Below are 72089 nucleotides of genomic sequence, written 5' to 3' on the forward strand. Positions count from 1 at the left end.
CCTCTCGGCTCGCTTGTTATCTAGTCGTTGGCACACCCTTCTGACCTTCGACTAGTCCTCCGTAAGCCCATTCGCTTCGTCGTCGTCTTCGAGCTCAATCCCGATGGCTTCCCGTTCCGCTCGGTCGATCGACCTGATGAACAATAGGACTTTGCCCGCCCCCACCAAACCTTGTTCTCGCTCCGGGAGCTGAGCAAGCCGTCGCTCGAACTCTCGGAACGCCTTGGTCGCGCCCCGGTGGGTCTTTGCCGATGCTACCCACTGGTCGAAGTCGTGTCGTCCCCGGCTCTTCCGTCGTCCTCCGTATGCCTTCAGGAGCGCCTCTTCGAAGGCCTCCAACGAACTATGAGCCTCACGGAGCTCCTTTACTTCTGCATGCATCCGGACAGCTACGACCCGACAAAAGAACTCCAGCCTCAACGCCTCGTCTACGCCACGCTCCTCCATATCCACGTTGTAGGCTCCCAAGTAAGATGGGACTTTGTCCCCGTTGAAACGGTCGACTCTTTCGACCACTCGCTCAACCGCTTGTTGCGCTGCTTCTCACCTCATCACCACTTGTGCCGACTCCAACACCACTTCGGCCACCATCACCGCGAGGTCGTCGTCTTCTGACTCCATCCTCCCTTGCCGCCTTTCACGTCGGGTTCACCAAAGATGTCACGTTGTTACGCGCGTGCGTGGAGAAAGGCGGGACCACGGGGGTCTTGGACTAGGGAGTGATGGAGCGTAGGAAGTCGTACTTCACCGTTTCCGGGGCATCCCAGAAGCACACCGGAAGCAACCGAAGGGAGAGAGAGAAAGAGAGGTAGCGTGCGCTTGACACCGACTCACGCACACACACACACACACACAGGCCGACCCGACTCACGCCCTTATGTACAAGAAACGCAGGAAGGGGGGAGCACCCGACACCAACAGAGACACGAATATACACAGACAGACGCAAATGTAAGTATTACAAGGGAAAGAATACAACCCCGGCTTCGAGCCGAACCAAGCTAGGGTACGTTACAACAGTAGTCTGCAGCCAAGCCGCTGTTCGAGGAGCTCTCGGGCTCGTCACGCGGAGCGGGGTCTTGCACAGGAGACCGAGCAGCAACAACCCTCAACAGTCCACCCACACCGCGAAGAAGAGGAAGAAGAAGTAGAAGAACTAACCCTAAATCTAACGGTATACCCTCTAACACAAAATGGGCAACCGTTCATAAGTGACCCCTCCCTTCCTTTTATAGCCCAAGGAGGGAGGGACCTTACAATGTGGGACAAAATTTCCCCTCTTATTTCTATACCCCCTTTCCTAGTACACGTGAGCACATGTTACACACCACCGACTTGCCCTTTCCACCCTGGTTTCCGCCTATGGACGAAAATCTTCACAACAATGCGTAAATACGCGACAATGTCTCACAGGTCGTAGGGCTTATAGTAGGACCTAGTTTATGAGGATAGTCACGATGAAATGTGGTGACCATGTTCGCGACATTGGAAAGATTTGTTGCAGGTTCCCAAGTTCGATTGTTGGGGGTATAGCCTACCCAATCAACCAAGTAATACAACTTGTTGCACATAATTTTAGAATCGAGAATGGTAGAAACCTCAAATCTGGGTCGTTCCAAGAACTCAACATGTGGTGGGGGAGTTATAAGACGACCCGGAATTGAACTTGGGGCGTAAGGTTCCAAAAGGGATACATGAAACACCGGATGAAGACGTATGTGCAGAGGGAGCCCAAGACGAAATGCAACATCACATATCTTACTGGTGATCATGTATGGGGCAAAACGTTGGTAAACCAATTTATCGCAAGGCCGAGTAGTGTTGATGTTGTGTTGGAGAAGTCATACACGATCCCCAACACGGAATTTTTTGGAGGAATCTAGGCGATGACGAGTGTAACTTGAGCATCATGCAAATTGTGAAGAATGGTAGCGTGAATTTCTTGGAGGCGACTAAGACGATTCTCAGTAGTAGGCTTGGTAGGCACTTCTAGATACGCATTCATTGTCCATCGAGGATGACGGCCCATATTTGCAAAAAGTGGGGAATATCCCGTAGAAGAATGGACCGAGTTGTTGTAAGTGAATTCAGCCAAGTGCAAAAAATCAACCCAATCATCTTGTTGGTAGTTGATGAAACAACGAAGATATTGCTCCAATGTTTGGCTGGTACGCTCCGTTTGGCCATTAGTCTCAGGATGATAGCCCGAAGAAAGCTTAGATAAAATTTGGAGAAGTTTGAGTATGTGCTTCCAAAACTTTGAGATAAATTGTGGACCCCGATCACTAATAACATCATCTGGAAGATCATGGTGCTTAAATACCTCCCGCATAATTAGATCGACTGCCTCTTGACTAGTAATAGACTTCGTACATGGCAAGAAATGTGCCATTTTGGTAAGACGATAAACCACTGTGAGAATTGCATCATAACCTTTTGAAACTGGGAGATCGGTAATGAAATCCAAGGATATAGACTTCCAAGGATTTTCTGGAATGGGAAGTGGTTGTAGTAAGCCATAGGATTGGTGTCAAGGACTTTTTGATCGACAACATGTATCACAACTGCGAACATACTCCTCAACAAAATGACGAAGGCGAGGCCACCAATATTGTCGAGAAATTAATTCTAGAGTTTTGCGTACTCCAAAATGTCCAGCCATTGGTGAGTCATGGCAGTGTTGTAAAACTTGTAGTCGTGGGGGACCATTAGGAACATACAATAGGTTTTGTCGAAATAGAAAACTACCATGCCAATAGAACTGACGATAATCATTATGAGGGTTTTTCGACTGCGAGCAAGAAGCACGATCTAGGACAATATGATCCAAAACATCCTTGGCGAATTCATCAGTGGCCATATGATCTCGAATGGAATCAAGAATAGTGGAATCTTCAAGTGTTTTTATGGCATTAACTACCATTAATCATAGGCGATTAGGACCTAAAAGGATTTGTTTTTGATGCTCAAACGTAGGTTCCCCTCGACGAAGTTCCATATAAGAGCATCGAGAAAACGCATTTGCTTTGCCTTGATGCATCCCAAGGCGATATATGATTACAAAGTCAAAGTGGGTCAAAAATTGCGCCCACCGTGCTTGTCACCGACTCAAGATGCGAGCATTTTGAAAATATGGTAGGTTCTTATGATCATTGTAGACAATGATCTGTTGAGAAGATCCTTCTAGAAAATGTTGCCATTGTTGAAAAGAATCCACGATTGCAAGAAGTTCTTTGTCATGGATCTCAAAGTTTATCTTTGCAACTTCAAACTTTTGGGAATGAAAGGCGACAAGGTGTAGCTCTCCGTCATCTCCAGTCTGCGATAGGACACTTCCTAGTGCAAAATTGGATGCATCAACTTCAAGGATGAAGCCGCGTTTTGTTGGGTCGACATGTGCTAAAATAGGTGTCGTTGTAAACGCCCGTTTTAAACTTTCAAATGCCTTGGCTGCATCTAAACTCCATATGAATGGTTGATTTTTGTGTGTGAGTTGAGTGAGCTGAAGCACAACCTTAGAATAATTTTTAATAAATTTTCGATAAAAGTTTGCAAACCTGAGAAAACATTGTATATCGCACACTCAAACGGGCATCCACCACTCTAAAATTGCTCGAACCTTCATGGGGTCTATAGAAATACCATCTGATGATACAACGTACCCCAAAAATTCCACTTGATTCTGGTCGAAACTACACTTTTCTAATTTTGTGTAGAGACCATATTCTCGTAGTCGACGTAGTACCTGACAAACATGTTCTCTCTTTCTCTCTCTTTCTCTTGATAGTTTAAACCAATTTGGTTTTTGGAGGATTGATAGATCCCTATTTAGAAATCCCTATAGAGTAATATAGATTACTCTAGAATAATTTAGGACATTCTAGAATATAGAGTAACCTAGTAGTCTAGAAGGTTTATAGAGTATTCTAGAAGGTTCTAGCATATAGAACACTCTAGAATATTCTAGGACATTCTAGAATATAAAGTAATATATAATATTCTTAAGATATTGGATTATATATTCTAAAAACCATACACATAAATATGTTACTATAATGGTTAAGGATTTGACATGTGTATAACAAGTTTGTGGCCTCAAATCCTTTTGAGGCATGATGTGAGTGTCATCATGACAGAAGGGGCATGTTGAGAGTCAAACTCAACTTCTCGAGTGTGGGAACACACTCTAGGATACTCAAGTGTGTGACCACCCCACCTCTTTGTATAGTAACTAGTGTGTCATAGAAGTTAATATCCTATGATACATATTCTTTAAAGAAGTTAAAACTCGACCTCTTTCCCAAGAGGTGCCTCTAGTGAGAGAACCTAGAGAGAAGGTGACTACATAAGCAACTTCTCCTTTTCTTTTGTAACTATTGGTCATTCTTGTTGTACAGTTTTCTGTTTTTCTGTAACCTCTCTCTCTCTCTCTTTTGTGAAAACTCACAATTATATTAATAAATGTGTGTAAAAAACACTACTTACAATGGGTGTGACCATGAAGTATGGACACCCACTAACCACACTACACTACATGGGTAGTGGAACATGTTGAATTGCTAATAGGCAAGACGAATATTCCACCAAGGAAAGGATTTCCACTTGCTCCAATAAAGAAAATTGACACATTAGTACTCCCTTCAACTTTCGTAGATATGCTTTCACTCCATGTCTACCATCGAATATAAAAGCGTTGCGCGTATTCCAATTATAACGCAATCCCCAATATCTCAAAAATAGAAAAACAATCTCCATCTCTGACTTTGGGTCCACCTATGTAATTTGTGCAAACACCCACTGTCTAGGTGTCAAATAACACTGTGATAAAACTTGCCAAATTTGAGAAATGTAACTCCAAATCTGAGAAGCAATCGGGCATTGTATAAATCGATGAGTACTATCTTCCATTTGAACAATTAGATGGCTGCATACAATGCATACATAATTAGATAGCTTGACATTTTCAGTTGAGTATGCATGTTAGAATTCGTAAAATTGTCGTAAGTGCTAAAGAAATGGTTATCACATTGATGAAGTTCTTGATAGCCTCGCTAAAACAATTTGATAGATTTTGTCTACGAGCACGACTTCTCAACAAATCAAGTGCTACTTTTTGAACCTTTGATACACTGGGCAATTTTGCCGAGAAAAACACGTGTATTAATAAATGCATATGCACACACAATCCATTGGATAAGTATAGTCTTGAGGTAATTAATATTTCAAGAGCAACATTTGGTGGTGACAACATGGATGAAAGCAGTAGAAAACAAAAGAAGAAGTCATTGTTTCACTTGAAGTTAATGTCTTTGGGAAAATGCCAAGTGGCCAACAAGAATAGGGCATCATAGTTAGTTTTCAAGCGAAGACCAGTCTAGCTACGATATTACCTACATTGGATAGTTGGTTGAAAAACAAAGTGTTCATCGAACGAAACACGATAAGAAGCAAAAGTGACACCCGGAGGTATAATCAAATACACATAGGAGTAGGCTTTACTTGTTGACATTTAAAGAGAAAGTATGTATGTCGATGTATGTATATATCCATATGTGTATATACTATATACACATACATATGTGTATGTTGTGTATGTGTATATGTATAATGTATGTATATATTCAAAGGCTAGAACATGAGAATATGGTAGAGTGGCATTTCTGGAAATTGAGGAAACATGGGGGTCATTTTGTTTTGAATATTATGATATTCTCCGCCACGTGGCATGACGCTGGCACGATCGCAGCGGCTGACGCCTGCCACGTCCGCAGCCCGCTTTCCACGTAAGCACGCGCTGACCTGTTCCCCTACCACGTGGATTGCCAGCTAGGACCGTTCTCCCTGAGCTGTAACTACAAAAGCTCAGTGACGCAGACGGCGATGGCAGTCTCTCTCTCTCTCTCTCTCTCTCTCTCTCTCTTCTTCCTGTTCCTCTCCTTCTCGACGCTGTTGTTGCTGGATTAGGTTTCCATTTCTTTCACTGCTTTAATCTCTGCGACAATTTCTGTGAAAACCCTAACTACCTTGTTGACCAGATTCTTTACTGTTTCTCAGCTAGGAACTCATTGCAGATATGGAGGTCAGTCTATCCTCAGATTATCATCAGAAAGCACATGAGAAGAAGAAGGAGCTCCATAAAGCTTCAGACATATTTGTCCGAGCTCTCGAAAACGAGAACATCAAGTAAGTCATCGAGAGAGAGATCACAGAGAGGATTCCTGAAGAAGACGAATTATAACCAGTTATTAGAGATCGTCACTATTGTAATCTATAAGCATTGTGATCAAAATATAATCTTTCATCTCATCAATCTTCAAGCTAATTCCATTCCATGGATCGTCTGCCCTTAGGCTAAGTGTGATGGTTGAATTCTCTCGGAACAGGTTTAAGCATGTTAGTATAGATATTTATACTGAAGATTTAAGGCGAATACATATTCAATATGTATAGAAGTTTAATTAATTACCGAAAACAATCCCTATTATCACGTGTTCCAAATTCCCGAACCTAATTTTTAATACGCCGATCAAGAATGATTAATTCAGAATGAATTTCATTAATATTGTTTGATCTGTTCGAACTGAATAACGAGTGAAGTAAATGATTCACGTGAATTGCCATTCCATCCATCCATTGAATTCAAGTCTTTCCATAGTGAATAATGATATGATTAATCCATGGAATTACTCTCCAGACACCGGATCTCCTATTATAATAGCTAAATGTTTTCATGGTAACGATTTTTATGTATAATGAACAATATATTTTGGTCATTATTGTTGCGTCTTAAATTTCTGTGATCTTTAAGATGAAAAAGTTAATGATTTGTCTGCTTTAATTTTGTTTAGATCTACTCAAATGTGATTGCAAATCAGTGAAAGTTGATTTGTGCCCAGTTCTGATCCTCATGATCAAGGATTTGATCAGAACGATTGATCTGCATAAAACAAAGACAGAAATTAGTACTTAATGTTTGTTTAGAAGAAGAAGAAGACGAAGAAGAAGATGTTCTATTAGCTCCATGGAAGAATTAGAGAATATAATGGTTTAGATAGAGATACACGCTAATGTCGATCAAAAAGATTAATTCGTCTACAGTAGTCATGGCACACGCTACATCTAATTTTCTTCTTCCGTGCATAACATGTCCTTAATTCTATATTTTCATAAATATTTTCCTGCAAACACATGTAATAAGCATCAGTGAAACATTTCAATATGACCTTCTGACTTAGTGAACTATGTTCATGGATGGCCGTTCTCATTTATATTAGATTGAAGAATCCAAAGCTCTCCATTTCGCAAAAAACCTTAGAGAAGAGATAAACTGAGCGTTAATTATTATTGGCAATTTAGGTGCGCATTGAGCATATCCATCATGTTAGCTTGGTAACTTGGAATTGACACATAAAGTCCATTCATTTTCGGCATTCTGACTTTCAAACCGCATTAAAATGTTTGGGTTCACCATTCAATGATTTTACTTTTCTGACACTCCGAATTGCAATAAATAGAAATAACACAAATATCATCATAATTAAGTATGAGAAATTAGAATTGTGCTAAGTAATTTTCTTCTCGCATAATATATAACAAACATTTCAGGAGATTGTTTCTTAGTTCTCTCAATGAGAGATCTATAATGATTGACCCCGCAAGTTTTTGCTATATCTAGTTGAAACGCCCGTGGTTACTCCAATAAAGGGACAGAGAGGAGAAGGAATTTAAAAACATAATTGCTCAAACAGCACATACAACTGTCAAGCAAAAGCTTGGATGATTTTATACATATAATTGCTCAAATTGCACAAATAGTTGGGGAAAACAATGAAAAACTCAAGGGCGGGCATTTGAGGAGCTAAAGAAAAGATTTGGGGGAAACGGGGGGCATTGGGAGTCTTTCCCAGAGTCTAATTGTGTAGAGGGGTGACAATATAATGTGTATATCTGCGCAGATACATCTTTGGAATACCAGGCGAGGAGAATCTGGATCTACTGGAATCTCTCAGAGATTCAAGTATAAAGTTAATATTGACAAGGCATGAGCAAGCAGCTGGATTCATGGCAGCAACAGTGGGAAGGCTAACTGGGAAAGTGGGTGTCTGTCTCTCAACTCTAGGTCCAGGAGCAACTAATTTTACAACTGCTGCAGCTTATGCACAATTAGCAGGATTCCCTATGGTGAGTAACCATTCCTTAATAATATGCAATTACTATTTGGTTTATTATATGAATTTATTCCATTCTAGCCACATCTAATGCATCGCTAAAATGCACGGATCTGTTTCATTGATTGGAATAAATGTAGTCTATTTATCAAAGTTTTTTGTAAGACTTGTTTTTCCTTTTATTCAATCGAACCTTTCTTGGATATTTTTATCAGAAATTAAATTGCGATGGAAATTTGGTTATTCCCCACCACGCTTGATTTATTCTGTTTTAGTCATTGTTGAATCCTATGGTAAACGTTATAAACTTCTGACTTTTACAACAGTTATTTGAGATTTTTCACTGGTTTTCATTAGTAGAATCCTGTAGCAAGCTCGCAGTTTGGGAAATTGATTGATTTTGATTACTAGAATATTGCGGTGAAGAATGTCGTCAATAAATGCATATATTTATAAAGTATCTACTGCATGTGTATGAATGTGTGTATATGTAACTACTTTTGTTTTTATACCTAAATTCACATAATAAAGGGAGACAAAGAAAGAGAAATAGAGAGGGGGGGGGGGAGATCATGATTGGGCTCTGTTCATCTACAACAGAGGAGAAGATGCCTACCTTAAAAAATATGAAACGGGAAGTTTGAATTCCTTTATATGTATGTATGTGCGTGTTTGTTTATTAATTCAACGTGTACTAATCTGTAAAGTGAATGTTTACAAATTATGCCATAGATGGTTGTAATGGCTTGTTTAACCTATGAGTATCCATCCTAAGGTGAGGCTAAAATGCAGTAGGTAGAATACTGAAGTTCAAATATGCATTGATATACTACATAGGTGAGCGTTTTATCTACTATAGCAGTATAAACAAACCAAAACATCTGTTTCGAGCCCTACAAACTACTCTATTGCTTTTTATAAAAGATGGATTTATAGATTTATCCAGTATTCACTTGTGCAAGTTTATCTTTCAATAATAGCTGTCTGCATACGTTCTAACTTACATGCTCTCAAATGGACTTGCTCAGATGATGATAACAGGCCAAAAACCTATTCGTAAAAGCAAACAAGGCTCCTTTCAGGTTATCGATATAGTGGAGAGTATGCGGCCAATCACAAAGGTAATAAAATAACTACAGAAAACATTCACGGTTCAATCATTCATGTGTGACATCAAATTTAGATGAATTTAGGCCTTCATAAATAGATTCAAAATTTCAACTTTGCAGTAGCAAAGGTGTCATGTTCCAACCACGCTTGCATCAGAAATTTAGATATTACGTCATTAATTAGTAGCTTCAAAATTTCAAGTTTCCAGTGTCTAAACATAGCAAAGCTTTCAAATCTCCAATCATTTATCCCGGATGAGTAAGTTAGGCTAATGTCGGTGTATCAAATAATTTTCAAAATGTTCAAATTTGCAGTTTACTAAGCAGATAGCAGATGGTGAGCTTATTTCTTCTTTGGTAAGGGATAGTGTAAGACAAGCAGAAGAGGAGCGTCCTGGTGCAGTGCATTTAGAATTACCAGAAGACATAGCTGAAACAATGGCAGAGGGAGACATTTTTCCTGTTCACACGGTTCGGCGTCCCGTAGCCGAAGCGAAGGCCATAAAAAAAGCTGTGGAAATGATAGAAGCAGCTTCTTGTCCTTTGTTGTTGATTGCTGCTGGAGCAAATAGAAAACGTACTCAAAAGATGTAAGTCTTGATACACATGGAAAATGGTTACCATGCATGGAATGAAAAATAGAGCGGGAAAAGCTCCCAAATGCCCCAAGGGTTTGTTTATTTCTACAAGTGCCCCTGAATTTTCGTTATTTCTCCAGATGCCCTCATTCCACCCCTAAAGTAGAGAAAAAAGGGACTAATTGACCGTGTAATTGCTCTGAGATAGTGGTCTTTTGAGAATAACGAAAAGTCAGGGATATTTGTAGAAATAAAGAAGAATTTGAGGATATTTCGAAGCTTTTTCAAAACAAAAACTATATCACATTCATTATCCAGAAATCACACATAGACATTTATGGATGTAAGTCTTGTTTATGGAAGTAAGGATAGTGTATGGAAATTTGACAGGAAAGAAAAACAAACTTTATATATCTTTATCTCTAAAAACGAAACAAACTACATTGAATGGGAGAGTAGTGTAAACCAAAATTATATATCACTGTGTTTAAAATTTACACAAGGCTGGATTTAAGTCTTATATGGAGGGAAAAATAGTGTATGCACGTCAGATATGAAGGGAAAACAAGAATTATGTATCAGTGATCTCTAAAATATACACAAACATTGGATATTTTATATTGGAAGAATAGCGTATGGACATTACGTAGGCAAGCAAAACAAAAATTCTCTCTCTCTCTCTCTCTCTCTCTCTACAATTTACGAATGGGATTTATGTAAGTGTACACATTATATTCGAAGAATAATGTGCAGACAGGCTGGAAGAGAAATACTATATATCATTATCTCTAAAATCTGACAAAGTTTATATAGGGTCTATCATATATAATTCATTTCAAACATGATTCGAGAGGTTAGTGCAGGACGTAGATGGTTCCATGTCTAACTTCTTGACATGGCTCTTAATTAAAACCAATTTCTATTGTTCTTTTGTGAACATTGTGCATTGGAGCATTTAGGATTTTGGCCCGGATGAAGTCATCGTTAGGAATAGTTGAAAGAGTTTACGAGCTTTCTATGCAGTGGGTGGTGTGATTAGGGCTAAGCTGTGGAGACTCTTGATGCTTTTCTGTGTAGGGAGGAGAAAGTAAACTATATGAGATCTTAGGCATATACAGTGGGATTGCAAAGATTTGTAGAAAAGACGTATCACATATAAAGAGTCACTAGATCTGAGAAGTATCTAGTTCCATTGTCTCTTTGCTTTGGGCCAATTTTGGCCTTAGAAGACGTTAATATATCTTTCGTTCTTTGGGCACAAACAATTTTTTGGCAAAGTGGTCAGATAGTTAGATTCCGTACAAAAAATACTGAAGCAAGAAGTTGTTGACGCATTTTAAGTCTCAAGAATCTGGAAGTTAAACATTCTATCGATCAAGCCAAATTCCATTGGGAAGGATAATGTGATAAAGCAACGGGAGGTTACATAATATTCTCCTCTATCAAAATTGTGACTCAGTGAGCAAATTTGCAAAATGGATGGAACCACTTTCAAGGAGTACTGGAATTACCTTGGTAAATTAAGTTTTGGTTTTAGACCCTAAATCCCATCAAAGCTGTGTGGGATGGGACTGTATGAATGATATAAACTGAAATAGATTAATTTCTTGTGAAGAGAAATGAGAACAGACATTCATGCACAAAATATTTAGGGATCAATCTTAACAGATGTTTTTTTCATGTAACTCAGGCTTCGACAGTTTATAGACAGACTAGGCATACCTTTTGTGACAACTCAAATGGGGAAAGGAGTAATAACTGGTAATGTCTTGAGAAAAGGAGCATCCACACCCTTAAAAACTTTAAGGCACTAAAAAAAGGAATTAAGTGATACTTATAATGAAGAATTGGAACTCTTATGAATATTTAAAATTGACTGAATTGTGAGCCTGGAAGGGCATCCACCAGTATTTCTGTTTTCCTAACTTATTCTCAGTCAGGAAACTGTGTTTATGATGGAAAGTTCACTTCCAAGTTAGAAACCAAAGGTAGTAATCGTCGACTTAGACTGATGAAATGCTACCTACGTGCTTTGTTTCTACAGCTTATTTAATGTACAATGATACTACCGTGCATTTAATTCAATCAATCCTTTCTAAGTTAAGGTGTGTGTATTAGCTCATTTTCCATAAAGAAGAGCACACATTATCCTTTTGTTTATTCTGCAGAGGCTCATCCCTTATACCTTGGATGTTGTGCTTTATCGGCCATGGATTATCCACATATATGCGTTGAAAATGCTGACCTTATCATTAACATTGGTCATGATGTTGTTGAAAAGCCACCGTTCTTCATGGAGTAAGCATACTTTGTACATCAGCTGTTTGTTGAGTTTGACAATGTGCTTTCCATTTATGATTAACTTTATAATGTGCAGGCATGGAAAACCTCCTGTAGTTATACACGTAAACTTCTACTCTGCCAAAGTGGATAACGTCTACTTTCCACAGGTATATCTAGAGAGCTATTTTTAGCTTTGCATCTCGATCTGTGCAAGTTTGCACATGTCCTGTTTGTGCATTTATTGATACTGTTGCAGGTGGAAGTGGTCGGTGATATTGCTAATGCAGTATGGCAACTTAACGAAAGCTTAATAAGGCAGTCACATTGGGACTATGGATACATGCTTCAGGTACAATGCGAACCGTAACCCATGAAAATAAAACTAATTTGGAGAGTTTTATACCACATCAATTTTGCTTTTTGAATCCCATCGGCAACGAATCATATATATTTGAAGAACTCTATTAAATGATGCATAGGTTGTATCAAACTGATACATCATTTTTCATAATCTCCATGATATAGCTCCTGGCACCTGTGTAGACAGGAATGAGAAATTTTATGTGTAGCACATGCTAGCCCATGTATCTATGGAGCATAGATGCTGCAAAAGCATGGTCAACAGCCTGCGTGGATTCATTTTTACAGAAATAAGCTTTAACTAAAAAACTTGCTTTAATCTTAATTCTAGACATAGCTAGGCTTCTCAAGTGGGTTCTTTATATTTTGCATGGATATAGACAAAACGTGAAATGGAGTTGCACATGATAAAGGGTGTAGATGATTCGTCTTTTCCATTGCAACCTCAACGTGTTGTTGCTGATTTGAGGTGCAGTACTTTGTTTCATATCTTGCTTGTGAATTTCGTTTTACATGTAAGAAGAAAGAAGGATATATTAACATCTTTTAAGAGGCCCAAATGGCATATAAAACCAAACAATACATTACATTTTAAAATGCTGTCTCTTCTTTGAGAACAACAAACTAAAATAATGTAACTGAGAAAAAAGTAAATAGAATAAGACTAAGACGTGACTAAAGAAGAGGATACAATTCAAATCACGATACAGAAGATTGGAAAATGTTGGAAAAAGTTAGGACAAAATGATCATTTAGGAAATAGTTGGTGATATCTACTCAAAATAAAGAAAGAACTATTTTCAGAAATACCATTTTTCTAAGATAAAATCAAACTGATCTGCGAGGCATACTATTAGAATTAATTATGCAAATTCTTTCATTCTCATATTATAATAATCTTTTTCTGCATTTATTTCCTGTAGTTTTACTACTTCCTCCCATATACATAAGCATTCAAGATCAAGTATCCAAGAGAACTTTGAAAGAAAGAAAGCTATGTTAACATATTTTAAGAGGCTATAATTATCTATAAGACCAGACAAGAGATTACATCTCACAAAGTTTTCTCTTCTTTAAGAACAACAAACCAAAATAGATACACTAAAGATATGGTACTAAAGAATGTATATACCTAAGGACTTCAGATTCTAAGGACTTACATATACTGAAGCTTTTGTCTTTGAAAATCCTCTGACATGGACTGTTCCAAGATGGGGTGATTATCGCCTTTATTTGAGGGTGACTAGGGTGATGAGTCCGTGTTCCAGATGGTTGTGCCCTACGTGCATGACACATTTCTCTTTATTTCCTGATCTATTGAGTGTCTTGGTTGAGACCACAGTTCTGTAGTCCTTGATTGATTGTAGCACCAGGAGTGATAGAACTAAAGAAAATTGTGATCGTTCTTTATTAATGAGTTGTTTTGATCATATCGCTGTCCTTCAACAAGTTCTCTCAATGTCTCTTGAGTTCTAATAAAAATAGTCCCAATGCATCGTTGGCCGTTGTATTCCATTATCTTGAATATCAAACAAAAGTCTTGTTTGAATAGGCAGAGGTATCTACCTCTAATGACATAAAAAAGATCAGTTGGCAGAGATAGTGTTGTTCCAATACCAGAAAAGTTGAGACGAAATGAGAAATTGCATATTTATCAGGAGCCAACCTGAAATGTTCAAAGGAGGATCCACCCCCCTGATGGCATATCCGTTCTTCCTTAGGTTAACACGTGTATATCTGTCTGTCTCAATTTGTAACTGATGTGAAGAGGTCCTGAGCTTCCCTATTACACTATGGAGTGCATGAGATAGATGTGTATCCGTATAGGGTCTGGCAATAAATTTTGAGCTTACAAACCATCTTCTCTTTGCCTTTCGCCACAAAACCTTCAGGCTGCTGCATATATATGTCTTCATGCAGATCGCCATGTAAAAAGGCGGTCTTCACATCCATCTGTATGAGCTCCATATCTTCAGCTGCAACTAAGCCCAAAATGGTTCTTAATTTAGTCATCTTGACTACAGGCGAGAAGATCTCATCAAAATCAACTCCATATTCCTGCTTGTATCCTTTTGCAACCAATCTTGCTTTGTACTTTGGCGAGGAATCAGAAATGACCTTCATTTTATAAACCCATTTGCATGGAAGTGTTTTCTGCCCTTTACGCAACTGGACCAAATCCCAAGTGTCATTTTTCTCAAGAGATTCCATCTCTGAAAACATGGCTTTATACCATTTCTTGTTGTCCTCTCTGTCCATTGCTTCCTTGAAGCAAGACGGTTCGCCACAATCAGTCACCATGACATAATCAGCCACACAGTTTGCATCAGGAACAAATCTTTCAGGCTGTTTAGTAACTCTAGACGATCTCCTAACCCAATGCTCATTGTTTGGTAGCTGTTGAGCCTGCAAATCATCATTTTCAACTTGCTGTCCAGGCATTTCAGCTCTGCAAATCAGCATTAACAGCTTGCTGTTCTAGCCGTTCCTGCAGATTTGGTGGTTATCATTATGGGCAAAGGCTGGCTGATCATTTCCAGCCTCATTTTCTGCATTTGCTGGTAAGTTTACAGCAGGTGTTTGCTGCTGTAGAGCGGGCACATTTTTCTGTCTCAAAGGTATTTCTTCTCAGAATACAACCCTACGTACTTCCTCAGTCTTTTCGGGTTGTTTATGCATGCGATTTTCCCAGAAGATAAGATCATTGCTGCGTACTATTTTTCTTTTCTCGGGATCCCACAATCTATACTCCATTTCACCCTCGCCACCGTATCCTAGGAAAATACATTTGCAGGACTTTGGCTCAAGTTTGTTGCGTTCTTCTTTACGAATGTGCACAAAAGCCTCACAGCCAAACAGTCTCAAGTGAGCATATGAAGGTGGCTTGCCTGACCACGTTTCTTGAGGTATTCCCCCTCCCAAAGACCTGTTAGGTGACCAATTAATCAAGTGAACAGCTGTCATAACAGCCTCTGCCAAAAACCATGGGGTAACGCAGCATGAGACAGCGTAGTATGGACCCTATCTTGAATAGTCCAATTCATACGCTCTGCAACTCCATTTTGGGGTCGATTATAAGGGGCAGTGAGTTCCCTCTTTATCCCTTTGCTGTCACAAAATGCTTGAAAGGCCTTGGAGATATATTCCCCACCATTGTCAGAGCGAAGACACTTAAGCGTCTTATCAATTTGATTCTCAACTAATGCCAAGAATGTTCGAAACTTGTCGAGTACTTCATCCTTGCTACGAATAGGGTAAACCCATACCTTCCATGTAGCATCATCGACAAAAGTGACTAAGTACTTCTTTCCCCCCTAATGATAGCCCTGGCATCTGACATACATCTGAATGTACTAACTCAAGCGGGGAAGATTTCAGCGAAAGAGACTTTTTATGAGATGTTTGTACATGTTTACCATAAATACAATGAACACAATGCTCAAAATTAGTATAACGAAGACAAGGCAAGTAACCCAAATGAGAAAGTACTTTCATACCAATTTCACTCATGTGTCCCAAATGGCCATGCCACAAAGAAACACTTGGCTGCTCGGTTATGGCAACAACATGGTCACTCACACTAGATACATGGAGAGGATACAAAGTATCACTTTTACCACCCTTGGCAATAACTCTAGATCCCTTACAAATCTTCCATTTTCTATCACCAAAGGTGGTGTGAAATCCATCGTCCTCTAGCTGTCTGTGCTAATCAAGCTCTTCTTGAGCTGAGGTACATGCCGTACATGCTAAAGTGTGAAAGCAGAACCATGCCAGTACCTGCAATTTCACATGCATAGTTGTCCCCAAGATGGACAACACCATGTCGACCCCCCTGTGTAATCTGAAAACCACTCACTATGAGGGGTGACGTGAAAAGAAGCACCGGAATTGAGTATCCAAGTGTGCATGTCACCATCCGTATCTGCAAGTAAAGCATGTTCTCTGTGGCATGAAGAGACAAAGAGTACATCATTTCCACTATCACGGTCATGAATGACTACATTCACCTCTTCAATTTTAGCATTGCTCTTCCTCGGTTGAATGTCTCTCTTCTCTTCGATGCAATCATCTGTCTTCTTGCCCTTTCCTTTCTCTTTCTTCCATTTGAAACAATCACGTTTAAAGTGATCCTTTTTGCCACAGTGATGGCATTCTACATCTTTACCACGTGATTTACTGCAATCATTACTATCAAATTTGCCTCTCTGCTGTGACCTACCCCCTAGTATGCAACGCACTAGAGGACTTATTGGATGCATTGTTCTGGCAACTCATCTTTTCCACGACTAGAGAACTCTCTACATCGGCATAAAGAAGCATCACATTTGAATTGTTCATAGCAGTCTTGAAAGTATCCCAGCTTTTTGGCAAGGTGCAAAATAAAAACGTGGCCTTAACTCATCATCAATGATGAATTTCAAGGCAACCAACTGGCTGAAAATGGAATTGAACTCACTCAGGTGAGTTGACATAGGTGTGCCCTCTTTCATGCGCAAATCCATAAGTTTCTTAAGCTAATAAACTTTGCTACCTGTTGGCTTTTGGGCTACAGTTCCTCTAGCCTAGTCCATATAGAATAGGCAGTGTCCAAACCTTCAATATTAAACAACAAGGCATCAGAAATTGATAACTCAATAGTCGAGCGTGCAAGCTCGTTCAACTCTTGTCAATCATCTTGGTTTATATCTGTAGGCTTTACTCCTTTGACTTTAATAGGCTTTGCATGCTTCTTCTGCAGCACGATGTTGTAGCACTGCTTTTTCCATACCACAAAATTATTTGCACCCTCAACCATCTTGATTTGCATAAGATGGCTACTGTCAGTGCTGCCAATCATGATTTCTTAGCCCAAAAGGAGGACCAAAACTTAAGCAAAAAAAAAACTAAGCCTATAGACTCTCACACAAGTGAACTAAGGTACAAACAAGTACCAACCAATGATATATAGCCACACTGAAAACAGAAAATTTTAGATCTGCAAATAAGTTTTTAGAGGCAATATCTGTTGGTACATGCACTGTACAACAACCACGGGCAAAAAAAATAAATTGATCCACACTATCAAAGTCTACAAGATGTTTCTGCTATACATGGTCAAAAATGTGACTTGCTCCGCAAAAACAAAAACTTTCTCTGCAAAAAACGTGAGCTGCTTTGCAGAAAAAATGACCTGCTCTAACCTGCTCTGCTCTGATGGTTTATATATATATATATATATATATATGTATGTATGTATGTATGTACAAGTCAAAATGTGCTACGAGTGCGTTCACACCTGTGCACTAATAAAAGGCACGATGGCCCTTTATTTCCAACATAGGGCTGATCCATGTTCATTTATTTTCAATTTAATAATAGATGTTTGGACCACTCTATTCTTTTCCACTTTAATCATGTTGAAGTGTGGAGAAATGAAGCTATTTTGAAATGGGAGGTGTACATTGTCTTTCAAGTTACCAAGTGCTGCATAACCACGAAAAAGTCTAGCACATGCAGCCTCATGTAGGGAGAACCAAGACCCTATGAGTGTTACTCGTAGATATGTGTAGGATTGTGTGTTGCTATCTTTACCTCTCCCAAGAAGAAGTCTGGTTCTGATTTAGTTACCCCTGCTTGAGTGGTGTTAAATGCCATGACTTTTGTTTTATCATGGTCGACCGACGAATCGTCCTCTATACAAATGACTTTAAAGTATTTATATGTCTTCGTAGGCCCTCTTGAGAGACAGAGATCAACACAATGTCATTGGCATACAATGATATTCTGCTAAGAACTCTCCTGAACCAGCCAATCTCTCTATGTAAAACCTCTAGCGTAGGTTGATCCAGAATGGAGAGGTCTCTGAAACGAGGGAAGCACCTGTGATGGGGGGAGATAATAGCCTCTATCTGTTGATCACAAGAGTGGTGAAATTGTGGTTCATGGAGCCGGGGCCTATGTGCCCGACAAATTGCTATAGTATGATCTATTTGTAAACCCTTATTTCGGTCCTGGTTGGGAACCCATTTATGTAGCTCTTGATTGGCTTTGTAGCATTCGGAGTGATGGGGCTAAAGAAAGTTGTGATTTTTCTTTGTGGACGAGCTTGTCTGGCCATACTATTATCCTTCAACAACTTTTCCCTGTGTCTCTTGAGTTCTAGCAAGAAAAGTCATAGGAACCTTATATTCCATTACCTTGTGTAGTGGGCCAAAGCCTTGTTTAAAGACGCAATGATATCTCCCTCTTATTTCATGAAAAACAGAAAATGCAACCTTGAGTATTTTGCATCTCTTTATCAATCAATTTTCTAAGGGTATGAATGTAATAGGAACTCTCATGTCTCTGAATAATTATCATGAACATAATATCTTTTCAGGGAATTTCATGAAATATAAAATCTTGTATGCATTATAGTTTGTGATAAATTCTTGATGTTATTGCGTTATCATTTTATAGGAGGGCTATGCCAGATGACGGTGTCGTTTGTTTGGATAATGGTGAGCAAAAAGGACCCTCAAATGTTATAGTTTGATTTCAAACAAGAAACCAAATTGGATTGTGGATGAATCGAATTTATCCTTGGACACAACTTATATAAATGATATCTGTGTATTTACAATAAAAGCTAAATGCTGGCAGTGAAATGAGAAGGCTTCTTTGGTATATGTGCATCAATAAGCCATTGTGAATATTTTGCATAGTTGTCTTCAAATGTAAAACTTGATTAAACGAGAAACATAACAGTTCTTATTAACATAATCTTTGGTTCCAAAAATCAGCTAATTCTTCTGTAATACATGCATCCATAGTATTTGATTTCTTATTGTAAGAAACATCAGCTTAGCATAATAAGCACCTTCATATACAAGTCAGACATACATGTGCATATTTAATTACATAGATTTCTGCTGTGTATTCTTTATAAGAAATAACTACATTGATATGCATTTCAAATTTTAAGAATGTAGAATCCAAATATTTTTTCCTCCATTGATACTTATGCAATTGTATTTACTAATGCAGGAATGTACAAGATCTGGTTTGCCAGGTGCTATAAGGTCAATAACATTCACGAATGCGCATATGTTATCATTTAGAGATTATAATGTATTAAAATATGAATATAAATATTACATAGGACTAAAAAAATCAGGGGGAATTATTTGATAACATATTGAAGGCAGCTCCCTGTTTTACCTTGCAGGCATACGAACCAAACACATTGCTTCTTGACAATGCTTTAGCAACCATGGGAGCAGGTTTACCATCTGCAATGGCAGTCTCTTTGTTATATCCTCAGAAAAAGGTGGTTGCTGTCTGTGGGGATGGTGGATTCATGATGAATTCTCAGGTAATTTTTCTGGGCTATTCTGAAGATTGTTCTATGATCCAATATGGTACATATGTCTTGATTCTCTGATTCTATGATGTTTCATTCAAAAAGAATATCCCCATAAAAGATGTTTTCCTCTAATGGATCCATCCTAAATGTCAAGATGACTATATTGACAGAAACGTCTAATTGCTAGCAAGGTCCACATATCCTTGAAAATTTCCAGTTGAGAGTTTCTCTCGCAAAGAGGATGAATTCCTATGAATGTGACTTCTGAAATACACCTATAATCGTGTGTAAAATGTAACTCACTCAATTTTCCAGTAAATAAAATGCAGTGAACAGGCTTTGTTCAATTGTATTTTTTTTATCCTCAATCTTATTTTCATTTATGAACATATTTCTGTTTTGGGTATTCTGAAGTACTAACTTGTGTATGTATTTCATAATGGTTCTAGGAGATGGAGACGGCCGTGCGATTGAAGCTAAACCTAACAGTCATTATCCTGAATGATAACGCTTATGGAATGATAAAGTGGAAACAAAATCATGCAGGTTTTAATAAGTAAGTTTCCTGAATAACATTTCCAGTGCTTTGCCGATGCTAATTTTAAGTAAAGATGAAATAACAAACATTGATAATGCTACATACTTCTACACAGAGGGGAATGTTCAATATATAAACATATACCATTATGTAGAAAAAGTTTTTCTGTAGAATGTTTGAGATTTTTGATGTACTTTTTTGTTACCATAATATCAGGTGCACGAATAATATCAGATCTCTATATTTTATTTTGTGAAGTGGGATCACTAGTTCTGCTATTTTTTGTTGGTGCCAATTGTTGTCCTGATATGTACGTTGTACATTTGTTTGTGAAACTAGGATCTTCAATCTGCTATGATATAGTGGATGTCAAACTGCTGACAGATTTTTACTGCCCTTTTTCCCTAGGTTTCCATTATTTGAGGACAATGTTGTTTCGTCCTCTTGCATGGCATTCCTGTATATGTGAGTCCTTGATAAGGGCCATATGGTCAAACTTAAACAATGGCAGCTACTCCAGAATTGATGACATTTGATATAAACATAATGATTAGCCATTTATCAATTCTCTACCTTACAGGATATCTTCTTTTCTTAGGAAAGGTATACCTGAGACTTACAAATCCAAAGTCGTTAGTTTAAGTCTGACCATTGATCCAGAAGACATCAGTTCTTCACTGCCATAATATTTATTCGCTGATGAATTTATTGGCAGCAATACTTTTCTTGAGCTTAGGTATTCAGTGTTGTTATATCATCATGGCACTTGAAGCATAAATTGATAACTTGACATTTATGTTAATGATTGATTATATTTATTATGATGCTTCTAATTGGATGATGTTTGTATGCAGATTTGGGCTGGATTTGTCCAACCCTGACTTTGTTGAGTATGCCAAAAGGTATGATGTCCTCCGTGCCTACGATTTCATTATATTATGCTTGTACAACAGCGTTTTGGTTTGTGCAGTTATGGAGCACAAGGTTATCGTGTAACAAATGCAGACGATTTTCTGAAGCTTTTGCATGAGTGCTTATTTTTATCCGCACCTGGAGTCAAGCTTATTGAAGTAATCAAATATCTTGCTAAAGAACTTGTTTAGAAATATCCGGACTAACGTTTACTTTTTTATTAAAAAATAGCAATGAACAAAGCCTCAGATGACATGAAAGAAATACATCCGTTCTTGTCTTAATAGAAAGAAAGAAAGAAAGAGTATCATCAACAAAAGCCAAGATAACCAATGAGACCAAAGCATTTTTAATGCATAAAACTGATTAACTATATTTCACCATAAATATTATAGATGGTCTATAAACAAATTAAACGCTGAAATTTGGGTGTTATCTCATTAGAGATTCTAAGCCACAATGGTTACAACGGAACGGCATAGGTTTGCATCTCCTGTGACGGGCAATGATGGCTTTAGTTTTCTGAGATAGTGAGGTTGCAATGAGGTCCCTGTGATTGTGGCCATTTTCAGTGATAGAATCTTGTAGTTCTCTCTGGTTGACTCCTCGAGGGTGTGCTCTAATGTATGTGGATCTATGGGTGATATATATGTGCAGAGCTGTGGGTATGAAGTAGATAACAACGGTTCTTTATTTGGCTGGGTTGGCTTCTCAAGAGTTTGTCCAGTAGTGTGGATGCTCGAGCGAGACAAGTTCCTGGCGTCTGTAGTCCTGGAAAGCCCATGTTTTTCTGTAAGGGTCCAAAGTCTTCCCTAAAGAGGCAGTGCCATTGTCCTCTGATTTCATAGAATATGGGATAAAGCCATATATATGGTGCTCCTCTTTTCAAGCTCTACGGAACATACCTGGCAGAGACAAATCTTTGGTTTCAGACTTTCATATGTACATGTCTCTATCTGCAGTTGGTGTAATGACGGGTAGGTCTGCATAGCTATTATTATGTATGCCATGTGAGAGATAGGCATCCAAGGTGATGGGCAGTCACTAAACGTATCTGATAATGTGTAGGAAATTGTTCTTGTGATTTTCCATCCTGTGCCTAAGGGATTGATGGGTTCATCGAAGTCTGTTGTGTATCCAGCTTCATAATGATCATTTTGATTACATGATTTAGCTTTGTGTGGATGGGATTAAATATATACCATCTTGCATGTCTTTGTTATATACCATCTGATTAAATTATTTTAATCGACTTATCTCCCTCATACTGGTTGAGAATCTACATCAATCCATGATTTGCTGGAAGGTTGTAAAAATCTATAATAATCAATATAAGCTGCACAGTAATCATATGCTGAGCGCCATCTCTGATTCAAAAATACTGGATGTCAGTAAATATGATTTCTTCATTCGAGCTCTACAAGTAGTGGATGAGATACCACCTCACTAGATCCACTTGCTCGGTTGAACAATGTGTCCTTGTCTAGAGGATGTGTATTGTAACAATGTAGCCCCAGAATGCACATACTAGTCGCTTGGTTTGTATATGTTTGTATCACAATGTCACCCAAGACTGTCTTTAGGCTTGTGTATCCAATGATGGCTGTTGATTGAAATTTTGGTATTCTTTCATGCAAGAGGAAGTGGCCTATGAGAGCATTACAATGATTCTTTTAAGGCGAATTTAACCAACTAGTGAAATCAGATAATTATGTGTCCTTTTGCACACCAATAGGTGAAATGTGGACTATGTGAAAAATCATATATGTTGAGAAAATAATTTTGTGCCCTTTGGACATCAATACAAACAAAAAGTAAAAACTAATGTCTGTATTGTTCACATATTAATATATGTTACGACACCTTTTCAAGAGAGTATGTGTATATATTCTAGGTTCCTATAGAATATGACCGAGCAAACGAGATCCTGGACAAAGAGCTTCCAGGCATCGTACAACAAAAGAAGAAAACTTCAAAAACTGTATGTTATTTCCAACAGAAAAGATGAAATTAAACATACCAAATTTCATTTCCAGTTATCTATTGTTAAAGAAAGCTGAAATTATGCGTTCCATTTTTTGTAGGCAATATCACCAGCTCTCTCTGCAGCAGCATTAGAGGTGAAAGTTGTTGACTTGAATGTCAAGGAAAAGAAAGAAGCTGAGAAAATTATACCTAAGCCAAAGGTAAAATTTGAAAAGCCTGAAGGTGTTCGTCCGACAATTCCAGCTTCAGTGAAAGAATCAGATATAAAGACATACCCATTCTATATAGCAAACAAGCCACTTTATCCAAATTCTGAACTTGAGGTTGTCAACAAATATACTGGTAAAGTGTTTGCAAGGTGTGCATTAGCAGTACATAAGGATATTGACAGTGCAATAGGGGCAGCAGAAAGGGCCCTTCCTGCAGTTGCTGCCATGGCAAGCTTTGAGAGAAAAAAAGTACTTGAAAAAGTTGTCGCTGAGGTGACATCACGTGCAGAGGAGTTTGCTGTGGCTCTTTGTCTTGAAGCTGGAAAGCCCATAAGGTTTGTTCCTCATTCATATGATTATAATAAAAAATTTGATATCGTACTTCAATCTGTGATATCATAAGTCATGAATAGTGTGATTCATGGTCAGTTGTGAGTTGTGGTATATACTTAATTGTTTAAGTCATGGCTATTTTTAGCCATCAAAGAGCAGTGCCACTAGGCAGTGCAATTGATTTTCCTAGTGAAACGAGGGGTGGCGCCAATGTCCTGTTTGGCCTTGAACTAGTCTTACAGAAATGCCTTGTTGCTCAGGGCACATACTAAGAATGAAAAGTTGTTACAAGCAAGGAATTGTATGGAGATGTTATTGCAGAGGTTGGCGTAACTTGTTTGAAGCAAAAGTGTACCACTTGTTTCTAGGACAACAAAGTAAAAGAGAATGCAGAAACTAGTTTACACAAATAACTCATTGTTTCTATTTATGTAACCTTTCATATTAACCTTCACCAGAAAAAAGAAGTCAACCCAAATAAGAGAATGAAAGCAAGCACAAAAGGAAGGCCAGAGTGGCCTAGGAGACCAAACAAGAGATTACATCTGAAAACGTTGACTCATTTTGGAGAATAATATAAATGAGTAAAACTACCTAAAGTACATGGTCTATCCTACAACTAGTGGCTGTATATGATGAGCATGATTCAACGAACCTTCGGTAAAAAGTTTAAATATTCACATGAGATGACCATTGATATGCATGAATTGAAGTGCTATTTCTCTATCTATTTAGCCTCATTGGATTGTTGTGGTATAGTCCTGCTGTACTGCACTGTATTAGAAGGTGTGTGTGAAAGGTGATACTTCCCATTGTGAAATTTCTTGTGGGTTTGCAGCTTTTTTATTGTCTATAAATAGTTTCTCTCCATGCTACATCATCTATAGCAGGAATAAATCACAGGCCTAGTTGATCATCGTATTCCAGTAGAGTGGTTCAAAGTCTCATGCAAAGTGGTAGTGGTACATTCCCTTATTTTACTGTGAATAATACACCACAAACGTGCTAATAGCACAATAGGCAAATTCAATCAGTCAGTGCCTCGTCAATATAAAAACCAAAAAGAGGAGGTGAATGACTAGCTGGTATTTTAATCCCTTATGGTTCAGTCCTCTTGATTAAAGCATTCTGCAAATTGTTTGCATCTCCTTCTTCAGTGTTCTCATCCGAACACACCCAGGACTTTTGAAGACAGTCATGTTCAAGGTTCTTCAATTTGATCTCTTAGTGTTTTCACACAATTTGGTGCATCATTTTTTGCAGTTATTCCGTAATTGGTTCTAGTGAATTCCTCCAAACTTCCCTACACTTTCTGCCAATTGTACATGAGACATTTTAAACAGCATCTTGTGTTGATGTTCTTTTGTTTCATAAAGTACCTGTCATCTAAAGGCTTTATAATAACATGCTTCAGAGATGCGCGTGGTGAAGTGCAAAGGCTTATAGATACATTCAAGATTGCAGCCGAGGAAAGCACTAGAATGTAAGCATTTTCTCAGGGAAATGAAAACTATATCAATGCTTGTAATTTAAATGCTTTGCTTCTAATATAATGGTGTCATGAAGCTTCGAAATTATAATAAATGTTGCACAATCAACTATGTTTCATATGTTATTGTAAAGGAGGTAGAAAGATAGAATTCATAAAGTTTTTTAATCTGCTTTAAACTAAACCTCCAATCATGTATTTTAGATGTCTGCTCTGTTTCCTTTACAATTCACACAAAACAGTGTTGCTACATACTTTGTCGTGTCAGTTGCCCTCTCTGGATGTTATGCTATATGTATTTTAACCTTCTCAGGCTTTGGCTTCAGCAGGAATGTCTGAAAACTAAAAACTTTAAATGATTCACAAGTTTCTGAACTTCATTAACCCAGATCTGGAGAATATTCACAAATGGATATATCTGAACGAGCAAAAGGGTACCAAGCCCTGGTAAGTATGCTTTCAACTATTACCCTCTATTAACCCCTTTGTTATAGTATAAAATGAAAAATTTGGCACGATTACGATGTGAATGGTTGAAAATTGTTGGTTTCTGAAATTTCTCGGGTATTCCTGACTCCAATATAAAAGTGACATTTGTGGATTGCTTGAAATTTCTGTATCCAGGTTAGGAGATTCCCAATTGGACCAATCAGCATGATTAGCCCATTTAACTTTCCTCTGAACCTGGTATGTAGTTCTGAGTTCATATAATTATGATTTCTAAGACTTTAATAGAATTGGGAATTCCTGAAGAGTAGAAAGAGGTACCCCAATTTTTCTATATGAAAGTTCAAGGCATATTTTTTATAATCAGGCTGCACATAAGATCGCTCCTGCCTTGGCAGTTGGCTGTCCATTTGTCCTCAAGCCTGCAAGGTATGTTGAATCCTGCTGGAAGGATTTCTGAGCTAATTTTAGTTTGTGAATTGATGAAGTAGAGTTATTTCTCCAGCCGAACCCCTATTGGTTCTTTACTACTGGGTGAGATATTGTCACGATGTCGGCTACCAGAAGGAACATTTTCCATCCTTCCCTGTGCAAGAGATGGAGCTGAGCTTTTTACAGTTGATGAGCGATTCAAACTTGTCACATTCACCGGGTCACCCACTGTATGAATCTACATACATCTTTGTAATTTTGTACCTATACAAGGGAAAATAAATCTTCATGATGATCGAACATATTTCTTGCAGGTTGGGTGGGAAATAAAGAAGAAAGCCGGAAAAAAGAAAGTAGTGCTTGAATTGGGCGGAAATGCTGCATGTGTTGTTGAGGTTTTTCACATTTTTCATCATAAATTTCTGTTTTATCAATAAATGACAAGTAATGTCACTATTGACACATTTCTTCATAATTCATTTAGGACTTTGTTCCAGACATACAAACTATCGTCTCGAGAATTATTCACGGTGCATTCTATCAGAGTGGACAATCTTGTATCAGTGTACAGCGTGTATATATTCGTGATGTATGTATCTCATAGTCTCAACTGTTTGATAATTTAGAAGACATAAGTAAATGTAATGCTATTTAAAGAATAAATGATAATTAACACCTAAAAAGTATTTTTAAGGATTGATACCTTAGAATTATTCTGTCCTAGCGCACCAGTTACTCTACCCGAAACCCAAAACTATTTAAAGCAATAGTAAGGGAAAATAGTGAAGGCAATGCAATGCCTCAAAAGAATGTGTTAATGTTTGATAGTTTGGAAGTATCCTGTCCTGGCACATCAGGTGCTTACCCTAAAACTTAAGCGGTTAAAACAATAGTAAATTGGAAGTTTTGATATAATTCAATTCATATTAAAACATCATCATAATATTCTTAAAGCGATATCTTCATGAACTAATAGCATGTTACCGGATATTGCATTTAGAATTTTATACATCAGTGACCAGAATATTCAATTTACATGGAAGAAAATAAAAAATTGTTTGGCAACCTGAAAACAAATCTTTCCACATGAAGTGTGCAAAAGTTGTAAACATTCCTTGGATAGATTGTGTCCTTAATTTTTTGTGTACTGAGGGAGGTTTGCATCTTTCATGAGGGAAATTTAGCAATTTAATGCCTCAAAACATCATGTGCAAAGTGCACTGTGTTACAGCACCGCTTTTTGGAGACAAAACAATGAATCAACAATCAGGAACTAGTCGGAAGCAAGAGATGTTAATAGAAAACTATACATATGATTGATTAAATTAAATATTAATTAAAATTAGAGGCTTATTTTTAAAAAAATTTAACATTACAAGCCAGACTTTCAAATACAATAGATAGCATCTTAGAAAGACAATTCTAGTAAAGGATAAGTAGCATCGTGAAGTTGGATATTTCTTGTGTGTGTGTGTAGTAGTTGATATAGCATGGTATTGGAAAGCTGAATGATGAGCTCACTAAATTTCATGGCTATGGCCACATCTCTTAATGTTTATGCAGGATCATTACAAAGTCCTGAAGGGTGCTTTGGTGAATGCAACATCTAAGCTTATCAAGGTTTATTAACTATATGTAGTGCTATGAATCTTGACATGTTTTGATGATGAAGTTCTAAAATTAATTAATGAAGCCTAATGATTGTTATTTATAGGGAGATCCTTTGAATGAAGAAACGTTCATTGGACCTCTTATAGATGAACACGAGGCAATGCGGATTGAGAAGGCCGTGGCTAAGGCTGTTGCAGGTGGAGCAAGGTAAGAGCAGCACCCGAACGGGGATGTTCTATAGTAACCCATTGAAATCAACGCGCTAAATTATCTTTGCAGAATTTTGGTTGGTGGCAAGAGAGATGGCTGTTTCTATGATGCGACTATTTTGGAAGATGTGCATCCGAAAATGGAGGTATGAAATTTGTAGGAAATTTTGATAGATGATTAGCACTGATGTCATGTATGTGTAAACATATACTCAAATTCTTATGTATATATTTTGTGTCGGTGTGTTATGTATGTATGTACGCATACAAAAAATATATACACATAGGTGCATAGATATTAGTGTGTATGTATGATACATATTAGTCCGCTTACAGTTTACATGCTATATTACCTATGAAGCTAGAGGCAAGAAGCTACATGCAAAGTTTACTAGCATGAATGAATGTAAATTAATTACTATTTTTCGAGTTGATGGTCTTTGAATTGAGGATACTCCCATTATATTAGATTATGCTTGCCTTTTAGGTATTTTTCTAATATTAATTCCATATGCAGATACATTGCGAGGAAGTCTTTGGTCCAGTTATGGTACTGATTTCATACAGTGACTTCAAATCTGTTATCCATGAAGTAAATCAATCGAAGTTTGGCTTGCAGGCAAGTAATCTTATTCTTAAAATAATATTGTCCTAAATATTGAATGTTTTCCTAATTTTCATGGTTATCAAGATTGGAACAATAAAAATGTGAGGAGTTCAGAGTAATAAACATGCAAAACAAGAAGGTATTTGAAATGAAGTGTAATATACCTTGAAATCTTTTCACACAGAGAGAATGAAAAATATGTTTACAGGCAGGAGTCTTTGTTAGTGATATAAACAAGGCATTTTATGCTTTTGAACATCTTGAAGTTGGAGGCGTAGTCATCAACGATGTGCCAAGCATGCGGATCGATTCACAAGTAAGTAAAAAGAAACTTTGTATAGATAGCTAAAGCTTTTTCATGTGCATGTAAAGTTCTTATAAACAAATTTTCCTTACTCCCAAGTAGCACTCCTTTTTTTTGGTGAAAACACATAATTATATTAATAAATGTGTATGAAAAACTTTACAATGGTACCACAACTGAATCATATCACTGCTACATGGGTAGTGGGACATCTGTATCACTAGTAAAAAAGTCAAAACTCCATTGGGGGAAACTCGCTCCAATGAACAAAACTGCCACATCAATACTCCCTTCAACTTTCATTGATAGGCTCTAACTCCATATCTATCATCAAATGCAAAAACATTGCATATATCCCAATATTGACGCAATCCCCAATACCTCAGAAATAAGAAAACCATCTGTCTTTGTTTTTCGATCAACTTGTGTGAATTGTGCAAACATTCGTGACTGTCTTAGCATCAAATAAAAACGTGACAAAACATGTCAAACTTGAGAAATGTACCTCAAATTTGATGAGCAACCAGGAATTGTATGGAAGGATGAGTACATTTTTTTACTTCAACAGTGTAAACAAAGCAATTGCCTAGTCCACATTTCTTTAGAGCTAATCCCAAAGCAAGCTCCCAACCATACTCTCCAAATGAAGTCCTTTGCAAGAAGTGGCAAATTAGAATGCCAACTATGTTTCACAATCTGCCACCATCCATAATTAGTGTTACATAGCTTCCATTCTTGTTCAGTTCAGCCAGAGACTCAATGGAGCAATGGTAGAAGAGATCGGTAGTCACTGCGAACACCAATCAACCCATGCTTGCTCTTCCGTTTGTATAAACACCTCTTAGTACATAAGATCAAACGAGACTTCCTCCAATTAATATGCAATCATGATGTGAAGAAAAGAAAGAAAGAAAGAAAGATATATTAATGTCTTCTAAGAGGCCAAAATGGCCAATAAGACCAAACAAGAGATTACATCTTGAGTGTTGTCTCGTCTTTGAGAACAACAAATCAAAATAGAAGTAGTACTCAGTAAATATAAAAGTAAATAAGATAAAACAGACGAGAGAATCTGGTTTTTGGCAAATGTGAGATTCTCAAGTTAGACATATTGTAACTTTTGTCTTCGAAAGATCTGTAGCATAGGTCGATCCAAAATAGAGAGGTCTCCGAAGCGAGTGAAGCACCTCCGATGGCGGGAGATAATGCCTATATCTGTCGATGACAAGGGTGCTGCAGTCGTGGTCCATGGGGCCGGGGCCTACATGCACGACAAATTGTATTGCCCGATCTATTGTAACCCCTTTGTTCTGTCCTGGTCGGGAGCCTATTTGTGTATCCCTTGATTGACTTGTAACATTAGGAGTGGTGGGGCTAAAGAAAGTTATGATTGTCCTTTGTGGATGAGCTTCTATGGCTGTATTATTGTCCTTCAACAACTTTTCCCTATGTATCTTGAGTTCTAGGAAGAAAAGTCCTAGGCACCATTGGTCCGCATATTCCATTACCTTGCATAGCAGGCCAAAGCCTTGTTTAAAGAGGCAATGGTATCTCCCTCTAAAGGCAAATGGTTCTATTTCTCTTTTTCATTGCTTTTGCTTGTGGATATGAATTATTTATAAAGTTCTCCTTCCTCATGGAGTAGAATCTATTCTCTCTTTTTCATTGCTTTTGGTAATTTACTTTTGTAGCCATATGGAGGTGTCAAAGATTCAGGTCTTGGTCGTGAGGGGTTGAAATATGCAATGGAAGACATGACGGAGCTCCGAGTGATGATGCTTCATAATGTTGGTCAATTGACTAATTAATTGAGGTTATTTTGGCTCACTTCTCGCGAGAAACTTTATATTTTTATTTTTTGGATGCTTAGGGAAGAGATACAATGAACACATTTGGATTGTATTTGTATACAAACATATCTCATATTTGACAAGGTGTTTTTCCTTGGAAGACCAAAAAAAAAAAAATAATAACAACTTGTCCAAATCAACTTTTTTTTTTTGAGGGTTCACAATGACATGGATGCGTGCATGTGGTTTGTACATCTAAGACATCTTAGTATATATGAACCTAACAAAGTGCGTAAGCTATGCCAAAAATCATTTGCAACATCGAGATTTTTATAGTTATTCATTCACTATGCTTTCTACCCTTTTGTTGGGATTAGCATATCTTGGGAAGGATCTCATTAACTTGTCCAACTTAAATAGGTGATGGATTGGCATTACATAGGGTTTTGTTTTGATATGTAGAAGTTGTAATAATCGAGAGACATAGGCAAGGCAAGTTCATTTTATTAATTATGTGGTAATCATTTACAAATACAAAATTCAACACTACTAATTCTAGTAAGAAGTTATGAGTACCGTACAACAAGGGAAATAGATGATCTAGGCTTAATAAAGGGCTCATGAGATCAATAGATGAAAAAGTGCCAAGCATAAAAATCGACATTGAAATCCTAGTGTTTGAAATGAAAAATTGTTTCATGTCCATTGTACCTATTCATGGAGAGTCATTTCAGTGATATAACAAATCTCCATTTCTTCCTCTCCCTTGAGAAAATAAGATCTCTTTATTCTCAATTTTAATGTTCTTCCTTATCCTACAATCCTCTCTCGATTTCTTCTCCCGAAACATTATCACACCAACTCCAAAATCACCCTTTATGATTATGGCCCTTTCTTTGTCTTTATAATTTCTTCATATACAAATAACAACATTTGCTGATTTGGGAGTTCAGTTCCATAAAAGATGGAGTAGAATAATTTGAATGGAGTGCTTTTTCATATGGAAAGCAATATCGTATTGAGTAGCCAATGTGAAGCATGTGGGTACAAGAGTTTCATTGTTATTGTAAAGAAGTTGGTATTACATAGTTGAACAAAGCATTTTAAGATCCAACACTACACCATACAAGAAATCATTTCAAATGGGAAGGTGAATTTGGAGTATTATGTTTCAAAGGACAAATGTGCACAATGGGGGGTTGAAGCTTGGCAAGATTAAGAAGTTACCATAGAACATTCATGTAAGAGAATATCAACAATAAGAGATGAACGAGTTTGATGAGGTGGGAGTTCATTCCTATAAAAGATGAAACATAATACATTGGGTATGGGTAAAGCATTTGAGGGTGATTGTCGATGTGAACAAGGAGGCACACGTGTATGAAGATGTATTTGAGCTTTGCCACGCTATCAAAGTCTTTATCTCAAACAATAAAGAAAAGAGATTCCCCTTCATAAAGGTAGTTAACCTTCTTATATAGGCTCAAACGCTAGGCCCTTGTATGTTTCACAATCGGTAGTTTTGTTTTATAAAAATTGGCCAAGAGATGAAACACTTTAAAGCTATCCCCTACTGTAGGATTGAGATAACTCAATCCTCACCCTTTATTTCTTATGAATTAACCCAACATAAAATAATTTTATCTAGTTGATGTACGTTTGGAGCTATTATAAGTGAACTCCAAAATAGGAAACTATTGTTTCACTTATTAAGTTTCTTAGAGACACATCCTCGAAGCATATCCACCATGACCTGATTAGCTTGTTTTGTTTGTCAATTAGTCTAAGGGTGGTCTATGGAAATCATGCTCAAAGTAATTTCTAGTTTCTTAAATACTTGCATCCAAAAATCACTAGTAAACTTAGTATCTCTGCCGCTTGCTATATTCATCAATTAGTCGTTCAATCAAAATAACTTATTGATGAGTTGGTAAGCAAAGTTTTGTTGTCGTGGATTTTCTTAGAATAAATTTGGCGATTTTTGTTAATCTATCAACGACCACTCAAATAGCATCACGATATTTTTTAGTGCTTGGTAAACTAATAATTAACAATGGGCCTGATTTTGACTCAAACCGAACCAAACCATTAAACCGTAGTTTAACAGTTTATTGGTTCGAAGATAAATAAACAGTTTGGTTTAGTTTTAAATGTTATTATTCGGGTTGATTTTGAATTTCATGATTTAGCTGTTTATCTGTTTCGGTTTATGTGGTTTGGTTTAAAGGTTTATAGGTTAAAAAATACTCCTAAATTTTCCCTATAGGCTCTAACTTTTAACTTTTTATGTTAGACCCTAGTTTTAATTTATTAAATTTTATATGCATTATATGTAGAGTCTCCTTTTCATTTATGACAACCAAATTTATGATAAGTATGATGACCAAAATTATAATAAGTATGATGATCAATATCTGTAAAAAGTGGTTTGGTTTGGTTTGGTCTTGATTTATGATAAACCGATTTTATTTGGTTCTAAATTTTCTGTAAACGGTTTGGTTTAAATGGCTTCATAATTTTTAAATAGTTTAGTTCGATTTTTATTATAAATAAATGGTTTGGTTTCAAGGCCAAGAAACCAAACTGAACTGAAATCAAACCAGGCCCATTGCTACTAATAATGAAATCCATTGAAATACTTTCCCACTTGTTATTAGGAATATCTAAAGGATGTAAAGGACTTGTATCCTTAATATATTGAGCCTTGTTAACTTGAGATTGGTGACATTTAATCATATAATCTTCTACATGATGATGCATTTTACGCCTAAATTTTGAGTAGAGATAAAAACAAGTGTACGATGTACCCTGAGATGCCTTGTTGAGGGTGCATCATGACAATCCAAAATAGATTTCTTTTTCTACCTTAGGCAAGTTAGGGACACAAACCTTTCCATTACATTGGAGTAGAATGTTTGTAATGTAAAAGGTTTCTTTGGAGGATGAAGTGTTTATGGCATCTAAGCTAGATTAAACTCTAACTCAAAACTTTCTAAAATAATTTTCATGAAGGTACTTTCCTAGATGATGTTCATATAGATCAGATTTAATTTGAGTGAAGTTAAGCATATTAACTTCATGAATACAACTCAAAGAATTAGTGACAATGTTCATGGATCCTTTACACTATCATATAGAAAAATCGAAACTATATTCAATGAGTTCTATCCATCATGCCTTATGACCCATGATGTCTTGTTTGTCACAAAGATATTTCAAGGATTGATGGTTCATAGTTACCGCAACATAATTTCCATATAAGTGATATCTCCGTGACTTAAGTGCATGTATGGTTGAAAATAGTCCTTTTTTTTAACTAAGTACCAACACCAAGTAGGAGTAAGTTTCTTAGTCTCAAATGCGGCGGTTTTGGCATCTTGATACAAAACTACCCTACTGCATAATCACTTGCATCATTCTCAACCTCATTTAAGGTTTAAATGGGCCTGGTAAGAGAAGTGAAGGAGCCTGGCGCACATTTTCTTTGAGTGTTCTAATGGACTCATCTAGATGACCATTCCAATGGATTGGTTTTGTAGGCTTGTGTGTTTGACCTATTAAAAGGTTTGTAAATGGTGTCGTCAATTGGGAGTAATTGCAAATGGATTTTCATAGAAACCCACAAAACCTAAAAAATGAACGTAGTTCTCAAATGGTACGAGGAGTACGTCATAGTTTGACTTTCTCTATTCGAGAATAATAAGTTTTTACACCTCGTTTCGTGATCAAATGTCCAAGATATGTAATCTACTTCTTAAAAAACTTACATTTCAATATCTTGGCATAAAAACACTGGGTCATTTAGAACATGTAATATGTCGCATTCCTTTATTGATAAATACATGAGATGTCAAGAATTACAATTTTTTAACAAACTTTCAAGAATGTATCATGCATGCGCACATGACTTTTAAAAACATCAATAAAAAACACAATTAATATTATGAATATTTCAAATTTAACCTGTATTCTCTCAATTCATACACATATTTAGCCAAACATTCGCTTAGATTACGAGAATGCTTTCAACTATCATTGTAATATGGTTCATTTTACATAATGTTGACTTTGAATCCAATTGAACAATTTTAGAAACACAATTTTAATGCTATATTTCTCTCTAACTCCTATAAAGCTTGTTATATTAAATGAGCAAATTGCATTTTTGGGTATAATTAGACACATATTCACAAGTAAATATCACATTATATACCTCACATGCCCAAAAACTTCTACGAACATTATGTCCCAATCATATATGAACAACCTAAATGTAAAATCAAGTGAGCAACAATGTTGACTTAATATTATTCTGTACACTCGAAACTAAATAACCAAGATTAAAGAGCTCAAAAATCCAAGAATAAAGTTAAATTCAATTATATTAATAAAGAAACAATTATAACCAACATTTGTCATACAATCGATAAGTTCATCATCATTTATTCAATAAAAATTATACCTAACAACCACATACTTTGCGAGTCAACCAATACAAATATATGATAGACAATTAAAGTTTGCAAACCAATCAGATAGTGTAAAGAAATGGTACTCAAACAAATAATCTTATATTCCAAAAAACAAGTTTAGTGTTACAATTTTATAGTTACAAATACAAACTAATATACAATCACTCTATTAGGAGGTCTAGAACAGGCTGCTCTCCATGATCAGTTGATAGTGGTGCTACATCAACACCATGTTCTATCTCCTCAATTGAATCATGTATATTGGAACCCGATGCATCTTCTATCATGATATAGCAAGATTCAAACCCATGACCTTATGTTACATGGGTCAAGCTCTTGACAATTAAACTATATATTGCAATACCAAAGATATTATTTTCATTTAAGTTTTACTATAGAAAATAGATGTATATTCCAGATTTCTTTGGAACATTCTAGAAACTTTAGGAGTACTCCTAAGAACACTATAAAAGGAGGCACAAGGCATTATTTCGAACCAAATCGGTTCAACGCCAGTCTTAAGCCTCCTAGCTACTACTGTACATTCTCTTAACATAATATATATCTTTTGTTATCATCATTCTCTCTCTCTCTCTCTCTCTCTCTCTCTCTCTCTCTCTCTTTCCTTCTCTCGAGAGTTCTACACCTCCTTTAGGACTAATCCTCATCTTTAATACTAATTCCTTCTCTGTCTTAGTGTTGTTCCTGAAGTACTTCTCTTCTTAATATTGTTCCTGACAGTTTGAACCGATTTAGTCTCCTTCCTTCTCTTCCTTTTATCTTCTTACTTCTCCCTCCCTTCATACTAATCTCTTATTCCCCTTTTCTCTCATACTATGGCCACTGTTAACGCTCAAGAATATCAATCCGTTTTCTTGGAGTTGCAATGCTTGAAAGAGAAGTTTCTCGCATTGGAACAAGAAAATCAACGACTATTGGGGGAGCTTCAACAAATCTCCTTAGAGAAGCAGCAGACGCAACAACAACATGGGGAACTAGCATTACACGTGCAACAACTCGAAGCGACCATTGTATCGTTGCAACAACAAGGACCAAGTGTTATGGGCATGACCATTTAATATCCCGTGGTGAGAATTTACCATAGTATTCTATACACGTGGATAAGTGTGAGGGTTAAACGAGAGTGTAAAGAAGGGGAGGATTACTTTTAATCCTTGGGATTGAGACAACCCATTAGGTCAAGTGTGAACTTGCCTGGGGGCCTTGGGTATTGCTATAAATAAGAGGCCTAGCTACCCTCATTTGATTATCTTTTGACTACATCGAGACTCTGCTCTTGTGGTGGGTCAACTCTTGTAGCGAGCACGCCAGCACTAGGTACGACTCGACGCCACGGCGGTGGTATGGGATGCCGATCGAGGCTCGAGTCCGTCTCGATCCCTTCGATCGGGGGTGGTCGGGTGGATCGGCACCCTTCTTTCTCTTTCTCCTTTCTATCTATCATTAGTTTATCCTTATCTTAAGCTTACTTTAGTACCTAGATCTCTAATATTTGGTATCAGAGCTATGTACTAATGTTTCTTTGTTTGTCTTTTGTCTTTTGATTGATGGTGATCGATCGATGTGCGGTTGGCCTTGATCCAGACAACGATCAACAAAGAACTTCGATAACTCTTTCCGTAATTTTTTTTTTTATTCTCTCTTCTTCCATCTAATCATGTGTTTAGTTTATATGTCATTTTTTTTCACTAAGTCAATGATGTTGTAGTGGTCTTTAATTGATTATCTAAAACGTTTACATATGTGCACGAGGTCAATACCTCGTTTGACATATAAATAATATGTGATGAGTGTCGTATCCTTGTCGGGAAAAGGATGTTGGTGGCCTTCCTCACATTTTTGTGAGAATGGCGTTGTCACCATCCCTTTTTCAACAATTTTTTATTGTTGACAACCCCATTGATGACCTCAATTTCGTTACGTAAAGAAACGCCTATAGCCATAATGATGTTGAGTACGTAGGGCTTGACCCACTTCAAGTGAGGTCGCTCCAATGACACATGTATCCAACATCCCTCCCTCGTTACATGGATACGATGCCACCATGAGCTCGTTCTTACAAGAGGCATTCGTAATGACGTGACCATGTGATGGGCCACGTGGGCCTACTACGAAACGAGGGCTCATTTGGCTTGACCATTAGGTTGCACTTGGGCGTATGCCATCGTAATTACGAGACTTGAGGTTAGGTAACGTACCAACATAGTTTTGGTAAATGAGGGCAAAATAAGGACCCTTGACATATATGTTCTTTTAAAAAATATATATATGATCAAATGCCTCGCATATCTCTTATACGCATCAAATATTAAGCATTCAAGAAGAGCAACTTACTTGGTTGGCTCAAGTGTTTAATGTATTTGTTCTCGAGATCTCGAGTTCAAATATGACTAAGACCATACAACATCCTTGATACATATGACTATGACACATGTTTAGACTTAAGGTCTAAGTGCACCTCGGGGTCCTCGTAATAGGACTTAAAGAGCCGAAACCACATATGTGGGCAAAGAAACATAGTTTATTGTTAACATTTTTTTCATGTATAAACTACTCATGACGCGAACATACATGGTTGAGCCTCAGGGAGCCGCCATGAAAAAATCGATATAGAGATCAAGGAAAGACATTAAATTGTCACCCCCATGGTTTTTAAAACACCTTTGTGTTACCATAGTAACCTGATCTTGAACCTTATCTCATACATCTAGAGGGGTATTGACTTGAGATCATGATATCAATTAATGTTTGCCCATGATATGTTTACATCACGACATGATGTTATGACTATCTCTCTGACCTTATCCTATTTCTTTTCCAGAAATTATCTTTAATGGCTCAAATTAACGACCCGATGTCATCCGCTCAAGCGGAAGGAACTCAAGGGAATCCTCCTGGACAAATATCCACTGAGATGTATTTGGCACAAATAACCCAATACCTTAGTTTCACCGCTCAACAAATGACCGAACTTCGGTAATCTCAAAGTGCTCTTGAGGCACGTGTCATTAGTCTACAACGTGCGACTAATAGACCTGATGAGCGACAAGGTGAACCATCATTTGTCGTTAAGCCATTTACGGGAGACAAAAAGGAAAGAACCGAAGAAGCAATCTGCACATGGCTGGGACGATGGGAGTCTCATTTTGAGCTCTATCCCACGCCAGATAGTACGAATATTGCATATGTCGGCCGAGAACTCTGGGGTAAGGTCGCCGCTTGGTGGCGTGGGCTCCGTACTATGGGGAAATTGCCCGATACTTGGACAGATTTTGTCACGGTTTTTAAGGGCCAATTTCTGCAACCTCCCTCTCGAACTGAGGCAACACAAGCTTTAATGAACCTCTCTAGTAGGAAATTTTCCTCGCTAGAAGACTATGTTCACCATGCTAGAACCCAAATCCAAAAATCGGGTCTACAAGGGGACAATTGGTTGATAGCTTGTTTTGTCAATGGCATCCCCAATTTGGACTATCATTGGATAGTGCACGATAAGGATCCAAAATCCTTCGAAGAGGCCATTGAAATAGTTCTTCGCTATCAACGCACTTCGAAGAAGGACCACAACAAGCCCAACGAAGCGCCCAGGACTAAGCAGTCGCAATTTGTTGGGAAACGCAAGACACCCAACGAATTCCTGGATCGCGATTGTAAGCGACAACATCCTTTTTGCGTATTCTGCAAAAAGAAGGGTCACACAAAAGAGCAATGTCGAAAGCTCCAACGGAAAGAGCACGACAACAAACCTAAAGCTTCAGACCATAAAGGTCAGATTCCTAATGTCCTTCAGGTCTTTACACATCATTTAAGTAATTGTCAATGTTCTTTCCCTCACTATGTATTGGATCCCAATGATTTATTACGTGCAAACGGGTATATCAATGGATCTCCTGTACAATTTTTATTTGATTCGGGAAGCTCACACAATTTTGTGAATGATCGTTTGGTTCAGATATGGGGAATCCAACCCACCGTAAGTGATCACACCTACACGGTGCACTTGGCCGATGGAAGAGTACAATACATCAACGGGGCGATTCATTCATGAGGAATTTCTATTGATACTTATATAGAGGAAGTAGACTTCCATGTAATGAATCTTTGTACCACCGATGTAATACTGGGTTATCCCTGGTTTTATAATAAAAACTCTTCTTTATTTATTGATTGGGTCGCCATTCCATTTCTTTTGTACTGAACGATTGTACGCATTTTATTCAATGTATCAAAAAACAATCCCTCTCGACTGTTTCCTCGTGTTCATCAAAATCCGAGTTGTCTTGTTCTACGTTATTTTATTGTGTACTTGATCCGGACATTCACGTTTACAATATCAATAATGTCTTGGTTCAATTAACATATTTTGAACAACAACTTGATGAAATCTTAAATGATTTTCATGATGTTTTTCCAAGTGAACTACCTGATGGGTTACCTCCTAAACGTAATATAGACCATCGTATAGATATTGTACCTGGTGTTGCACCAATAAGTATACCTCCGTATCGCTTAAGTCGATCCGAAGAAGATGAGGTATCTAAGCAACTCAAGGACTATTTACGAATGGGTTATATACGTTATAGTAAATCTCCATGGGGTGCACCAGTTCTCTTGGTAAAAAAGAAAGAGGGCACATGGCATATGTGTATTAATTACCGACGCGTGAATAAAGTGACGATCAAGAATTCGTACCCATTGCCCCGGGCTGACGATCTAATTGAACGTCTCCAGGGAGCTCGGTATTTTACGAAACTTGATCTCCATACTGGCTACCATCAAATACGAATAAGTGAGGACGATATTCCTAAAACGGCATTTCATACGCGCTATGGCCATTACGAGTTTTTGATTATGCCTTTTGGTTTGACCAATGCTCCGGCTAATTTTCAACAAGAAATGAATGACATTTTCCGAGAACAACTTGGAAAATTTGTCGTTATTTTCTTGGATGATATTTTAGTTTATAGCCGTACATTAAAAGAACATGTTAGACATGTCCACTTTGTTTTACAAACATTGCGTGACAAACAGTTTTATGCGAAGATCTGAAAATGTGAGTTCTTCAAGAAATCAATTACTTATCTAGGACATCTCATAACCGAACGAGGAGTTGAAATTGATCCTTCTCGCATTGAGAAAATCAAGCTTTGGCCCACTCTTCAGAATATTTGAGAAGTTCGATCATTCCTTGGTTTTGTTGGGTTTTTGCGAAAGTCTCTTCATAATTACTCCCAATTGACGACGCCGTTTACTGATCTTTTAAAAGGTCAAACGCGTAAGTCTACAAAACCTATTGTGTGGAATGCTACACTAGACCTCGCCTTTAAGGAACTCAAGGACCTGGTTTGCAAGGCTCCTTCACTTCTTTTACCTGATCCTTCAAAACCTTTTGAGGTTGAAACCGATGCAAGCGATTATGCTATAGGTGTTGTCTTGTATCAAGATGGTAAACCAATAGTATTCGAGAGTAAGAAACTTGATTCTGCTCAATGTCGGTATACCGTTCAAGAAAAGGAATTATTTGCAGTTATACATTATCTTTATGGAAATCACTTTGTGGTAACTACGGACCACGAGTCCTTGAAATATTTTTGTGACCAACAAGACCTGAAAGATCGTAAGGCACGATGGGCTGATCTCATCCAGGACTTTGATTTTTCCATACGATATTGTAAAGGTTCCATGAACACTGTCGCTGATGCACTAAGTCGCATCCGTGAAGTTAACATGTTTAGCTTCACTGAAATAACATCAGATCTTTATGATCACCTTCGAGGAAAGTATCCTGATGACAGTTATTTTGCAAAATACTGGGCAAGAGTTGAGTCTGGAACAGACACCACCACATCCTCGAAGGAATACTTCCACATTGCGAACGGTTTACTCTACCGTAATGGGAAGGTTTGTGTTCCAGATTTACCCGAGGTCAAAAAGAGGATTCTTTTTTAATGCCATGATGCACCCTCAGCAAGGCACCCTGAAATACATCGTACACTCGTTCTCATCTCCACTCAATTTTATTGGCCTAAGATGCGTCCTGACATACATAGCTATGTGACTAAATGTCACCAGTGTCAGGTTAACAAAGCCGAGCGACTTAAAGCCGCATAACTTTTACATCCCTTGGACATTCCCAATAATAAGTGGGAAAGTATATCCATGGATTTTATTGTTAGCCTTCCTCGCACCCAAAAAGGTCATGATGCCATCTGTGTCGTTGATCGACTAATTAAAATGGCCAGATTTATTGCGACTAAAACCACGGTAACAGCTCCTGAATTGGCTTACCAATTCGTTGACGAATTATTTCGTTTTTATGGGTTACCGATGGATATTATGAGTGATCGAGATCCAAAGTTTACTAGTGACTTCTGGACGCAAGTCTTTAAGAAGTTAGAAACTACGTTGAGCATGAGCTCCACGGATCATCCTCAATCTGATGGACAGACAGAACGAGTAAATCAAATTATTGAGGACATGCTTCGAGCATACGTTGGTGCAAAACCAACAAAATGGGAACGTTATCTCCCAATTTTGGAGTTTGCTTATAACAGCTCCAAGCATACGTCGACGGGATATAGTCCTTTTATGTTGATGTATGGTTTTCAGCCATGAGCCCCGATTGATGTTAATATACATCATGATGAGTTGCGAAGTACGCAAAACTTTCTTCGAGATATGCAAGATATGTTCCATATTGCACGAGATAATATAAAAACAGCTCAAGATAGAGCGTGTTTTTATGCCGACCATCATAGCCAACCTCGTGTATTCAACCTTGGACAAAAGGTATTTTTACGTGTACCTCACAATTCTAAGACATTGTCTACGGGTAAGTGCGCTAAGTTAGCCCCACAGTTTTGTGGACCTTTTATAGTCCTCAAACGCATTGGGCCATTAGCCTATCGTCTCGCTCTTCCCGATGGTGTTGGAATTCATCCAGTCTTCCATGTGAGTCATCTAAAAGAACTTCTAGGTTCTGGCGACAACACAATTACAACTGAAACTCTGGTTACTTCTGAAGATTTATCTTCGAAACCACATGTACCAGAAAGAATTCTCGATGTTAAAACAAAAAAGTTACGTACTAAAGAAATCCGAGAATTTAAAATTAAATGGATGGACAAATCTATCAAAGATGCCACATGGGAACGCGAGAATACTCTAAGAACAAACTTCCCTAACTTTCCATTGCAAGAGTGCAATGTTTTAAAGAAGGGGAGTATGTTACAAGTTGTCGAGAACTGAAACGCTCCCTATACGCAACGCTCGGCCACAACCGAGCTTAGGATCATACACAGAAAACGGGAAATAAAGAACTACACAATGGAAGAGAAGAGTACGCAGGATGTTTAACGTGGAAAACCCCAAACTAGGGAAAAAACCACGGCAGCCCACAGGCTGCAAACTATCACTAGGTTAGTATGTACAGCAGTGAGTTCACTGAGGCAACGACCTCGTGCTCACAGATCTTCGCCACAGGCGGCGGTTACAACAGAGGCAGCAACCTCTTTCTCTCTCTCACTCTCTGTACAGTTACGCACTCTCTCTCTTTTCTTGCACCAACAAGAAATGACAACAACAACAGTTACTAAAAGTTTGCCCTAAGTCATATTTATACTAATATGACTTTTCAGCTATTTACAAATATAGCCTCGATGGACTCTCAGAAACATATTTACGAATATGTCTCTTCATCCGGTTCTCACCGGGTCTGTACCATCTGGCTCTCCGTAGCCGGGTACTCCTCATCCGGTTCATACCGGGTCTGCACCATCCGGCTCTCCGTAGCTGGGTACTCCTCATCCGGTTCATACCGGGTCTGCACCATCCGGCTCTCCGTAGTCGGGTACTCCTCATCCGGTTCATACCGAGTCTACACCATCCGGCTCTCCGTAGCCGGGTCCTCCTCATACGGTTTCGGCCTCGGCCGAGTTTGTTCATCAGCACTGTTCTTCTCCCTTCCCATCCGGAGGGACCTGTCTCCCAACACAGGCATGACCATTTAATATCCCGTGGTGAGAATTTACCGTAGTATTCTATACACGTGGATAAGTGTGAGGGTTAAACGAGAGTGTAAAGAAGGGGAGGATTACTTTTAATCCTCGGGATTGAGACAACCCATTAGGTCAAGTGTGAACTTGCCTAGGGGCCTTGGGTATCGCTATAAATAAGAGGCCTAGCTACCCTCATTTGATCATCTTTTGACTACATCGAGACTTTGCTCTTGTGGTGGGTCAACTCTTGTAGCGAGTGCGCCAACACCATGTACGACTCGACACCACGGCGGTGGTATGGGATGCCGATCGAGGCTCGAGTCCGTCTCGATCCCTTCGCTCGGGGGTGGTCGGATGGATTGGCACCCTTCTTTCTCTTTCTCCTTTCTATCTATCATTAGTTTATCCTTATCTTAAGCTTACTTTAGTACCTAGATCTCTAATACCAAGTACGCAAGGGATTCATAAAGAACCCAAGATCGGCCTTCCTATGAAATTCGATGGAACACGATCACAGTTTAGAGGATTCCTTAATCATGTATGATTAGTCATTCAAATGCATCCTTCCTGATATCCCACCGATGCATCACAAGTGGGTCTAGTAGGCATGTTGTTAAGTGGCTCAGCTTTGGCATGGTTCGCTCCGTTGTTAGAAAAGGAATCTCCAATACTAAACAATTTTGAAGAGTTTATAAGTGAGTTTAAAGCCTGTTTTGGAGATACTAATAGTATAAGGACAACAATCAACAAAATCTGACGATTACGTCAAGGTGATCATCTAGCCTCCACATACGCCGCAAATTTCCGTCTACTCGCCTCCAATATCCCCTGGGATGACCAAGCATTAATGGAGCAATTTCATTATGGCCTACGTAACGATGTCAAGGATTTACTCTTGGCCTTCCCCGAAGAACCAAAGTCATTGACAAAAGCAATCAATCGCGTAGTATGATGCGATAACCGCCTCTTCGAACGACGTTTGGAACATCAATTTCAAATGCCGAGGGCAAGATCGGAGCCCACCTACGCTTCAGTTGTAGCAAAGCCTTTCCCAAGGGAGTCATTTAATACGTCTCCAACAAAAATTCTAACTCCAATGGAAATCGACAACACACATCGTCGCGAACCCCTATCGGAAGAAGAAAAGCAGCGACGTCGGGCAAATCGATTATGTCTTTATTGCGGTGGACCGGGGCATATTGCAATGAACTGTCCCCATCAGCCAAGAAGGCAGATACTAATAGTACTAAACCCGAGTCTATTTCTCTAGGTGTGTCCGATAGTCCTAATAGCCCAAGCCTTTCAAATAAATTTGAAATCCTTAGTCAACTAGAAGAAGAGTTAAATTATTAAGTTCAGCCAAAATAGGAGTCGTTTGGTTGGACAACCCTAGATCTATGCAACCCATTAGTGGTTCCATTTCCTCCAAGCAAGTTAGCAATGTGTTCTTAGCTCAAGTAATGGTTAGTACTAAAAGTACTCCTCCGGTACATGTCTTAGCACTCTTAGATTCTGGAGCCAACTCTTGCTTCATGGATAGGAATTTGGCCCAAGCTCATCAGATATCCCTAAGAAAACTTTCTTGCCCAACATCTGTAGTAGTTATTGATGGTTGTCCCATTGCTTCCGGAAAAATCGTAGAGGAGTCAGAGCTGATTCAAGTTGTCCCTTGGTGTGTGTAGTATCATTTAATATAATTAGTAGACCAGATCATCCAATTGTCTTGGGGTTACCGTGGTTCAAATTACATAACCCAGACATAGCTTGGAGAACAAGAGAAATCCGGTATCGACAAATCCGAGGATCTACTCATAAGATTGCAACCATTTTGCTACATCAATTGCGTGAGGAAGGACGCACAGAAGCAATGTTTGTCTTCACGGTATCAGTAAAACCTTCCAACACTACTAAAGAGGAATCCACAATTCAACTTCCAGAGAAGTAGCGTCAATATGCCGATGTGTTCGATAAGGTACAAGCCAATACGCTTCCTCACCACCGACCATATGATTGCCCCATCGAGAACCTTGTTTAGGGGAACCTACTTTTGATCATCAAAAGAAGATCCTCCTTTGTCTTGATCGTTTACATGTGATGGCCACTAATGCGTTTAAGGTGCCCACAAACTCAATACTGGTTAGTACGATTTGTATTGATCTTAATGTAGACAAATTTGCACAAGATGTGTTGATCCTTGGCCGGACTAGCCACAACACAAGGTGTCCTCTTCCGGAACACTTGTCCAGAGAGTGGTAAGGTTAGGATGCTTCCGTAATTAACACGCATAAGATCTTAATATTAACCACAGACGGCAAGTATACAAGACGCAAGCATTAATTAATCGATATATGTAATCTTCTATTACTTTCGTAAACATTACATTGGTCGAATCCTTTTATAGGAATCCGGTGTCATTATAAAACAGTGCCCTATCGGCAAATGGCTACGAATCGGTTCGGATCCGGATCGGTGCAACTATACCGGATCCGTCCCTCCGAATACTAATTCTATTTATTTCTAAATATATATATATCTCCGACTCACCCTTTTCCCACTTATCTTTTGGCCCTTGACTAGCCAACACATGGCACGCCCGTGGGAAAGTGCATTGCACTTCGAACCCACACAACTACCTCACTCTTCGTCCAAAATATCCAACAGACTTTGCTTTAGAGGGTCGAGTGGTACTGTGTTTTGCTGCTACTCTGCCCCTGCCGCTTTATCCGAATCTGGTTGGAGTGGCTACTCCGGTTCTTCAACCCTCGTTGGCTCTTGTTGTACCGGTTCTCCAACTCCGCTCTCGTTCGGTGCTTGTTGCTCTAATTCGGCGTTGTCGTGCCTTTCGGCACCAGATCATTGTGTGAGTCGGGTGGGAACCACTGGGGTTTTGGACTAGGAGGGGGAGAGTTTTAAGGCTAATAAGAATATAAATAGATTTTAAGAAAGAGATATAGAAACCTCGTGAATCTCACGAGTCTATTGTATTAGTCTATTGTATTAGATTATTCAATATTAAGATAAGAATATGAATTTGGATTAAAAGAGAGATATTAAAAACTTGTGAATCCCACAAGTATAGATTATTAGATTTATTAATATTTAGAATCCTAATAACAATTTATCATAGATTTGAAGAGATAGATTATATAAAACTTCGTGAATCCCACAATTATATTTTCTTAATTGGTGTTTTAGGAAATATATCCAATTTCCAAATATTCCACACCCCCATTACATTGTGCTCCCCATCCTTATATAGTGATCAGAGAGTCTTAACAATCCATGCTTTTTCTATAGATAGACTCTATGCTTTCTCTAACATGTTTTTTCTAAAGTGATCCTACTTTTTCTAACTTGATGCGTTTTTATCGATTATGGTGTTTATGAATGCTTCATGTGCATGCGTAGCTTTTTCTTTTATCATGCATTTTCTTCTAACTAAAGTTTATCCTAGCGTGAACTTACCTTTCTATGTGAGACGTTTACTTTTTTAACACTAATGATATGTTAGTGTAATGGTAAGGCTTTACATTATAAACATGGAGGTGCAAGGTTTGAATCTTGCCCTATGCATGTAATATATATTTTTATACTTTCTTCTATTTACAAATATGTCTCTTCATCCGGTGATAGACTCTCACCGGCCTTCTTCATCCGGTTCTCCTTACCGGGTCCGGTCCTTTCCAGTTCTCACCGGGTACTCCATGTCCTATCCGGAGAGACTAAAAAATGCAATTTTTCACGTAGTGTGCGAATTACACTATGACAGCATCGGGATCTCTTCTATCACCGGTATCAACCGGTTGCTCTGCTGCTACAGTTGCTTCTATTGTTTCCCCGGCTTCCTTTAGAGGCTTCTCCTCCATTTCGGCGATTGTCTCTGCTTCTGTTTTGGCCCTTGGCTCTTCACCGGTTGCCATTAGTCGCGGCCCATCCGTGTCCTTTGTGGCCCCTTCTTCCGGCTGTTCCTCATCACTTATGGTGATGGGCGTTGTTCGTTCCACGACTTCCTGTTGCTGACACTCCCGCTCGTACTTTTCCAATTGCAGTTGAGTGTCGAGCTGGTTGTAATCCAACCTTTCCACAAGACCCCAAACTGCTCCCAGATGCTCCTTGGCTAAGGCCCATCCGTGTCCTTTGTGGCCCCTTCTTCCGGCTATTCCTCATCACTTATGGTGATGGGCGTTGTTCGTTCCACGACTTCTTGTTGCTGACACTCCCGCTCGTACTTTTCCAATTGCAGTTGAGTGTCGAGCTGGTTGTAATCCAACCTTTCCACAAGACCCCGAACTGCTCCCAGATGCTCCTTGGCTAAGGAAAAGAAGTCGTCCGACAGTTCTTCCCTTATGGTGACGATGCTCTCTTCATCCATCTTGTAGAATTTGTCACCGGCCTTCCTCCAGTTCTCAGCATCTTCCCGAAATGTCTGTAGTTCCGCCGCTTGTTGTGACCACTCCTTCCACACTTTCTCCGAACACTCCTTGATGCTTGTTTGGGTCTAGTCCCTCCATGCCGACATTATGTGCTGGATTCTATCCACACCAAGCGTGGCGCATTCTTCAGCCTCCTGTTTCTCACTTTTCAACCTTGTTATGATTTCAGCAGCGGCGGCAGCTTGGCTTCCATACCCAATCACCTGGTGCTGATACGTCGTTTGGAAGTTGTTTAGCACTAGCTTTGCCCGTTCCGCCTCCTCAAACCACTGCTTATTGAGCTCCAGCTTTTCCTTTGCCGCTTCTTCCAATAGCCTTGTCGTTTCTACCGCCTTTGTCTTCTCCTCTGGCAAAGCTTCCGTTTTCTTCTCAAGTTTGTCCATTTTTTGTGTCAGGTCCGCCCGTGCCTCCTTCAACAGCTCCTTCAATCTATCATGTTGCCGGTCGAATTCTGCCCCCCGCCTCTTGTAATCTGCCTCCGTTTTCTTATGCTCCCGGTACAGTTTATCAAAATCTTCGATCTTCTACTTGAGTCGTTGATTTATTTGGGAATGCAGCCAATCATCCATGTCTTTCTGTTGTCGGAGCTCCTCTTTCAGTTGTCCTATTTCTGTTTCAGGTTGTCGGCGGAGCCTATCCTTCTCTTGCAGCAGCTTTTCCCTTTCTTCCTTTAGTTGTTCATTGTTGGCATGGCTCTTTCGGAGGTTCTCCTTGACTCTCCGTCATTCTTCCATAGCCAATTTCTTCTGTTTCCTTTATTTTCCTCTTAGTGCCTCCTGAGCCGCCAATTCTTCTCTTAAGATCCTTAGTTCTTGGACGAACTCAGTGCCGGTTTTTGAGGCTATATCCACCGCCAGTTCCAATTATGGTTCCGGGGTTTCCTTCTGCTTCCTTGGTTCTTTGTCGACACTTGTTTGTTGGCCCATGTTGGCCATGCTGGCCACGTATTCCTTGGCCTTTGTTAACTCTTCCTCCATGCCCCGCATCTAGGCTCTGACCTTCTCCAGTTCTTCGGTAGTTGTGCGCATGAGGTGTCTATTCTACCTTTGTTCCTGGTCCAGTTGGTCTGCCATGCCGACGACTTGCTCTCCCAGCCATCTTAGCCATTGTTGGCATGTGCCCTGTTCCAGCCCATGTTGTTCCCCATCCATTGGGGTGCTTTTTGCGCCCTCGTTCAATGGCGGCTCAAACTGTTGTTTTGGCTGTCTGGGACTCAGACCCGGTGAAAGGACTTGCTCCCTGCCCGGTGCTGGTTGGCCGGCTGGTGCCTTGCTTTGACCGCTTCTCGGTTCCTCTCTGCCCTGGGTTTCCACCACCACAATCGGAGCCGGTTCTTTTGCCCGCTTCTTTGCATGTCGTTCCAATGTTTCGATCGGTTCCTCCTTAGCCTCCTCTTCTGTGGTCTCCAGGCAGAATTTGTGTATAAAGTCCTCCGGTTCTTGGTCTTGTAGGTGAAGTGTGATTTTGATCGTCTTCGTTCACGTTGGAGTTGTATCCTCCGCTTCTTGTGTTCGGTTAGTTGGCTTAGCTGGTCTCTCCGTGTCTTTCTCCACCGGTTCTAGTCTCCGGTTGGTTTGGCCTTCCTCTTGTTGTGATGCGTCCTTTGAGGTCCATCCTGGGGTGTGCTTTTCTAGGAGTTGTCACCGCTTGTTTGCTTTCTTGGGCGTTGTTTCCGGTTGGCCCCTCTTTTTAGGTTTGGTGGTGATGACCAGGGGTACTAATAAGATTAGCCACTGTGCTACCCCTGTCCAAGATTTCTTCCCTTTCCGCCACAGATTCTACAGCGGATTTCAAGCATTCGGTGATGATCTTCACCCAATCCACCTTCAGTCCCTCGTATGCTGCTATAACGAATCCAGTTCTGTATTTTGGTATGGCCAACAGTCGTGAGTGCACGAAACCATATTCTAGCAGCACTCGGGCCACCTCCCAAATAGAGGGTCTTCTCCCCCTTGCATTCGATACGCCTTTCTACTGAGGGAATACTCGCCGAAATACTCGTTTAATGTCTCAGTGGATGGGCTCTCCACCGCGCGAAGTTCCCCCCCCCCCCCACTTGTAATCTTGTGAGGGCCTAGATTGTGCCCTTCGTTATTTTTTCAAGGTCGATCGTTGGTGTGACCTGTCCCGGGTCATCATGCGGTGGTGCATCTGCGATGCAAAGGAATTCCTTGAGTCCGTTCTTGGTGAACCATTTGCATGTTGCATTGGAACGCGCCATGGGACCTGAGTCCTCTTCGTCATTGTGGGTGTGCTTCTCTGCGAGGAGGTTATGCTCTGTGTGTCTAAGGGTTCGTGTGCTTTTCTGTGCTCGCCACAATCAAAGTTCTCTAAGGGACATTCCCTCGGTTGGCCTTTGATTTTGTACCCCCATCTTCTTGAACCGCTAGTTCTCGGTTCCCGCGCATGCATGCTCTAGACCATAATTAGTATGTGTACCATGTTCCTGTGCTTTAAATAGCCTCATCCCGTATGTTCACTGGCGTCTGTTCGCAATAATATCGTTTGCTGTAATAATAGTCGTCCCACCTTTTGCTTCCTCCGCCTTCTTGCATGATGACTACCATTTTTTGACTACTTTTCTTTTCTTAATTTCTTTTATTATTATTAATTAGATGACCTTACTTGCCGGCCGGTGGTGCCCGGTTCCACTGAATCAGTTGCCTCCGGTGCCTCCCCGCTTTCTGACGGTGTCGTGCTGCCTTTTGTCCAGTTTCCGGTATTTTGTGGGTTCTCTTCGTCTTTAAACGGATTTTCCAGTATTTGTCCTTTGTACGGTTTCAGTTGGAATCCATTGACCCATTTGCTTAGAAGTTCTCCGGCTAATGTGCCTAGCTGGTAGGACCCATTAAACTCCCTTGTTACCCAGAATGGGCCAGTCCACCGAAACCGTAACTTCCCAAGCATGCTGTCCATCCGGGTCTAGAAAACCAAGACCGGTTTTCCGATGCCGAATGCCTTCTCGTTGCCACGTTGATGACTATCCACAGAGGCTTTCCATCGTCGTTGCTCTAGTTCTAGTTGTATTAAGCTAGTTATCCGATGCTCCTCTAGTTCACACAATGTTGCCAACCGGATCTTCTCCGACTCCTTTTCACTCAAACGCTCTTTGACTTGGATTCGTAAACTCGGAATCTGAAACTCGATTGGCATGACCGCTTCCAATCCAAATGCTAACCGGAACAGGGTTGTGCATATGCTTATCTTGTAGGTTGTCCGGTACGCCCACAACGCACTTTGCAACTTTGTGTCCCAATCCGTTCGGTTTTCGTTGACAATTTTCCGGAGAATATTCTGTAGTTTCTTATTTGTGGATTCGGCCAGTCTGTTTGCCTATGGGTAGTACGGAGTACTACGTTTGTGGACTACCGCATAACACGTTGTGAGGCTCTCCACAACTTGGCCCAGGAAGTGTCCTCCTTAATCACTTATTAGTTCAATCGGACAGCCATACCAGCACCATATAAGCTCATATAGGAACTTTGTTGTGGATGCCGCCGTATTATCCCTGAGTGCCTTTGCTTCCACCCATTTCGTGCAGTAGTTGGTGGCCACGATAGTGTATCTGTTACCAGTCCTCATTGCCAGTGGTTTGAATGGTCCGTTAAAGTCCAGTCCCCATTTCTGGAATGGTTCTAATGGTAATACCGGGTGATGGGGCATTCGAGCCTGCTCGGTTGGTTGGCCTAACTGTTGGCAGAGGTCACATTCCTTACCGTACCTGATGGCGTCTTTTAAGGTTGTCGATCACCATAACCCGCTTTGCCATATCTTGCGACCACGATTCCCACCTTTGTTGTCTTTCGGCTAGTCTTCTTCCTCATTCGGTGACTTGGTCGTTAGTCGATCGAGACATCCATCCCCCGGTGTTCTCTACTCACTACAAGAATCGTGATCACCAAATTAGTGTTGATCCTTGGCCAGACTAGCCACAATACAAGGTGTCCTCTTCTGAAACACTTCTCCAAAGGGTGGTAAGGTTAGGATGCTTCCGTAATTAACACGTGTAAGATCTTAATATTAACCACAGACGGCAAGTATACAAGATGCAAGCATTAATTAATCGATATATGTAATCTTCTATTACTTCCGTAAACATTACATCGGGTCGAATACTTTTATAGGAATCCGGTGTCATTACAAAATGGTGCCCTATCGGCAACCAGCTACGAATCGGTTCGAATCCGGATCGGTGCAACTATACCGGATCCGTCCCTCCGAATACTAATTCTATTTATTTCTAAATATATATATATATATCCGACTCGCCCTTTTCCCACTTATCCTTTGGCCCTTAACCGGCCAACAAGATGTCTTGAATCATATCATTCCAAATCATGCATCTTGTTCAAGGTTCGTGAATTCTCGTAAATATTATAATTAGTTCAATTGGCATGATAATTTACTTTTTCGAAATAATTTGCTTTACGTCCCTTACGGTCGTTCTCGATTCCTTATTTTACAACACTGCCATGACATGCCAATTGCCGGACATTTTGGAGTTCACAAAACTTTGGAATTAGTTTTTAGAAATTATTGGTCGCTGCATCTTCATAATTATGTTGAGGACTACATTCGCAGTTGTGATGCACGTTGTCAATCCAAGTGTCCTCAGCATCGACCATATGGTTTACTCCAACCCTTACAAGTTCTTGATGGTCTTTGGAAGTCTACATCTATGGATTTCATTATTGATCTTCCATCTTCCAAAGGTTTTGATTCCATCCTTACTATTGTAGATCGGTTCACTAAGATGGCACATTTTCTACCATGCACAAAGACTATAATAGTCAAGAGATAATAGATTTGGTTATGCGTGAAATCTTTCAGCTTATATCATTAGTGATCGAGGTCCACAATTTATCTCGACATTTTGGAAACATTTTCTTAGGCTCCTCCAAATTGATTGTAAACTCTCTTCCACCTATCATCCAGAGACTAATGGTCAAACCGAACAGACCAATCAAACCTTGGAACAATACCTTCGTTGCTTCATCATTATCAAAAGGATGATTGGGTGGACTATTTGCATTTTGCAGAGTTTTCTTACAATAATTCAGTTCATTCGTCTACCAAACTTACTCCCATCTTTGCCAACACGGGTGTTCATCCCTGTTGGACAATGCTTGACCACCCAAAAATCTCGAAAAGCCCTACTACGGAGGACCGACTACGTTATATACAAGAAATTCATATTGCTCTTTCTCATCATTTACATAATGCTCAAGACACCTGTAAGAAATTTGCAGATCGCCATCAACTTGACTCATCACTAGAAAACCCAAATTTCAAGTTGGAGACCGTGTATTGCTCTTACGACATAATGTGAAGACCACTAAGTCATGTAACAAGTTGGATTATCAATGTGTTGGTCCATATTTAATCACTAAACAAATCAATAAAGTTCCTTTTCATCTCGATCTCCCTCCTCATATGTGTCTTCATCCAGTGTTCCATGTCTCACTCTTGAAACCTTATGCTTCAAACTCTATTCTAGATTGTGTTGTTCCCCCTCCACCTCCTATTGAGCTTGATGAAGGCCCGGAATATGAAGTGAAATCCATTTTTTACTCCAAATTTGTGAAAAACAAATTGTATTATTTCATTGATTGGTTGGGTTATAGACCTGCAGATCAAACATGGGAGCCAGCCGAAAATCTCAATAATACCAAATAACTTGTACCTAAATTTCATCAACGATAAACCAAGTCCTAGTTCATACATTGCGACTCGTGGAACTCGTCGTCAAAGGAAGGGGATAACACCCGTGACCTTCTCAAAGAGGTGTAGCTTCAACCACTAGGACACATTATATCACATATATTTTTTTAAATTATTATATTAGATCAATAAGAAACATACATAATATTATGAAATGTCGCCACCGCATGATTACCAAGTGTCATGCTTGCATGAATGCCAAGTGGCGATCATGCGTGCCTATGAGGTGGCGAGCATGCATGTATCCAAAGCATGCTATATAAACATGTAGTGAAGTATTGGTGAACCATTCTAGTTCAATGTCAATCTTCCACATACTCTTGTAACCCTTGTTCTCATTGTTAATACATTGTCAACATCTTATTTTTCTCTCATTCCTCGCTGATAGGGTGTATAAGATAATAGATAGTTATACACTATATGAGGGCTTGACCAAACCGATTAGATGGAGTTGAAAATCATAATATATTATATAGCTCTAGGTAATTATGATTAGAGAGTATAACTCAAGAAACTAAGAAAAAAGATAGAGAAAGCGAGCAAGAAATAAGAATGTTCTGATATTCCAACATCAAGAGAATACAAAGGAGACAAACTCCACATTGAACTAAAACCAAAGACCTTCCTCTTCTAAGACACTTCCTCTTCCACAAAGACACTTCTTCCTAACACTCCTCATCCACTCTTTGGCCTTCACTCTTAGCCCCACTCTTAGCCCCACTCTTAGCCTTCCTCCTCACTAATATCACTTCTTCTTTTATAACCTTCCTCTTCTTATCCACGTTCATGCTATTTTTAGAAGCTTTTTATCTCCCTATTTTTAGCTATGACACATCGACCTTCTAATCGTCATATCTCCCTCATCCGATATCCAAATTAAGCGATTTAAAAAGCTATAGAAAGCTCTTTTTACAAGCTTTCTAATCCATATTTAAACGTGATATTTGGATAAACAACGAGGGAGTTATGACCATTCTATTTTTACTGTTTTTTATAGTCTGCGTTTTCTCTTTTTACTTTTCTCTTGGTCTCGTACTTTTACTTTTGACTTCTTCCCTAAGGTCTTAGTTCGTGTTCTTATCCTCAAAAGGTGAATTATCTATACTTTATATTCTCCTAATGTTCAATGGCTTAGATTCTAAAAACACTTTCACACTCGCATATTTTCTACTTCTCATTCTCTTCTTCATTTTAAACTTGTCTTTGGCTACAGTTACCCCTTTTTCTGAAGGAACACACTCTCAGTTACTACTTCCAAGTAACCAGTGTCGTGGAGGATTCTAGCAAAAGGGAGAAAAGATCGTTGAGCACGTGTGAACGGGGATGTGCACGGATGCACATAAAAAGAGTCTTTGTATAAGCAAATGTAAATAAATAGAGTATAATAAGTACAAGACAATGTGATTTAAATAGGTACTTTATTATCCAACAAAAAGAGGGGAATAATAGGATCTGATGGAAGGAAATCGGGGCAGAGAATCGCTTACAAAAGCAGCTATCATGAATGATGATGTAATCGACCCTCCTTGGACTATAACAGGAGGGGAGGAAGACCATTATAGGGATCCATCGTTTTGGAGGGGAAGGTGCTACAGTTTGGTGATCTCGAGCGATGTAGGTTTTCTGCTCGGTGCTAGTTCGGATAGATAGGTGTGAGGCCTCTGCTCGCGTAGGAAGCCCATGTGCTCCCGACTAGAGGCTGACAAGTGTGTGTGTGTGTGTGTGTGTGTGTGTGTACGAAGCTCGAAGCTCTGTCATCGGCCGAGTTCGGTTGTATTCTTCTCTGTTTGTCAATTTATTCTTGGTTTGTTGTATTCGACTCTGTCTCTATGTTCGGGAGGCATCGCTTCTCCTCTCCATGTGCTCATTTTCTTCGAACCCATGTGCTCATTTTCTAGAAACTGACAACTGGACCAGACCAGTACAGGTTCTACAAGCCCGTGTGCTCAGTGAAGAACTCTGGCAAACGAGTCGATTAGGTCACTACAAGCTTAGCAACCTCTCTGCCTCCAATTCCCTAGTCCAAGACCCCCACGGATCCCACCCAATCCTACACGTACACACGAATATCTACGACACCGGATCAAGGAAATTGTGGTAGGAAGGAGGAAGGGGCTTCGGTTCGTCCCATCGACTATGTACTTACCTGAATGCGGAACTCAGGGAGGTAACTCTACCCCAACTCTCTCTGTGGATAGTTGAGCTCATCTGATCCACACAACACTCGGGGATACAAATAGTTCTTAAAACTTCGCAATCAGTGCAGTAACAAGTATCCTGTCGAATCGGCTACAACCAATTATAGGTTACGATTCCACACAGACGATATACTTTGGAGCACACATTAGACACACAAGGTTACCCCACAAGAAAGAATAATCGATTACGAATACACAATTACAAGTATCGATCGACTGTCGGTATAACATGCTCTCTCTCTCTCTCTCTGTACACTTCTTGCCTAACAAGTAATACTCTTGCAACCCCCCTTACTCTTCCGATCACTTGATATTTATATAGGCCTCCATGCTTCCTATTTCTGGGAAGCATGGCACATTACAATCGCTCCTATTAGGTAGTTTGACACCTTATTCGTCTTTTGGTTGGATCCACTTTTCCTATGGTTGGCGTCTTGTCCCCTTTCACACCTTCGGTCGTCCTGCCTGGTCAACAAGAATTTTTATGTAGATATAAATAATAATTATATCCAACACAATCATAAAAATAAACAAACTCAAATAAGAGAACAATGGGGATGTGTCACCAAGTATGCGTCAATATTAATATATATATATATATATATAGATTGACATATTCGCATTCGTGCGGTTTCCCATTCGAATGCAAGCAAATACGAATACGAATGCATGGTCAAGTATTCTTTTAACTAAAAAAGAAAAAGAGTACATGAACTCCCTTCTTTTTAGTTTCTAGGATATAGAAAAAGGGACTTGACACTAATAAATTTTTATAGTAAATGTAAGTATTCGTTTTATTTTTAATAAATAAATAAAATAAAATAAAGGTTCATTAATTCCTCACTTTTTCTTCTCCCAAGGATATTTTTATTTCACATTAAAAATGGGACTTCACACTAATCATATTTCTATAATAAATATAAAAATATTCGTTTTTTTAAAAATAAAATAAAATTTCATAAAACTCCCCTTTTTTATTTGACACTAGTGATAAAGGAGAGTTAATACTAATCATATTTTTATAATCTATTAATGAATGATTGTTCTTTTTTTAGTGAATTAAATTTATTTATTTTTAAAATAATTAATTAATTATTTTTTTGTATATTTATTTTGCAAAACGAATGGTTTTATAATATTCTTAGGGCCATTTCGTATTCTTGAATATTGCGAATATCATGAATGTCATGCATGTGTCAATCTATGTATATATAGTATATTGACGAGAATATAGATGTATATCAATATGTCAATATGTATGTTAATACATATATACATCGTATATGTCAACAAAAATACTTGAAAATAAATAAATATAGATAATAGTGAAAAAGTAAAATGCACAATCAAAATTCTAGTGGAAAAAAAGCATCCTTGTTGGGAAAAAACACACCCCAAATTGAGGACATAAAAAGTGCAAAACACCACCATAGCCATATATAAACTCATGTCATGTGTCAATGTAACTGCATGTGTGTTTTTTCCCTTTTATTTATTTATTCTTTTTCAACTTGTATTTATTTTTATTTTTATTTTTTCCCATCAGTGACAGAATTGCATAACGCATAGTATGCAATGTGACACTAAGCGCACCCTATGTAGCGTGCCGCTATCAGTAGGTAGCAAGGTGTGTAACCTACAGCACAAGGATGCATTGCTTACTGAAGTAGGTTGCGGTTCTGCAACAAGACATGTCGTGCGCTAATGCAATGCCAAGCGTTGCCACACGCAACCTTGCGAGGTTGAGGTTGGTGCTAACTTCGTTCAATAAGAAGAGCGGACAAGTGTGTAGAAAGGCCTTGGAACCTAACCAGATAGAGAAGCAACCATTGAGCATTGTGGAAGAATTTGAGCAAGCAAGTTTGATAATGTTAGAATCTTACTTAACGATAAGCAGAATTAAGGAAGGAAATCCGGAAGAAAGGGCGTCAATCCACCCAACCACCCCCTAACAAAGGTAAGAGATAGATTTGAGTCTCCCATCAATGTCCCATACCAAATACAGACATGGAGCGTTGTCGCGATATTCCCATACCAACGCCTCTAGGTCGTACTTCTCCGGTTGATCGCGTGTCAAGCTCTCTTCCAGCGGTAGTGCGTAGCCACTCACTGCCCTCTCTTCTCCGTCGCTCGCAGGCCACATTGTTGCCGACCACTCCCCATCGGGTTGCCAGCATACCCACTCTGGTTTCGCATATTTGTATGCCTCCAATAGAGCTCCCTCAAAGGACTACCATGACTCATGAGCTTCTTGAAGCTCCTTGACCTCTTTGTGCACCGATACGGCCGCCACTCGATGAAAATATTCTAGCCGCATTGCTCCGTCCACGCCCCTCTTCATCATCTCGGTATTGTACACTTCCAAGAACCTCGAGACATCGTCCCCGTTGAATCAACCGACTCAATCGAAGTATAATAAAACCCTAAAGGAAACCCAAGAAGAAAACCCTAACCGAAACCCTAAAACCGAATAGGAAACCCTTGACCTAAGTGGTATGCCTCTCTCACTCAAAATAGGCAACCCCTTCACAAGTGACCCCTCACTCCCTTTTATAGTAGTAAGGGGTGAACACATTACAAGAGGGAGTCAAATCCCCTTTCATTTAATGGGGAATATCTCCCTTGATCTTAAATCGGTGGGCCTTAACTCTCTCTCTCCTATCCCATTCACTCTCAATGCTCACTACTCATTCTACTCTCCAAAGTGCATATCACATTTATGCCTCTACGAACTTCGTGGTGCACCTTTAGCACCTTAGATGATTACCCTTCCCATTACATTTTGTTTATTTACTCCTATGTTACGATTTTCCTAAGTATATGTGCAATGTTGCACATTGCGCTTTATTCGTCCCTCTCGGGTTTTCTCACCATGGCCGAAAATCCTCACGACAACGTACCTTAGGTTTGAATAAGAAGGAGGCACACATGTATGAAGCTAAAGTTTTGTTATACTATTAGAGTCTCTATCTCAAACAATAAAGAAAAGAGAAGGTAACTAGCCTTCTTATATAGTTGAGCAAACCTTACGCCCTTGTATGTTTCACACTTCAAAAACTAATTCTCTAAGTAGTGTTCTACAATTTGTCCCTCATTTCATCCATTAAGGTGTGTGTATATGCAGTTGTGTGCTCAGGTGCACATGGTCTAGAGCTCCCTCTATATTATTACACTTTGACACTCTGCTATTGTCAATATAGATCTTTGTTGTATCCATTACCTACTCTAAATATTGAACATGCATGCATTTTGTGCATCCTCGTGTTTGCGCAAACAATATGCAACACCTCTCCTCTCGTGAATGACTCGTTGTCCACTCAACATCCATGCACGCGATCAACATTCTCGACAGTCTGCATGTAGTGGTAGTGCGAGGGGCGATTGGCAATGCATTATTGACCGAGGGAATCAGGTGGCAGAAATTCCGAAGCTTCCCGATTCCCCACCGAGGATCGAGCAAGTAAGTGAGGCTCCTCGGGATGCTCTCTCTGCAGGTCATATGGACGGACGAACGGGCGAAGCTTCTCGAGGCTCCTCGGGATGCTCTCTCTGCAGGTCATATGGACGGACAAACGGGCGAAGCTTCTCGAGGCTCCTCGGGATGCTCTCTCTACAGGTCATATGGACGAACGAACGAAGCTTCTCGAGGCTTCTCGGGATGCTCTCTCTGCATGTCATATGGACGGACGAAGCTTCTCGAGGCTCCTCCTAATTCCTCCTGATGGGCTTCACGTTTTCCCTTTCATTCATTACCTAATAAAAAGAGACAAAAGAAAAAAAAGAAAACAGACAAGCGAGACAAATGTGGCCATTGAAACCAATTCATTGAATTTGGATGATTCAGAAGAAGAAGAAGAAGAAGAAGAAAATTCAGAAGAAGAAGAGAAATCCATCCGGAAGGAAGAAGAGAGAGATATGGAACGATTTTCATATATGAAAGGGAAGGGAATGGAGGAGTAGAGAAGAGAAGAGCAGAGCAGAGAATTGATGCATTGAATCAGAACTTCTCTGTGTTTTCCTGCCCATCTGTTCTTTCCTTTCTTTTTTCTTTTCTTTTCTTTCCAAATTACATAAAAGCCATGCGATATGAGCGTGGATTATTACAAGGTCCTGGACGTGCCCAGAAGCGCCTCAGATGATGATCTGAAGAAAGCTTACAGAAAACTTGCCATGAAATGGCACCCTGACAAGAACCCCTCCACCAACATTCAACAGTCTGAAGCCAAATTCAAACAGATTTCTGAAGCCTATGAGGTAATAGGCACAAAGGAAAATGGAAAATAAATATCGATCTATTTCTTGTTTTCTGTTTTCTTACAGAACATGAAACCCATCGAAACATGATAAGATCCTATCCCATCCTCCCATTTCATTTATCGCCCAAACATGATCAGATTTATTCTTTTTTCATGAAACCCAATTTGGTTTGTGACTGTTCATGAACAGATTTATTTGTTTTCATGAAACTGGTTTGATTGTTAATGAAACATGATTCAAATTTCGATTGATTCAATCAAGTGGAAGAACTATCAATATATCACTGTTTCCGATGATGGCTGGGCGCATCGGACACATTTTTTTGTTTGAGAAATATTGCCAAAACTTAAAAAGGTTTGGGAATGTGATTAATGATGCAAGTAAAATGGAGAGATAGAGATCAAGATATGGTGGATGACAGTCCTAGAAAAATAAATTACTTCAAGGGTGACAATTTGTTTTTTCTTGAATCTTGTTGAAATTTTTTTCCTGTGACCTCCACCATTGGATTATACAGGATTATTTGTTAGAGATTCTTGGAAAGATTGGATTTATATTCTTCCATAAGCCATTTCTCTTATTTGTATGCAACTCATCCTTATCACTTTCTGTGGAAGTGAAAGAACCTCAAGCATTACTTTACTTTATATTGAATATCAGCATATGGAAACTGATAATGAGAGTAGAGAAGCCATGGCATCTAGACCACATCTGTTGACAAAAATTCTAAAAACCCTAATTAGGCCTTTCTCTGGTAGTGTGGATTCTTCACACATATGTTTGTGTAGGCATACACTTCTGTTATATATACTTATAATCAATCAATTAATTTAGCACATTTACATGCACTTGATTCATGAACCAAAACTGAACCAGTCTTACAAAAGTACATAACATAGTAAAACAAAAAACAAAAAAAACTACTTATGCTGCAAGTTTCTGTATTGAATCTGTTGTCACCATATCCCATCCCATACAGGTGCTAAGTGACCCAGACAAGCGAGCGATTTTTGATCAATACGGGGAAGAAGGTTTGAAAGGCCAAGTGCGTCCCCAGAGTTCGTGTGGTGGTACCAATTTCACGACTGGTACTACCAGTGGTGGAGCGAATGCTTTTAGGTTTAACCCTAGGAATGCGGAGGACATTTTCGCAGAGTTCTTCGGTGGATCAAGCCATTTTGGCAAGGCAGGAGGAGGTAGGGGCGGACGAAGTTCCTTTACCGAAACCGTTTTCGGCACACATTTGGGCAGGCATTTCGGCGGTGGGGACAACAACATTTTCCATTCGTTCCACAATCCGAGCTCATGTCCGAAGAAAGCCGCACCCCTTGAGAACAAGCTCCTTTGTACATTAGAAGAACTCTATTCCGGATCCACTCGGAAGATGAAGATATCGAGGAGCATCATAGATGCTTTCGGGTAACAATTTGTTTTCTAGATTTTTAGTTTTAGTTTTTTTTAAAGGGATGGAAGCTTGACATCCAATCTACCCCTCAAGTTTTGCATGTTTACTAGGATAGGATACCCCTCGTTTTTCGAAAAATTACTCGAAAACACCCTCGGGTCTTAAAACTAACCAAAAAATGCCCTCAAATTGATTAGGGATCAAAATGTCGGGACAAACTGAATTGTATAACAATTTGCAAGTAGAGCAAAATAATCATTTATAAAGAAAACAAAACAGAGAGGGTTATTGTGCTGATTTTAGAAAACTAAGGGTTATCATGGTAAATTTGCGACAGATATATTGGTGGCCCCCTCCCCCTCACGTCCCCTTGATGTGTATGTTATGTTAATCCATGAATAATTATAGCTTACTCAAATGTTATATAAAGCGAATTAAAGATTTTGAGCTCAATTTGCAGGAAAAGAGTGTCATTGGAAGAGATTTTGACAATTGAAGTGAAGCCTGGTTGGAAGAAAGGTACGAAAATAACATTCACTGAGAAAGGCAATGGGCATCCAAATGTACTTCCAGCGGACTTAGTTTTTGTGATTGATGAGAAACCTCATAACGTATACAAGAGAGATCGGAACGACCTCATGTTTACTCACAAGGTACCATTATCCGAGGCCCTAACTGGAACCACAGTGACATTGAACACTCTCGATGGTCGAACCTTGACCATTCCTTGCAATGACGTTATCACGCCATACTATGAGAAGGTTGTCCATAATGAAGGTATGCCTATTGCAAAGGAGCCTGGACGAAGGGGGTGCCTTCGGATCAAATTTGAGGTTCGGTTTCCTGGCCAACTTACATCCGAGCAAAAGACTGGCATCAAGAAATTCCTCGGAACCATTTAAAAAGATCTTGTTTATAGATGACGGCCATTCAATACGTGGTTGACCATGTTAATGATTGTTCTAGCATTCGACATGGATACGTATCAAAAGAAAGAGAAAATTTTAAGCATCCAATAACTAGTCGAACATATAGTTGTCACTAGGCAATCTCATCTCTTGCAAGTTGCACATATGAAGTTGTCCAATGCACATAAAAGATGTTTGAGCATGTACCTCCTAGGATGCTTGATAATTAACTCTATAGTGATCTATGAAAATCAAATAATGAGCATTCAAATATGGTAGGAGAATTTATTTCTCTTGCATTGGCACATGTTCCACAAATAACATAGGGTTAAAGAATAGTAGGGTTTCTAGCATAATGGGTGATAATACACCCTTCTATACATCTGCATGAAACATGATGGAATCACAATTAACTTGGAAAAAGTTGTAAATTTTGAAGAGCGTGGGGGGAACATAAGATGTTTTACATTTATGTTTTCACGTTCATATTGTTGTATACAAATCAGCAACAATTTGGTTTGAGTGTCTCAAACTTTAACCATTTGAAAATTTGAAATTTAAAATCAAACCAAACCATATTGCGAAACTGTTATACTATAATCAAAGAGTTTGAACATCAAACTCCTCTCAAAAACTAATAAAATTACCTTTTGCATTCCTACAATTAATATGAATATTGATTTGCACTTCTAGGGAGTATCTAGTTGTGTTACCCATGTCAATTCATATGAAACAAAGACAAAGATAAATTCTATGGGTATCATTTCTCAGTGGATCACAAGAATTATGGTGATCTTCATCTAACACATTCAGGTTGCAAGTCTAACAACACTACTACAATATCTAGGCATCTCTATTGGAAGTACCATGATTTAAGTTTCACATTTTCGAACGGTTTAGGTTTGAGCCATTCAAACCAAATTGTGAAACTGTTATACTAGAGTCTATAATCATTTCAAACCAAAATGTTTGAAAGATATTCCATGTCAAGTGAAACAGTTCAAGAGATCTTCAAATTCTTAAGTTCTAGTTTTCAGGTTTGGCGTTGGCTTAAGCCGAATTATTGGAGACTATATGTACACTCGATTTTCAACATTTCAAGAAAGGTTTCTTTTTCATCTTAAAAGAAAATGCAATCTTAGAAGAATTGTTAGAGTTCGAAGTTAAAACTTCATAATAATAAGTACATGATTTATAAAGTTAATTTATATACTTAATAATATTTTTAAAATGTCCCCTAAAATCGATATGCCATTAAGTCAACAAGGACTTCAACCAAACCCTTGAACATGCAAATCAAATTGTTTACAAATTCCTAAATCTAAGCTAAACCAAATAATAAAGTTGTTAAGCCATGATTTCACAATTAGTTTCAAGTCAAACCAAACCATAGCCAATTGTTATGCATCATCTTCTTGTTTATATGCCTCTACTCTATTAGGTAAAGAAACAAAGTAAGGCAAGCCATGTCTCAAGTAATATGATCGAACACATCGGAAATTGTGTGCAACTCGAGATTGTACCCAACCAACCCAAAGTACAAATGCATTAACACCATGTAAAAATACTTATAGTTATAACATAGTTCATTTTATGGTGGTGCTAAGGCATCCACTTTGAAACTTTAACATTATTGTTGTTCAACGCATTCTTCCAATTCAATTGTCTGGAAATAACGTTGTAGGCGGGTCTTCTCCAATCAAATTGTGCATCAATCATTGTTATTGCAGGAGATTTGGAGTGAAGTTGTAGGCATGCTAAAGCACCAATACAACCGATGGAGCCGAAAGACAACGATTAGCCTTCATCCAACAATGGTTGTCCTCTCCCTTTTCTGAGTACCGCGCCTCCACATAAGATGGAACTATTGCATCCTTACAGGGATTTGTATATAACACTCTTAGTTGTAAATTTTATAACTAATGGAATGAGTTTTATTTTTGGAAAATAATAATAATAATAATTCGAGGGTGGAATAAATATGAGAATGTGTATGTTGTACTCTTTAAAGAGAATTGTTGGTAGAATAGGAGAAAATGTTTTGTTCTTTCACTCTTTACAATTCTAAATGCCAAATGGTATCAATGGTTGTACTCTTTAAAGAGAATTGTTGGTAGAATAGGAGAAAATGTTTTGTTCTTTCACTCTTTACAATTCTAAATGCCCTTTGCATGTGATAAGACATTTTGAAGTACCACAAGATCTAAGGACATTATTGCAAATTATCTTCCACAATCTTGTGATTTATTATGTTGCTAAATTTCACACTTTTTGTGTAGTTATCCATGATAAAATGTGTTTGTGAGCACAACTATTCTATGCACATAATATGTGAGTATATATATCTTACACATTATGATATTACTCTTGGCAATTATCCATAAAGTAATGGTCCTTTTCATTACAATAGGTGACATAAGAATGGCTCACATGTTACTTTAGTTATTGGTTGGCCTCTCTTAGAGTGGGGTTTGAGTGTTATAAGCTTCCTCTATTTCCTAAGCATGGAGGACTCCACATGCTAATGAACCCAAAAAAAATACGTGCAATGCACAACTTGGTGTGCATTTATTGTCACCATGTACATATAGAGTTCAAATATGGAATGCCATGTGTGCATGCATCTTTTGATAGGTTAAAAGTTCCTTTAAACACACACAAATATTCATTTAACACAATCAAGACATTGATGGACTTTTGTCTACTTCTTCCGATGTTTTTATTGTGTTGTTGATGCTAGGTTATCAATGCACATTTTGTCCATGTATTATTAACATTCAATGTTAGGTTTAGAAGGATAACCTTTTTTTCCAATACATTTGTCCTCTAGTACAGATCCCACTTGGAAGAATTAAAAAGTGGTGAAAGGATGTAAATATATGTTGACAAAGAATGATGCCACATTGGCATGAGCCCTTTTTTGTGTACATGAGTAAATTTTCTCATATTGGCAAAAACAAAAGGGTTTTGACATTCGATCCTATTACAATATGTCAGAATTCCCACATGGCAAGCTTTTTATTTTACTGACAGATCACATTTCCTCATTGTGGCATCACTGTACAACACAGGCTTTGGGTCAAAGTAACAAATGGCGATAAATATTTTGCCTGATCTTTGCCTGTGAGGACTTTTCACCCACATAAAATAGGCTTCTGGGTCTGTTTTTAGTATTTCTATCCTATTATGTATCTCTCTCCGAAAAAAGACAAAGAACCTTGCCTTTATAATTAGAGAATGTATTGATGATTGGAATAGGTGGATTTGTCCGTTTCTTTAAGTTGCACAAATGTCCAACCACAATATAAAGTGTTTGTTGCCTCACATATACGCACTATCATGATGAGTTAACCTTGTCAGAACCTCATAATAGAGATGGTGGGACTCTATCGACAATAGCTATAAAAGACATGTCACTTGCATGATTTAGAAAAAAGCACGAAATAGAGATGGAGAGGGTTGCCTCTATCGGGAGAGTTTGAAGGGGGGTACATGGAATGCTTAAATAAACAAATGTTATAATTCTTATATATACATACATATACATATAGTGACTCGTGAGTTTAAACATACATATTTATATGCTTAAATAAACGAGACATAACATGCAAGGCCTTCATGTTCTTTGAAATTTATTTAAGGAGCGCCCATGAACGCGGTTCGTGGATCGATACATAGAAATACAAACTCGAGTAAGCTACCCAAGAAATCCGATATCTAAATATAATGCTTAGATGTTACAAAACAATGCGAAAAGCGAAAAGCAAAAACAGATACAAATACAAAGACGTTACACAACACATAATACAAGTACAAAACACACAATACAAGTACGGTACAAATACAAAATATAAAATACAAATACAAAATACAAAATACAAACACAAATACAAAATACAAATACAAATACAACTACAAGACCAAATACAAGTACAAGTACAAGTACAAATACAAGTACAAGTACAAATACAAATACAAGTACAAGTACAAATACAAATACAAATACAAGTACAAATACAAAATGCAAAATACGAAATACAAAATGCAAAATACAAAATACAAAATACAAAATACAAATACAAATACAAATACAAAATACAAAATACAAAATACAAAATACAAAATAAAAATACAAATACAAATACAAAATACAAAATACAAAATACAAAATGTATATCTGTGTATCAATACAATTATGTGTGTGTCTGAAAATGTAAGTAGAAAAACAGGGGAGGGAGAGAACAGAGACAGAGGCAGAGACAGAGAGCAGGGCAAGTCAATATCAATGGAGGCATTCTATGCGCTTCTCTTTGCTTCCCTTCTGATTCTCCTTGCTGCTGTGGAGCTCGGGAAATCTCAGAAGGATCGGATCATCACCAATGCTGCCTTCTCTTCCTTCAACGCTAACTACCTCTTCGTCTACTGCCTCATGATGGGTACATCTACTTTCTTCCTTTATTTCTATCTTTCTTCATTACATTCTGTTATTTTTTTCATTATTTCCTGATTATTTCTTTCATTTTTGTTTTGCTCTATTTAAATAAATAAATGACTATTTTCTATTTTTGTTCCATTTATGAGCTCATTTTTGGATTCTTTTTTAGTTCTTTTTCTAAATACTTCTTAGAAACTCATCTCAGATCCATAGAAGCTTTCATCAAAAGTTTTTATGGAAAAAGATAGAATTGATCAAATGTGAGAATTATAATTGCCACAAGATCAATGTGCATTTTCTAGAGAACAAAAGAAGATTCTCAAACACTAAAGGTTTCACAAAATATTGAAGATTCTCAAACATAAAAGATTCAAGATCTCCAATAGCAGAGTCAAGATCATTAAACATAAAAGATTTAAAATTCCCAATCGCAAGACACAGGCAGAAGATTCCCAAACACAATATGCTCAAACAAAGTGAGGTGTATAAATATTGTTTCGGACTTGGATTTTATGCAATGGTTTGAAATGAATTCTTATGCACGTGTTTTTTTGGCATTTAAGCTGAATGAATTATAAGAGATAGGGAGTAGACACAGAGGACTTCTTATGAATTTTCTTTTTATTTAGATGTTCCTCTTACTTACTTGGTCTGGATATCTCCTCGAGTTTACCCGCTTCAAGTGCACTTGCATATTGAATGTATCGATTCAAGGAGAAAGTATTTTTCGGTTTCAGACACTTCTTAGGACATGTATATGCCCGTATGTTTGTTGAAATATTTTGAAAGTCCTACTGTTCATGTTCTTGTTAATTGTATAATATAGTTCAAGAAGAGTTTACATCAATATACATAAAAATAAGCATACTACAATTGATGTATTCACTTAAACATAGGCATATGCATATGTATGGCCAAGCCTATGTTTATGCATATTTATAAAAGCTCTTCTTGTCACACATTATCCCGGTTAGTTCTAGATCTATGTCTCCATGTGGTTGACTGGATGTTATGAGATAATAGATCTATCTGTGGACTAATTGAATCCATTATTTAATATGTTTAGACTATATACATGCTGGTAAACAATACACATAAGTATATACTATCAATTGTAATGTTGATGATACTTTTTATCTTTTTTACATTTTAGCTGGCGATTGGCTGCAAGGTCCCTATGTATATTTTCTTTATACCCAGTATGGCTTTTCTAAGGGGGAAATTGGACGGCTTTTTATTGCGGGTTTTGGGTCATCAATGATATTTGGTACTTTTGTTGGCTCTCTTGCAGATAAATAGTGAGTTCAAATATCCTTTTCCATTCTTAATGGACACTGTTTTGGTTTTTTTCTGGACTGATGCCTTACGTTTTCTAATATTTATAGTGGACGAAAGAGGGCTAGTATTACATATTGCCTAACGTATATGCTGAGTTGCATGACAAAACATTCTCCAGAGTACAAGGTGCTAATGCTTGGCCGAATACTAGGTGGGGTTTCAACATCTCTTTTATTTTCAGCTTTTGAGTCATGGTTAGTCGCCGAGCATTTCAAGGTATTGGATTATTTCCCCCTTAAATTGCATATGTTCACTTGTAAAATTTGTTATCTCAGTGACGTTACTGTATGATTGGTTTTGTCCCACAACAATCGTTTTATGTTTTTGTTTAGAGAGGGTTCGAGGCACAGTGGTTGTCATTGGCGTTCTCGAAATCAGTGTTTTTTGGTAATGGGCTTGTAGCCATCTTATCGGGTCTTTTTGCCAATTTTTTGGCCGAAACTCTCTCGTTTGGGCCTGTTTCTCCCTTTGATTCAGCCGCATGTGTGTTGGCATTGGGTATGGTCATCATACTATATACATGGCCAGAGAATTATGGTAACTCCTCTGAAGGCAATAGCTTACTGGATCAATTCAAATCTGCCGCATCAGCAATTGCTTCAGGTACGGTTTTCACTCTCTTTTGTTAGGGGCATTTTTACAAATTTGTTTTTGAGCTGTCATTAACTACCGCCAATATATGATTCGTTTTTCAAGGACAGATGAGAAGATTGCGTTACTTGGTGCAATACAATCCTTGTTTGAAGGGTCAATGTACACTTTTGTTTTCTTATGGACACCAGCACTCAGTCCAAATGATGAAGAAATACCCCATGGATTCATCTTTGCGATATTCATGTTGTCTTCAATGATTGGAAGCTCACTTGCTTCACGTTTCATGGCAAGGTCTTCATTGCGAGTTGAAGTATATATGCAAGTAGTGTTCTTGATCTCTGCAGCTACTTTACTTTCTCCGGTTGTCATCAATGTAAGTAAATTTTTGGAAAATGCAGTAAATTTTGTAAACACTTGCATACACATTAAACGTTTTTTGTACCCATTTGTTAGTACTATTAAGAATATGGGGGTAAGAAATATTTTTAGGGATTTAAAAAGAAGTACTTATGAAGGTTTTGGAAGTATCGAATTATACCATTGACTTGATAGTAGTTAGGATATGTATCCAAAATACATCAATTATAATATTAACATTTGATTATCTGATATGCATTTGCATCATCAGCTAATAATTATGACTAAACGAAGCGCAATAAGGCTCTTAACTTTTAAACAAGGGCATGAGTTAATATTCCCAAACCATTCAGGGAACCTTTCATGTTATACTGGAACATTTTGAAAATTCTATTTATTATTATTACATGAGATTGTCAAACTTTGTACATTAAAAAGTACTTATGAAGGTTTTGGAAGTATCGAATTATACCATTGACTTGATAGTAGTTAGGATATGTATCCAAAATACATCAATTATAATATTAACATTTGATTATCTGATATGCATTTGCATCATCAGCTAATAATTATGACTAAACGAAGCGCAATAAGGCTCTTAACTTTTAAACAAGGGCATGAGTTAATATTCCCAAACCATTCAGGGAACCTTTCATGTTATACTGGAACATTTTGAAAATTCTATTTATTATTATTACATGAGATTGTCAAACTTTGTACATTAAAAAGAAGTACTTATGAAGGTTTTGGAAGTATCGAATTATACCATTGACTTGATAGTAGTTAGGATATGTATCCAAAATGCATTAATTATAATATTAACATTTGATTATCTGATATGCATTTGCATCATCAGCTAATAATTATGACTAAATGAAGCGCAATAAGGCTCTTAAACTTTAAACAAGGGCATGAGTTAATATTTCCAAACCATTCAGGGAACCTTTCATGTTATACTGGAACATTTTGAAAATTCTATTTTTTATTATTACATGAGATTGTCAAACTTTGTACATTAAGACTTTTCTTACTGAGATGAACATTTAACCTATAAGATGATAGGTAATAATCATTCACTTAACCTACATGCCAAAGATATATTTTCTGGTAACTGTCAAAAGACACAATCTTAAGTATCACCATTATCCACCGACTTGTCTTTATGCTGATGAATAATGGCCAAACTTCAATTTTCTTACTAGTGTTTTGTGTCTTGTTTTTCTGCTGTGACAGTTTCTTATGCCCTCGTCAGGAGAGAAGGGTGGGATGATGACAGTATCGGGGCATGTCCAGCTTTTTTTGTTTTGTGTCTTCGAGGCTTGCGTCGGGATCTTTTGGCCTTCAATCATGAAATTGAGATCGCAGCACATCCCAGAGGCATCGCGAAGCACCATTCTGAACTTCTTCAGAATTCCGGTTAATGTGTTCGTTTGCATTGTGCTCTACAATGTAAGGGGAATTTATAAACCAATGAAAGGAAAAACAAAACACCAAATTAGTCCTTGGTTTTCAAAAATCATCAGATTACTGCTTTTTAACCCGCAATAAAATACTTCAAAATACCCAGTCTTTTGAAAATCAGCTGAACAGTTTGTAGAACAAAGCTCATTGGTCTTGAATACCCTTGGTAAAATTTGAAATTTTAGGGGCATTTGGTCGTGTGTCCAAAAAGTTACTTGGTAAAACTTGAAATTTTAGGGGCATTTGGTTAAGTGTCCAAAAAATTACCGGTTTTGTGAGATTCTTCCTAATAATAATACCTTATTTCCTTCCCTGCTTAAGTTGGCTGAACAGTTTGTAGAACAAAGCTCATTGGTCTTGAATAACCCTTTGGTAAAATTTGAAATTTTAGGGGCATTTGGTTGTGTGTCCAAACAGTTTCTTGGTAAAACTTGAAATTTTAGGGGCATTTGGTTAAGTGTCCAAAAAATTACTGGTTTTGTGAGATTCTTCCCAATAACAATACCTTATTTCCTTCCCTGCTTAAGTTGGCTGAACAGTTTGTAGAACAAGCTCATTGGTCTTGAATACCCTTGGTAAAATTTGAAATTTTAGGGGCATTTGGTTAAGTGTCCAAAAAGTTACCGGTTTTGTGAGATTCTTCCCAATAATAATACCTTATTTCCTTCCCTGCTTAAGTTGGCTTTCCAAGGGTTCGTTGGTTTCTAATACTCATTACAATTCCTAACCGCACAGGTAAATGCTTTCCCTATTTCTATAATGTTTGGGATGTGCTCAATCTTCTTGGTGATGGCATCTGTGCTCCAACAACGATTCATGGTGGTTGCCATTGAAAGTGAAAAGCCAGAGACAAGTAAGTAAAGCTATCATTTTGGAAAAATGTATGTTTAGGATCATAATCTCTGAATCACATTTGCAACCACTCTAGTACACATAATTAGTAAATGAAATATGTAGAAGAAGATAGTTCTAAACTATAATATCTTCATACCAAAGGCAGTGTTATTTTGTAACACATTGATGCTAATGGTTCTAGTCTTGGTTTAGTTAAACCCTATCTAATAATGTAGTTCATCCAAATAAAATTAGGTTGCCTTGAGATGGTTTTATATGCTATATTGCAAAAGGATTCAAGATCTTTCTTCTCATGCAAGTTTTCCATTTTTATTATTTTGTTGTAGAGATGATGGACGGTGTTTGGTTGTCTGATATGGGGCCGGTAGATTCGGAAACAATACCTCTAAACATTTGAGAGTTTTTACTCATAATTTATGTAAATGTGACTCCAAATATTTTCTCGCATTTACCCAGCTTGAGCAATTAGTTTCCCCTCCAATTTTTGTGACACCTTTTCAACTCGCCATGGGAAAGCTAACAATTCTTTGCAAATTCGTTTGCGGGAGCTTGCCATCAGGTGGCTTGAATGCTATTTGTGTAAACAAGCATATAGATTGAGCATCAGCAAGGTGAGAGAGTATATAATGCGATTGGATGTTTCATTCATTTCAACAAAGCAATCATAATTGTTACTGATAGTAGCAAATCATACCCCTCATCAATGATGGGAAGATGGTCTAGATGTATAATTTGCCTCCACAGACGAGGCTATGTATAAGTTGAGGACTTGATGAAATACATATTCTTTTATAGGAATTGTGCCATTTATTTACATTCAGCCTTCTTGTTGCTCAAATCTTGGGTGTCTTTGTAATACTCTGATATTCAAGTAATGTAGTTTTTGAACCCAAGAATCTTGTCAAAGGACAAAACCATTTCATCAGAATCCATGTGCACTTCAAC

At 38.4% G+C, this 72089-nt stretch overlaps 3 protein-coding genes across 4 annotated transcripts; all 3 read left to right on the forward strand.

Moving 5' to 3' along the window:
* Positions 1–5911: 5911 nt before the first annotated feature.
* On the forward strand, positions 5912–31053 carry LOC147857587 (uncharacterized). The gene is made up of 31 exons (XM_087327436.1): positions 5912–5964; positions 6055–6183; positions 7956–8181; positions 9197–9289; positions 9593–9867; positions 11546–11616; positions 12024–12153; positions 12233–12305; positions 12395–12487; positions 12879–12967; positions 18940–18980; positions 19507–19541; positions 19688–19834; positions 20275–20381; positions 21218–21265; positions 21334–21433; positions 23170–23256; positions 23360–23805; positions 25218–25286; positions 25682–25739; positions 25917–25979; positions 26107–26168; positions 26245–26401; positions 26486–26566; positions 26656–26760; positions 27735–27791; positions 27886–27989; positions 28062–28137; positions 28509–28614; positions 28811–28914; positions 30594–31053. Exons 2-31 carry the CDS (start codon positions 6074–6076, stop codon positions 30708–30710), a joined length of 3330 nt encoding a protein of 1109 aa, XP_087183562.1. The 5' UTR covers positions 5912–5964; positions 6055–6073; the 3' UTR covers positions 30711–31053.
* A 28471-nt stretch (positions 31054–59524) lies between these two features.
* Positions 59525–62588, forward strand: LOC147857588 (uncharacterized). The gene is made up of 3 exons (XM_087327713.1): positions 59525–59788; positions 60771–61210; positions 61657–62588. The coding sequence occupies exons 1-3, from the start codon at positions 59621–59623 to the stop codon at positions 62096–62098; spliced, it is 1050 nt and encodes a 349-aa protein (XP_087183839.1). The 5' UTR covers positions 59525–59620; the 3' UTR covers positions 62099–62588.
* A 3724-nt stretch (positions 62589–66312) lies between these two features.
* On the forward strand, positions 66313–71945 carry LOC147857589 (uncharacterized). 2 transcript variants are annotated; one of them, XM_087327664.1, is made up of 9 exons: positions 66313–66540; positions 67693–67837; positions 67925–68093; positions 68210–68480; positions 68579–68844; positions 70062–70277; positions 71025–71142; positions 71471–71508; positions 71601–71945. In XM_087327664.1, exons 1-9 carry the CDS (start codon positions 66390–66392, stop codon positions 71742–71744), a joined length of 1518 nt encoding a protein of 505 aa, XP_087183790.1. In that variant the 5' UTR covers positions 66313–66389; the 3' UTR covers positions 71745–71945. The 2 variants fall into 2 exon arrangements, with proteins under 2 accessions (XP_087183790.1, XP_087183791.1); XM_087327665.1 differs by having other exon boundaries at positions 71471–71738.
* Positions 71946–72089: the final 144 nt, after the last annotated feature.

This window comes from Azolla caroliniana, unplaced genomic scaffold, assembly GCF_043228905.1.
Source record: "Azolla caroliniana isolate FFs.n. ecotype wild unplaced genomic scaffold, voAzoCaro1.0.p SCAF_11, whole genome shotgun sequence".
Classification (NCBI taxonomy): domain Eukaryota; kingdom Viridiplantae; phylum Streptophyta; class Polypodiopsida; order Salviniales; family Salviniaceae; genus Azolla; species Azolla caroliniana.

What these genes read in the sequence shown, in the direction of transcription:
- LOC147857588 (XM_087327713.1), top strand. Translation starts at nt 59,621, where the DNA reads ATGAGCGTGGATTATTACAAGGTCCTGGACGTGCCCAGAAGCGCCTCA. An exon ending in AGATTTCTGAAGCCTATGAG is followed by an intron (nt 59,789 to 60,770) that starts GTAATAGGCACA and finishes CATCCCATACAG; the next exon opens with GTGCTAAGTGACCCAGACAA. An exon ending in AGCATCATAGATGCTTTCGG is followed by an intron (nt 61,211 to 61,656) that starts GTAACAATTTGT and finishes CTCAATTTGCAG; the next exon opens with GAAAAGAGTGTCATTGGAAG.
- LOC147857587 (XM_087327436.1), top strand. Translation starts at nt 6,074, where the DNA reads ATGGAGGTCAGTCTATCCTCAGATTATCATCAGAAAGCACATGAGAAG. An exon ending in CTGGAGTCAAGCTTATTGAA is followed by an intron (nt 21,434 to 23,169) that starts GTAATCAAATAT and finishes TATATATTCTAG; the next exon opens with GTTCCTATAGAATATGACCG. An exon ending in AGAAGAAAACTTCAAAAACT is followed by an intron (nt 23,257 to 23,359) that starts GTATGTTATTTC and finishes CATTTTTTGTAG; the next exon opens with GCAATATCACCAGCTCTCTC.
- LOC147857589 (XM_087327664.1), top strand. Translation starts at nt 66,390, where the DNA reads ATGGAGGCATTCTATGCGCTTCTCTTTGCTTCCCTTCTGATTCTCCTT. An exon ending in TTTCTCCGGTTGTCATCAAT is followed by an intron (nt 68,845 to 70,061) that starts GTAAGTAAATTT and finishes CTGCTGTGACAG; the next exon opens with TTTCTTATGCCCTCGTCAGG. An exon ending in AAGTGAAAAGCCAGAGACAA is followed by an intron (nt 71,143 to 71,470) that starts GTAAGTAAAGCT and finishes ATTTTGTTGTAG; the next exon opens with AGATGATGGACGGTGTTTGG.